Raw genomic sequence first — 60,738 nt, 5'->3', positions numbered from 1 at the left:
AGAAAGAAAAATCCACCTTGGATTTTCTGTTTGTTTTTTTTTTTTCTAAGAAACAGGGGGCTGGGGTCAGGGGTTGCTGAATCATGAGATAATCAAAATGGAGCCGGGGGTAATGATTGAGTTGATATGTAAATAAAAGACTAGGCTTTTGATTTGCAAGAGCTGAGCTTTCCAGAGAGTTTGAAGATTTTTTTGTTCCTAGCAAGAAAGAGGCGTCTCAAGCAGAGAGCTGTCTGGAAAATTGTCTCAAGTGGAACACAGGCTGTCAGCTTGTATCCACAATTTGTTCCAGTTGTTCTTTCCCCTCCTCCACCACTCCCAGACACTCCTTCCTCAGAACCCTTCTCCATGCAGAGGCTGGTTCTTGGCATGATACTCGTTAAATTATTCCATAAAAAAGAAACAGAAGGAACTCTACCTGATTATTTTAATCAGGCCACAGTTACCCTGCTACCTAAACAACACAAAGAAACAACAAAGAAAAAGAATTATGGACCAATCTCCCTTACGAACATTGGTGCCAAAAAAAAAAAAAAAAAAAAAAAAAAAAAAATCTCAATTGCAAACGGAATCTGAGAACACATCAAAAAGGTCATCTACCATGATCAATAGTCTTCATCCCAGAGATGCATGGATGGTTCAAGATATGCAAATCAATACATATGATCCAGTTATAAACAGATTGAAAGAGGAAAAAAAAAAAACTACATGATCATCTCATTAGATGCAGAAATGATCTTTGACAAAACCCGACACTCCTTCAGGGTAAAAGTCCTGTGATACGACAGAGGAAAAGCATGCTTTAGGAAACGTACCTTGGCAATCATAACTAATTTGAATAGGAGCGTAGCAAATGGTACCTTGTCATACTGCCACTACCTGCCATCGAGCCACACCTTACAGTTGATTCAAGGGCTAAATCTGGTGCTATCTGCTCCAGGGATCAAAACTGCTCGTCCCCAGCAGCTCAAGATGACTGACTCACAGATGCCCCTCTTCTCTGAGAGGAGTGGGGGACTCCACTCCTCACTGCTAACTGGGATCTTTTCCCCTTTTCTATTCTGCAGTACAGTCTGGTGCTATTGTGGCTATATGTGCAAGGAGACTTAGCAAGCTAAAGCTGGACTACTGAGACTAGAAACTCCTTGTCTGAGAGACTTCAGTGCAAACCACAGCTTACCTGGAAAGTAAAAGAGATAACGGCGGACCTGTTCCGTGAAGCAGAAGGGGGAGCCCCTCTTCCTTCAAAGGAGAGCGACTAGAACAGTCTGAAAACCACCGGACTCCACTGGGAGGTCAAGTTGTGTCTGAATGAGAAAGTGAGAAGAGCAACAAAGAGCACATACCTGATGTGAGAAGAGAATGGAGGACCGAAGAGAAGAGAAGGTCAGATACCAAGGTCAGGATAGTATGTTGCAGATTGTTACAGATGATCAAAATTAGAGACACACCTTGTAACTCAGAAAAGACCATTCCCCATGAAGTTGGAATAAAACTAAAGCTTATAAACCTACGTTAAAGATGAGGTGGTTTGAATGAGAACGGCCCAAATAGGCTCATATATTTGAACGCTTGGTCAGCGTTTGGAAAGAAAGGGAGTGATCTTTTTGGTAATGTAGGGATTTAAGGTAGAGATTTAAGGTTTCAAAAGCACATACCACTCCCAGTGAGCTCTTGCTTTGCCTCCAACTCGCAGATAAGGATGAATGTTCTCAGTTACTGCTCCAGCACTGTGCTGACCTGCTGCTATTCTTCCCGACATGGTGACCATGGACTCACTCATCCTCTGACACTGTGAACCCCTAATAAACTTCTGTAAGTTGCTTTGTTCATGGTCATGGTGTTTCTTCACAGCAGTAGAAAAGTAACTAATGTGTTTTATTTTAATTTTATTTTTTGTTTTTTTGAGACAGGGTTTCTCTGTGTAGCCCTGGCTGTCCTGGAACTCACTCTGTAGACCAGGCTGGTCTTGAACTCAGACATTCGCCTGCCTCTGCCTCCCAAGTGCTGGGATTAAAGGCGTGCACCACCACGCCCGGGTGATATGTTTAAAAAGTGTATTATCTGAATAGACTTGCTCACTGAACAGACTACATCACCATCATTAGTTTAGACCACGTCCTTTAGAAATGCTATCTATCTATCTATCTATCTATCTATCTATCTATCTATCTATCTATCTATCTATCTATCTATCTACGTACCTATCTATCCATCCACCCACCCATCTGACAGTTTCTCTGTGTAGCCTTGACTGTTCTGGAACTCACTTTGTAGACCAGATTGGTCTTGAACTCAGAGATTCGCCTGCCTCTGCCTCCAAAGTACTGGAATTAAAGGTGTGCCATTACACCCAGTTTAACAGTTATTTCTTATGTGACCTGTGGTTTTCATCTGAGAGATGGCAGATTATTTTCTTCTATGAAAATTTCAACATCAATAAAACTTTTATTTGGTTATTACTTTGTACAGTGCTTGCTATATAAGCATAAGGAGCTTGCCCCAGACCTATGTAAAAATCCAGGTGTGGTATAATCCCGGCACTGGGTAGACAGATAGGAGGATCCCTAGGGCTTCCTGGCAATTAATCTTGCTGAATCAGTGAGCCCTAGTTTCAGTGAGATATACTGTCTTAAAAGAGGGCTGCACAAGCCATTCTTGCACTGGATTAGTGTTCGGTGCCTGAAAAATGGATGCTACTTTAGCTCCAGGGGAGCTAACACTCTATTCTGGTCTCTGAGGGTACATATATTCATGTACACACACACCCCGGGGGTAGGGGAGGATATTCTCATTAAGACTGAGCTATTAAGACATTGTTGAAATGTTTTCAGAAACCCTGGCATGATGTTGCATGTCTTTTAATTCCAGCCCTTGGAATTAAAAGCAGAGTCAAGTGATCTCTGAGTTTGAGACCACCCTGGTTTACACAGAGAGCTTCAGGACAACTAGGACTAGAGACCCTCTTTCTAAAAACAAAACAAAACCAAAAAACCCAAACCAATCAAAAAAGTTATTTGAAGCCTTTTCCTGTTGTGGTTAGAGAAAACCAAGATCTTGCATGTGAGCTCCCCTAATTCAAGACATCATTCTTCTGCTGTCAAAAGATAATGATTTCTTGCAGACTTCAAAGTTTTTTTTCTTTTGTCTCTTAGACATAAAAATCTTTATTTTCTCTCCCATCAAGCGTGAGCACCTGATGTAACTGAGCCCTGGCACTGATTTAGTCATTGCAATACCTCTCCCATCATTTTGTAACAGCAGCAACAGCACTGTGGTCTAGATCTGAGTCATCATTTCGAGTTAGTTCAACAACCAGTTTCTTCGTCTGTAGTTCCAAGCCTGTTGAAGGTTAAATGAGGCTGGATAGAAGATGTTCATCTCCGCAAACAGAAAGCAGCGTTGTCCACTGCTCTCAAGCCTAGCTAGCCACTTAATGGAAATATTTACATATCAGTTTTATTACTTACGATGCTGTTGATCCAACATGTTCAAACTTCATGAAAAAGGTGTGTAGGCAAGAGCAGATTTATTTTGTTTTGGTGATGTTGTGGATCAAACTCAAGACTCTGGGTGTACTAGCAAGCACCCACACTCTGACTGAGCTATATCCCCAGCTCAGGTTTACTCACATTGTAATATGAATTAGAAACAAACACCTTTAGAACTCATGACATAAAACTATGCATGCTCAGCTAGTACTCATATATTGAGTGTGTTTATAGAAAGATAAACATGCGTCTTCAAGAGAAAGTTATCAAAAACTGGGCATCTTTATAATAATTGTATTCATCTGTATTTTAAGTTACACAACAGTTGTTCAGTATATACAATTAGGAAAACACAGCTAAGCAAAGAAAACTATAATCCCAATGAAAAGAAAGTGTTCTGCTGCTCTGGGTTGCTACACAGAATATTTTATACATTAACAACTGGTCATATTAAATATGCATTTTTGTTTTTACAAAGTAATTCTGGAGTGAATACAATTCAACTGTAACTTATCTGTTTTTTTTAAACCTTTTTTAAAATAAGATTTATTATTTACACAGTGTCCTGACTGCATATATGTCTGCAGGCCAGAAAAGGGCATCAGATCCCATTACAGATGGTTGTGAGCCACCATGTGGTTGCTGGGAATTGAACTCAAGACCTCTGGAAGAGCAGCCAGTGCTCTTAACCTCTGAGCCATCTTTCCAGCCCCTGTAACATATCTTTTAAAATTAATTTTATTTAGCTCCCCCCCCTACAGATGTTTTAAACAACAGGAAACAATGTACAATACACTAGGCTGCTTGTTAAGAACGCCCACAGAAGTAAAATAGGCATGTTAGACTTGTGTCCATGTGCACAGCAGTTACCTAAGCTCCGGCTATGGGATTTGACAAGAATTTGGGATGTATTGACAAGGTTACCTTTGTGCTCAAGCCAGAGACTTGAAAAGTCACACACTTTAAAGATGTTAAGGGAAACGTCCATACACTGGCCGTTTTTCTGTTAGCTTGACACAAACTAGTCATTTTGGATGAGGAACCTCAACTGAGAAAATGCTTTCATCAGATTGGCCTGCAGGGTCTGTGGGGCATTTTCTTGATTGGTGAGTAATATGGGAGGACCCAGCACACTGTGGGATGCTGGTCCTAAGTGCTATAAGGAAGCAGACTGAGCAAGCCCTGGAGAGCAAGCCAGTAAGCAGCACTCATCCATGGCCTCTGCGCTGGTGACTTCCCTTGGTGATGGAGTATGACCTGAGCTGTAAGCTGACATCAGCTTCTTCCTCCCCAGTCCAAATGCCTATTCTCTGTGTTAGCATTCCCCCAAGACCTCTCTCTGTATGTATGTTTTTATGTGAGTACATGTGCACACACACAACAGGACACTGAAGGTTGACACTGGCTGTCTTCCTCAGTTGCTTTCTACATTAGACAGTCTTTCACTGACCCTAGAGGTCATTGATTCGGCTGTCTATGACCCCATCCTTTAGGTCAGTTCTGGGATCCAATCTCTGGTCTTCACACTTTGCAGCAGGCAATCTATTAAGTGAGCCATTACCTTAGCTCTAAGAATTTTTTTTGACAGGTTTCTCAGTGTAGCCCTGGCTCTTCTGAACTTTCTTTGTAGACAAGGATGGTCTTAAACTCACAGAGACCTATTTGCCTCGGCCTCCCGAGTGCTGGGATTAAAGGCATGCACCACCACACTCTTAAGACTTTTTTAGATGTCTAAACCACTTGAAGAGTAGAAAGCAGTGGAAGAGAAATTTGAGACCAGAGCTGAGACTTCAGCTGTGCTCCAGTGTAAGACAGATTGCCTCTGTTTTTCCCATTGATAAAATGAAGTTATTAAGCCCGATGACTGAAAGGTTCTTTCGGGGTTGAGAGATGTTAAGAACACTTGCAGAGGAAGTGGGCTCAGCTTTTAGCATTCACACTGAGTGCTCACACCTGCCTGTAATTCCAGTTCCAGTATCTGATGCCCTCTTCTGGTCTCCATTAGCACACATATACACTCAGGTCTCCACATATACACATAAATAAAATAACTCTGAAAAAGAGAAAGGGTTCTTTTTCCGTGCTAATGACATAACTCAATCTATAATAATGCCATTTTCATTGCTCTTATGAGTGGTCAAAATGAAAATATCTGATACACATACATATTTACTCTAATAACTCATTTTCCCCTCTAGTAATGATGAGCAAGTCCAGAACCTTCCACATATTAGCTGAGCACTGTACCACTGAGCAATATTTACAGGCCCCACACATCATTCTTACAGAACAAATTAATTCACAAAGTCTTACAACAGGACAAAAGCAAAAGACAGTTTAGATAAATAATGTAATTTTTGTTGTTGTTGTTAGACAGGATTTCTCTCTGTATTTCTGGCTGTCCTGGAACTCACTATGTACACCAAGCTGGTCTCAAACTCAGAGATCTGCCCCTTCCTCTGCCTTCTGAGTGCTGAGATTAAAAGTGTGTGTCATCACTGCCCAGCTTAAATAACGTAATTCCAACATCTCATATTCCTATAAAAAGAGTTGTTGCTAGTTTTCTCTCCATACATACATGTTTGCCTTTTCACCACACCTCACTTTATGTGTTAATTTATGTGAGATTACTGTAACTATTCTAATTTTCAAAACCATGAAGGTCAGTTTTCAGAAATCATAAGCCTGTCAGAAAAACTGAATGGCATTTCATCAGTTGTCTCTACGGGCACATTACTTCTACCAAACTGGCAGTAGTGGTGGGGGGGATAATTTGAAATGAATGTGTGTGGAGTCCGGCTGCAATGACACCTGTCTGGTGGCATACCACTGTCTGCATTGCCAAGATGTGAATGGTACACATCATGGAATGAGTCCTGAGAGGAATGGAAATGCCCCGCTCCCGCTGAGGTAGATGTGGAGCTGTGGTACGGCTCGTCAGGCATACGACAAGCTTGGAAGCAAGTCTTCCTGCCCAGTCCTCGGTGCATGTCTAGCTTGGCAATAAGAGGCTTCCCCACGTTCACCTCCTGCTTCTCCTCCACAGTGTCTTCTAGTCCTGAATACTGATAGGACAGACAGACTGTGAAGATCAGATGTTCCTAAAAACGAGAAGAAGTGTACCAGGTTTAGTAACTGTGGGAACTGTAACGTAGCACCCCTGCCCTACCCCAAAGCCCCACTCAGCTCCCTCTGAGGTTCCGAATCCTGAAGGCCCCTTTCCAACTCCCCAAGCAAAAGGCCGTATCACTCCACTCTTATCCGTTAATAGAATTCTAGTTCTGACTAAAGTAAGTTGCGAAACCAGAGCTTTCTTGCCAGCTCTGCTGGACTGTGAAAGGCAGTTTCCAGCATCCTTCCCTGTGACTAGAAACAGGCTCCCTTAAAATGAAATGCCCCTCCCCCCACACACACTTAAAGCCTGAGCTGCTTGAAAATGCTACGAGACAGTAACTCAGTCAGATAATGGGAGAAGGGATGAAATAGACAGAATCAGAGCCTCATTTGTTAGCTGGCAAGAATTAGAATAAAGAGCAATTCCTATTTTAATTTGCTATGTTTTGCTGAAGTTAAAACAAAGAAAACATCACTTAAAAATGTATCTCATTCAAAAGTGGACTATCCACCATGGGCCTAACTTCTCAACAGCAGAGCAGACAGACGTCCCTAGGCCAGTAACAGAGGCAGAATTTAATGTCAAAGACCACTGTAGTTACTGCTGCTCCAGGTTAGTTCCCAAAAGAAGCAACTCATCCCTGGACGATGCCACAATCAACCTTCTTAGCCCCACAGCTTTTTTGTTAGCTGCTGGAAACAGGAAAAGCAGTGACCTTTAATTTTTGTAGTGAGCTGAGTCTAGTGTAGAGGCAGTGCTTGGGAAGGTCTTTTGATACTAAGTAGCTGCCAGTTTCTTCAGGAGTCCCCTTGTTTGCATGTTTTGGATCAATATCTAGGTCCTATAAAAAACAAAACAAAACCCAAGACAGTAAATGTCTATGATGCAATCAATGGAAGTTATATCATTGTGTATAACATAAAATATCTTCACAGATACTGTTCTCTCATGAGTACTGGCTTGAATAGGTAATCCCTTAGAGAGGACTAAAGAAACAGGAAAATCATTTTCTAGGGCCATAAATTGCCATAGGTATTCTAGATTCTACACATTTTTAAAGTAGCGACATTAAAAACACTTCAAGTTATTTCTAAAAGGATAGTTGCCTTTACAGCTATTCTTTGAATCACTTGTAACCTGTTCCAGTTTTCAGTTTTGGAGTCTCTGTCTTTATTATCATTTGGGGAAGTTGCAGGAAGATTCATATGCATAGAATACTTAGAAAGAATAAATGAGCAAGATAAAAATTAGCTCTTTTTCCTTCTCCTTCTTCCTCCTCCTCTCTTCTTCTTCCTCCTCTCCCTCCTCCTTCTTCTTGCCAACCCACTATTGAAAAACAAGGGGCGTTCTGCTCCTACAGAGGGAAGCCTATTGGTCTTTCTGGACTATCACTCAAGGGAGGTTTACCTTACACACTGTAGCCATGACAGCAGGCAGGGTGGACCTTTCTACTTTGGGGGTTCCATGTTACATAATTTGCACTCACATGAAACTATGCCCTTCATGAAGCCTCTATAAGTAATAAGTGATATTTGTGATTTCTTTTTCTCTTAGTCCTTCTTTTTTTTTTTAAAGATTTATTTATTTATTTATTTATTTATTTATTTATTTATTTATTTAATATAAGTACACTGTAGCTGTCTTTAGACACTCCAGAAGAGGGTGCCAGATCTCGTTATGGATGGTTGTGAGCCACCATGTGGTTGCTGGGAATTGAACTCAGGACTTTCTGAAGAGCAGTCAGTGCTCTTATCCGCTGAGCCATCTCTCCAGCTCTAGTCCTTACTTCTTAAATTGTCACTCATACACAGGGGAAAAATACTTATTGGTTTCTTTAAACTAGCCCAAAGTGATATCAGAACTAAATGTTCTTCCTACAGCTACCATGCTTGACAAGTCTTTCATATACACACACACACACACACACACACACACATATTATACACACACACACGTATAAAATTTATGTATGTGTATGTGTGTGCCTGGGTGAGTGTATGTTATCACATGGATATGGGTGCCTCTGGAGGCCAAAGGATGCTGGATGTCCTGGAACTGGAGTTACCATGGGTCGTGACCTGGCTGATGTGGGTGCTGAACTCCAGTCCTCTGCAAGAGCAGTAAGTGTCCTTAACCTCTGAGACATCTCTCCAGCTCTAGCAGTAAGTTGTATGTTCTAATAATGTCACCCACGACATTTGTTTATACACATCCACACTACACACCCCTTCAATATATAAATTATATTTTTCTCACATTTGAAATTCTATTTAGAGAATATACTAAACACATACTTTCTGAGTGAATTAGAAATTAAATTTAGACACTTCTGAACTTGACCAACTTAAGGTATTAATGGCAGTTATTAGACACCAGGATCAGAGTTACACAAGTAAGCATGCATAGAAGCACATAAGCTTCTTTCAGACTTATCACTGACTTTTACGGATTTTGTTTTTTGGTTCATTTGGCTTTTGGTTTTGCTTTCTGGAACAGAGTTTCTCTTTGTAGCCTTGGCTATCCTAGAATTCACTTTGTAGACCAGGCTGGCCTCGAACTCACAGAAATACACATGCCTCTGCCTCCCGAGGGCTGGAATTAAAGGAGTGCGCCACCACTGCTCAGCTGAACTTTTATGTTTTTAGAAGTTTATTATTTAAATTTATTATTTTCTTCTGATACTGGGGATAGAACATAGGGCCTTAGGCCTGCTAGGCAAGCACTCTCTCCCCAAGCTATAGCCTTATTTCAAAATTCAGTCTTTAATAAGTGAGAAGTTATCAGTGTATTTTAGACATAAGAAACAAGAGACTTACAAGAGGGAAATCAGTAACATAGGCGTCACACATTATTATCTCAGGTGGTTTGTGGACTATACTTGTGTAGATTATCATGACATTGGAGAACTCTGCGGCAAATCCTAATTGAATGTGAACGCCACACTGAAATTTAAGGCACATACTTTCTGGAAGTTCTGGAAAAGAACGGGAGAAACAACTTATAAAAATATCACGTAAAGAGTCGTTGGTAAATTTTCTGATGAATAATAAATATCTGCATGGGCAGAACAGGTTAGATTCTTTGCTTAAAAATATTATGTAATGTTACTACTGAAACATATACACACAAACAGACCAAAAGCCGAAACTTTCATTTACTCTAACTCTTTGCCATCTGCATATATGGTTTTTCTAGTAGTAATAAAATATATAGAGACTTTTATTAATGACTCGATCTTTATGACAAGAACTTGTGTGCATGTGTGTGTCTGGGGTGTGATGTTGGGGATAAAGCCCAGGGTCTTGAACATTCTAGGTAAGCAATCTAAGATTAAGCTAAAACCTCACATGCTAACAAGAATTTTTACAAACTGTAATGTCACCAGCGGCCACAATAATTTGTTAACTAGTCACTCTGCTACTCCTGAATAGCCTTAGTATTTTGGAGTTTTGATATTTTTCTATTAGTCAATATTTCATCGATTTAATGCTTAGGAATTGTTGGAGATCACTATTTGATTGTTCTTACATATGCCATACTGTTTTTAATTGACATAAAATATAAACAATACTAGTTTCACTAAAACATTTTCTTTTTTTCTTTTTAATATATTTCTTTATTTATATTTCAAATGTTATCCCCTTTCTTGGTTTCCCCTCTGAAAATCCCCTATCCTCTCTCCCCTTCTCTTTTTCTTGAGACAAGATTTCTCTTTGTAGAGCTGGCTGTCCTGGAACTTGCTCTGTCGACCAGGTTGGCTTTGAATTTACAGATATCTCCCCTGCCTCTGCCTCCGCCTCCTGAGTGCTGGGATTAAAGGTGTGTGCCAACCCCACCCAACTTACTAAAATATTTCTAAAACAGGATTATTTTTTAAAGTCTGTGTGGGATTAAAATATGAAATAAATGATATACATGATTTAAGTACCTCTCTCCCTGGATTTTGAGATAGGGTGATAGGATCTGTGTGGCTCAGACTAACCTGGAACTCCCTAACAAGACCAGGACAGCTTTTAACTTTCAATCCTCCTGCCTCAGAGTCTCAAGGGCTAGGACTGCAGGTGTGTACCATCATACCCATTTGGTTTTGTTTTATGAAAGGTTTTGTTTATTGTTAAGTTTATTTAATTTTATTTCTGTGGTGTGGTGCTGACACCTCAACTTCAGACTGCATCTGTGTCAGGTAAACTTCAACTCCTGAGCTATACCCTATCCCTTAATGCTCCTCTTCACCATTGTAATTCTGTTTGTGTTGTTCAGATGAATATATGTACACATACACACACACACACACACACACACATGTATATATATATTTGTGGAAAAGACAATGTTAACTAATTGTACAGTTATCCAATGGTGATATATTTACAGCATTTTACCTTATAATGTGCTCAAACATTCTCCACAAGAGATTCAGAGTAGATATTGGAGAATTTTACAGAAAATCCAAAGTCCATCCTTCAGGCAGTAATTCAAGCTTATTTTTTCTATACTATAAAAAAACTACCAGAAGGTCATTAAACTACAAGTATGATTTTCTCTTCATCTTTTTGTCTTTGCCACTCCATCCAGCAAGTAAGTGTCATAGCTAGCATGAGAATAATAGTTATGAGTGTGTTGGCTCCATAGGTGACCTTGTAGTCACCTAACAACCCTATGTGACAGGGACTGCTCCTTAACCTTAGTCAAGCTGAGCACACGGTAGGCTCCAGGCCTGTTGACTCCTGACAGCTGCATATTTCAACAGTCACAGTGTGGCGAAGTTAAAGGCTTGTCTGCATTCCACAAAAATGAAAAGTTAAGCTCACTTTCAGAACAGAAGAATTAAACATGATAGGTAAGTTTTGGAGTGCTAGGCTAGCCTAGGCTACCCTTTTCAAAAGACAAAAACAAACAAACAAACAAACAAACAAACAAACAAACAAAAATCAGGTTTCACTAATAAATGAAATAACTTGGTTTTTCTAGCAGAAGTCAATGTAATATGTACAGCTGAAACATTAGCTTTGGAACTGCCTCCTAGATGAACACTTGTTCTTTTGAGGTAGCATCTTGTCATGTGTCCAGACGGCCATGAACTCATGATCTTCCTGTCTCAGCCTTGCTGGGATTACAGGTGCACACCACTATACCTGGCCCCCCGCCCCCCATCTCAATCTCACTGTAAAATGTAGGAGAAAACTGTGTACTTAGAATAAAAAGAAGCTTACGGCTAGCTGAGCATGGAATCACCTTCAATCTTAGCATCCGGAGCAGAGGTTAAGTGTATCTGGGAACTGGGGCCAGCCTGGTCTATGTGAACTGGGGCCAGCCTGGTCTATAGCTCAGGCCAGCCAGGGCTACATAGAGAGAGGCTGCCTCAAAAACCAAAGCAAAATAAACAAGAAACAAAGTAAAAAGAACTCTTTCACAAGAAACAGACTTTGGCTTACCATGAGCCTTGGCCCACTGTAGATTGCGCACCAGAGCCTCTGCAGAGCAAGGTGCTCCCTGGACTGGATCAGTAAGTGCTCTCTTTTCAGACAAGCTGCTGCGAATCTCTAGAGCTTGTCTGCCTTTGGTAAGGTGACATTTACCCATATCTGAAAGACAAGGAGGAGAACATTTTTTAGACTGATTCTTTTGTTATGTCTAAAATATTTAAGCCAGGCAGGATGGCGAACACTTTTAATCCCAGCACCCAGGAAGGAGAGGCAGGAGGATCTCTGTGGTTCAAGGCCAGCCTGATCTACAGGGTAAACTCCAGGCAGGACAGCCAGATTACATACAGAAACCATGTCTCAAAACAGAACAAAAACAAAACAAAATTTAGGTTATCTTCTCAGTATCATCTACCAACAGATACTTACTCAGTGTTTACTATGCACCAAGCATAGTTCAAATAAAAATACTGACCAAGTGCATGTTTCCTAATTATTAATTATTACCAGTTTTTTTGAGATAGGGTCTCATGTTGCCTGTGCTAGCTTCAAACTCACTATGTAGCTGAGACACAACCACGTGTGGATGAACCATAACCAGCTAGGCAGGTTTCCTTTTTAAAGGAGATGCCATTGATAATTCAGGTCTGTACTCTGCTGAGAAACACACTCAGTAGAAAGTCAAATGACAACACATACATGACAACAACTAAAATTGCACATCACATTTTCTCCAACTATCTCTATTTTTAAACAGGAAGTGATATGTTAAAACCACCTACCTAGCTTAAGCGCCACTGCTCCCCTGCCCCCAGACTGAAGTCACCATCACCCAATGCATAATACTTGTAAATAATGTGTGGACATTTTAGTTTTGAATTTAACAAAGATGATATAAAGAGATTTTTGTAAGTTTTCTTTTCATTCAACCTGGGAAGACTCTTGTATACCTGTATGTACCAACTTAAACTTAAGATTCATTATACATTTGGTATAAGTGAATGGTAATTTACTGATTCGACTTCTGTTTACTTTGGGGGATAGTATGGGGTCGGGGAGCTCTTTTTGTTTTTTTGAGACAGGGTTTCTCTGCGTAGCTTTGGCTGTCCTGGAGCTTGCTATGTAAACAAGTTTGGTCTCAAACTCAAGAGAGCCGCCTCCTCTGCCTCACAAGTGCTGGGATTAAAGGCGTGCACTATGACTTTCCAGCCTACTTTTGTATATTATGCTACAAATTGCTAATAAGTAGTAAAATCAGGTGAGATGGTGTGCTCCTGTAATCTCAAATCAGCATGTTGGGGATTAAGAAGGGAGTACAAAGACTATGTCAAAGATTCTTATTGGTTAAAAAGGAAAGATACACAAAGAACTTAAAAAAAGAAGATGAAAAAGAAACAGGAAGACTCAACCAAATAAAAAAATTGGATGGCTAAAATGGTTAAAAATTTAGGTAAGGTGGTACATTCCTGTAATCATAGCACTGGGAAGGCAGAAACAGGAGGCCTGTGAGTGCCAGGCCAGCCTGGACTACACAGGGGAGAAGGCCTGAAAACTAAACAAAACCAACCAATTAGCCACCATCACCACCACCACCATCAGCACCACCACCACCATCACCACCAGCATCAGCACCACTAACAAAGGTAAATTTCAAGAAAAGATCATCATCTTTGCATTTGAAAGTTTGTTACTTTTTCCTCTAAAAGTTACAGCCAAAGCAGGATAAGATGAACTGTTTGGAAGTAAACGCTTAAGAAATAGCATATGGTCAGTCAAAAGGAAGCTGATGTGGCCCTGTTAATATGGTACAAAAAGGTAGACAGTGTGCTTAAGAAACAAGTGTGTGCTTATCTTCTGATGTCAGAAACAGAAGAGCAGAGTACATTCAAAGCAAGGTAAAGCACAATAAAAGAAGCAGAAATGAATGGCACACCAGCTAACAAAGAATTATACAAAACTCCTCAATAAGTGGGGAATGCTCTGAATTAGGGTTCTTCAGTGAAACAGTACAACATGCTATCATGTGCATGCACTCTGTGCGTAGGTAGATAGACAGAGAATGAGGGGAGGGGGAATTAAAGTAGCAACTGGCCTAGAGGATTGTGAAGGTGGATGTTTAAAACCCACAGCATTAGCAGACAGGCCAGAGTAACAGCAAAGAGTTACAGTCTCATTTCTTCTGAAAGAAATCCTTATTTGGGTGACATCTTTATTCCATTAGGCCTTCAACCAATGGACGAGGAGGCCCACTCACACTACAGTCTAACTTGCTTTAACACAGGCCCACCAGTCTCAACATTACCTACAATGATGTGCCAAGCATCTAGAAACACCCTGAATAATGTCGGATTCATTGTCTTGGCACTGAGGTCTGGTCACGTAACATAAAATCAAACACTGCGAGCTCCAATCCATTTTAAAAAGCCAAGAGAACATAGATACCAAAAAATCAAAACTAATAATATGAGAAAATAAAAATACAGGCTCATCTCAGATGCGAATATAGACATGAAATGTTTTCTACTGAACATTTTTACTGAACACTTAAAACATATTTAACATTTGCAATGAGATGTGGAATTTCTATGTAAAATGTTGGCATAGTAAATAGGTTGCATTAAAAATGTGCCAATAAAATTTATTCATCTAAGTTGAATATAATGAATCATACTAGATTAGAAGAATTTTAAAGCATCACATTATCTTCTTCATAGATGAAGAAAAAGCTTGAATATATTCAACATTAATTCTCCAAAAACATATCAGCAAAGAACTTTCTTAACCTGACAAAGAATATTAAAAACTTGTATTATCCTACATACGCACTCTCTTTAAATCAGAAACAAGACAATGGTACCTTCAAAAAGTCCTATTTACATTCAGTGATGTCTCAGAGGTGCAACTTAGTACTACAGAATCACACAGTTTTCTTTTCAATCAATGAGCAAAGCAAAAGCAACCCAATCAAAGCATGACAGAGGGTCGGAGAAACGAACACTTGCTGTCAGAGCGCTTGTTCTTGGATCCAGGTTCAATTCCCGACACCTACATGGCAGCTTACAACTTGGTAACCCTACGTCCATGTGCATCAGACACACATGTGGTGCACAGACATACATGTGAGCAAAATGGTCATTTATATACAATAAGTTAAAAAAAACTATGGGGAAAACACATGAATATATTTTCACTTAAGTGGATTTATATGGTAATTAAAATATGGACAGATATTCCACTTTACTAAGAAGCAGGGAAAAAAAACCCAGATCATTTGAAATATTATTTATAACGTCACTTGATAGGCAAAGCCAAACAAGTCTATCAAGTGATAGAGAAAGTGCCGCTGGGTAGGTAGTGGGTATAGATATATCTTTTATAAAACATTTTGTTATCATCTCTTATAACTGGAAACTGATATGCACTATGACCCAGCAACTCCAAATTATAGGTTTATAACTCTAAGAGACTCTGTGAACACTTCAGGGTACATGTATGAGAATGTGACAGTAGTTAAAAAAAACTAACTATAGCACATTCTCATGATGGAATTTTATATAGAATTCACAATGAATGAGCTACAGTCATTCAACAGTTGGATTAATATTAGAATTGAAGAAGTTCAAGTCTTAGAGGATTATACAGAGCACAATTATCTATCTATCTATCTATCTATCTACCTATCTATCTACCTACCTACCTACCTACCTACCTACCTACCTACCTATCTATGTATCTTCCTTTCTTTTCTTTTCTTCTTTTTTTTTTTAAGCTAAAAACAACCTAAATATAAGCAGACATAATTTTGGAGAATATATAAAAATTCTATGAACTATATAAGAAGAAAATGGAGGAAATGATAAATAAAATCAGTACAATAGCCACGTGTACTGGTGCACACCTTTAATCCCAGCACTTGGGAAGCAGAGGCAGGCAGATCTCAAGAGTTTGAGGCCAACCTGGTCTACAGAGCAAATTCCAGAGCAGCCAGGGTTATACAGAGAAACCATCTTGAAACAACTCCCACCATAAATATTTTTAATTCCTTAGTCAGAAGGTAAGATGGGAAAAGCAGAAAGCTGTATTTCAAAGTTGGGTGATTTTTTAAACAATTGAGATAATTAGTTAAAATGGTCTGAAGAGAACTGAGAAATCCAAGGGCTCTAAGTATGAAGAGCAGATTGTTTTCGGATAAAAGCTTAAAAAAGAGGAAACTCAGTATGTAAAAGAGACAAAAGCAGAACTTCTTTGGCTGAAGTAGGCAGGAGGAAGTCTAAAGACCTGGCAGGCTGTGTTCAGTGTTAAGTTTTACCTCTCTGTGTGCATGTCTGATGAACAGCTGTTAGTAAAATATTTTATTCATGATGGGCAGTGGTGGTGGCAGTCCCAGGACAGCCAGAGCTATATAGAGAAATCCTGTCTTGAAAAACCAAATAAATAAACAAATAAAATATATTTTATAGATTAAAAAGATCTATATATTAAGATATATAAAAATCTCAATGTATATCTCAATGTATATCTCAAAAATTTATATTTTCTCTCTCTATATACAAAATTCTCAATGCATTGATTGTATCTGAGCTGTGTGTGATGGCTCATGCCTCTCACACCTGTACTCAGGAGTCTAAAGCAAGGGGACTGCTGAGCATTTGAGGTCAGCCTGGGCTAGAGTGAGACATTATCTCAGAAATCAAAGACTCAAAAAACCCCAAACATAACCCATCAACTGTGGGAGATCTGTAAAACTTCAGTTTTTAGGGCTTACAAAGGGTGTATCATCTTTTTGATGTGGTTTATAAAAGGTCATTTCAAAACATACACTGCAAAGCACAATACTTGAACAGCCGAGACTGGGGCTGGAGGGATGGCTCAGAAGGTGGCTGTTCTTGCAGAGGACCCAGGTTCACAACTCCCAGAACTCACAACCATCTGTCACTCCAGTCCTAGGGATCCAATGCCTTCTTGTAGCCTTCTCAGGCTCAAGGCATTCACATGGTGCACAGGCATACATGCAGACTAAACAGCTATACATATAAACACAATTAGTTAAGAATAAATACATTGCAAAGGCTAGGACTGTAAATTAGAGGCCAGCTTGGGCTATACAGTGAGACTATCTCAAAAGACAAAAACAACAAATCCAAAAGCCAACAAAACAAAACAAATTCCATCACACTGTAACCCACGTATTCAACGGGTACAGATTTGGCCTTGTCCTGAGCACCAGCAGCAGTGAGCAGCCAGGGAAGAGGACGAGAGGAGACGGAAGATATGACACATAAGGTCATGCATTTGCAGCAGGACCTAAGAACACCTAAGGTTGGCAATGAAAGAATGAGGGTGTTGATGTCTCTGAAATACAAGGTGCAGACAGAGATACCTTGGTAGAGATGCTCACTGTACTTTCCCCTCCCTAACAATTAGATTGGGCAGCAGCAAGGCACCAGCCCGATACAAGGTAGAGCTCTGAGGACTGACTCCCATCTTACCACTGCTCATGACATTTAGCTACGACAGCAAGGAAAGAGAAGAACTGAGTAGCAGCAGTGCTGGTGAACATTAAGACAAAACTGTTTGCTGAAGCACACACTGATTCCAAACCCACACAGTACTGATAAGAATAAAATAAACAACCAATAGAGGTACCCCGAGTGGGTTTCTCTTCACTGCTGGGATTTTCTGAGTGGATTGCCCTTTTAAAATTTTTACCTTCTGCAACTTCATCCAGTAACACAGTAATTTTCTTGTCTTCTAATAATCTATCTTTTAAAAATTTCATAAAAATCCCATTTGCCAACCCAGAATGCTGGATTTCAAAGGCTTCTGCTCCTTGGCACCTTAAAAACACCGAGAAAAAAAAAGGTGAAATAAGGCAGGCACAGAACAACACAACCAACGTGTTCACTGACTGAGCACACAGCAGAAGCCAAAGGCAGAATGGCGGTATCCAAGGCTGGGAAGTGGGGGTGGGGGGTGGGGGGGACACGGGACGGGACGACACGGACGGATATGCTAGGCAAAGGGCAGAATGCTTCTTCCTCCTAGCGAGGCTAAGTAGATAGGTGTGTAAGCTCAATGAACACTAATAGGCTTCATGCAATCAGTCTATGCTGTGTACAGTGGAGCAAATACATACGCTTATAATTTGTCACTCCAATAGAAAAGAAACCAACAAAAGGGAAAGCCAGCGCTTGCTGGTGGAGTGCCCACGCCCACAAATAAGCTTCTCTTTCACCTGCCCTCAGCGGCTCCCAACTAGAACTCAGCTCGAGGCAGCAGTGAAAGGTTCTGCTGCTCTGTGAGGAGGCATCGAGATGGACGTGCATGGCTAAAGTTCTCTATCAAGCACACCAAGAAGGGCGCCCATGGACGATTCTGTCTCTAATCTACAATCAAAACAAAGACACGACGGACATTGAATGCAACGATGCTTACGTGGCATATCCAAACACAATGTTGGCAGTGACTTTCAGTGCGTCCAAGATTGGAATGGTATCATCGTAGTCATTTCTATTTATATGCATGGAAAGGTAAAATGGGCAGATGCAAGTATGAGAAATTATACAGTGTTCTTCAATGAAAAATATGCTACTACTTTCAGTATATATAAAATATAAAATGACAGATTCAAATCCACCCCCACCCCCACAGGGTTTCTTTGTGCACTGGCTGTCCTGGAACTTGGTTTGTCGACCAAGAAGACTTGCTCTGGACTAAAGGTGTCACCATCCCATGATTCAAACTCTTTTACCTAGACAATTACAGACTTATCCCAGGCTCCTACATTTTTTTAAAAAAATTATTTATTTTATGTTTATGAGTACACTGTTGTAGCTGTCTTCAGACACACCAGAAGAGGGCATCAGATCCCATTACAGATGATTGTGAGCCACCATGTGGTTGCTGGGAATTGAACTCAGGACCTAGGCTCCTCCTACATTTTTAAGACAGTAAGTAGTCACCATATCTTTTGTTAACCTTTTTAAAGGCAGGATCTTGCTGTGTAGCATAGACTAGCCTCAAATTCAATCCTCCCACTCTAAGTCTCTTGAGTGTTAGGACACTGTTATACCAGAGAGGGTCTCACTATGCATCCCTGCTGACCTGGAACTCACTATGTAGACCAGACTGGCTTTGAACTCACAGAAATCTGCCTGTTTCTGCTTCCTGTGTGCTATGATTAAAACCAGTTCATACTTGGCTTCTTTGTTAGCTTTTAAAAGGAAGTTATAGCTGAACTCCCCTCATTGAATTCTGACTGGTAAAGAAAGCAAAAAAAAAAAAAAAAAATGGGAGGAGTAATCACTACTTCTGACCCTTGGGGAATGACACTTCCCACTTGTAAGACAGGACAGCCTGGTGACATGCTCTAGATCCACAGGTGTGGTTTGTTAATGTCTGGAGAGAATCTGCAGTGACTGCTAGTCACATGGACATGGACTCTAGAGAGAGTATATAACTTGTACCTTTCACAGCAAACAGAAAGTTAAAATAATTAGATATCCATACTAAAAATATATCTATATCCAGTCTGTTTCCAGAACCTCACAGTTCCTAGGGGTTCTTACCACCGTACAGAATTGCCTTACATAGACTTTGTCAAGGTTGCTACTTGATAGAGAGATGAGACATTTTACCTTTTCCGACACATATCCAACAGGAACACATTCAGGCCAGTCTCCTTTTCTTGCATTAATTTCAGTATGTTTTGTACGCATAGGCAATTTTCAGACCTATATGGATTTGGAGCATCAACAGGGACCATGAAACTGTTTCCAAAGTTTTCATAACCGTGCCCTGCATAATATAACAATCCTGGGAGTGGGGAAAGGAAAGATGTCAACTCTAAATGTACTTTCAACATTGTAAATAGTCTTATGTATACTTAGGTTTTCTGACAGAAAATGCTCACGTTATAACATTTATTTTTGTATAACATTTTCATGGTTTTCAAAGCATTTGCATATACACAACCTTCTTTTAATTCAGATTTATAAAATTTATAATTTTAATTCAATTTATAAAAGATATCTACCCCAATATCATTTTGGGCTATTGAGGTAGGGTCTCATTTTGTAGTTTGGCCACCTGGAACTCTATGAACCCAGGTTGGCATAAAAATTTGTGACAATCCTCCTGCCTTAGCATCCTGAGTGCTGGGATGACAGGTATGAATTTCCATGCCTGGATCCTATTCCTATGTCACAGAAGAGAAAACTAAACAGCTCTGCTTCAAGTCACATGGCTGGACTCTACAGGTGGTATTTCCACCATTGAATTAAGTTTGTAATTTTCTCGACTGACCACGTGTTTGTCTTTCTCTGTTCTTTACCTGCATCTGTCTTTTGTTTTCACACTGACTCTTGTGTATTTGTAGAGATGTAGCAGGAACTGGACACTAACAGTGCATCAAGACAGTCTAGCAGGAGCCCTTGGGAAGGACTATTTAGATACCCAGTCAGAAAGCCTGCATGCGGCCTCATCTGGCTTTAGCAAGATTCAGCTTCGGAGAAGCAGCAAAGAAGACTGAGGGAGGCTGAGCTTTCATTACCACAGATAAAAGAGAGGTGTGGTCTTATCACACAGTTGCTATAACCTCAGCAACTGCTTACAGTAAGGCACTTAAAGCAAATGTTTTCTCCTTTCCAAAATGCAAAAGTGCAAGCCTTTTGTATCGGAGTCTACAATGATATTATAGCAGGGTGGGATAATCTTTATATTAAAAAAAAAACAGTGAAAATCATTGTATTTTAAGAACTCCATCTCTGACACTGCTAATTCTCTTAATTATTCAAGGACAGGGGAGAATACATCAAGAAATTTAATGTAGTTAGAAATACAAATATGCAAATCAGATTATTAGAGAATTTGTTTCATCTTGGCTGTATGATTTTCAAGAATGTAGTTTGGGGCTGGTGAGCTGGCTCAGTGGGTAGGGGTGTTTGTCACCAAGTTTGATTCCTGAGATCCACCTGGTGAAAGGAGAAAACGGATTCCAGCAAGTTGTCCTCTGATCAGGCACCATGACACACACCAACATACATACGAATGGACACACACTAAATAAATACGGGTAATTAAATGGGTTTTTTGAGACACGGTCTCACCATGCAGAACTAGCTGGACTAGAATTCACTATATAGCCCAGGCTGGTTTTTAACTCAGAAGTCTGATATCTCTGCCTTCTAACTGTTAGAACTAAAAGTGTGTGCCACCAGGCATGCACTTTATTAATCAATCAATCAATCAATTAACAAATTAATTAATTATATCATAGCTATTGGTTTTGGGCTACAGATAAAGATTTGGTGGCACATGCCTGTAATCCCAGTACTACAGAAACCTAGTCAGGAGGATCTTGAGTTTAAAAAGTTTTGGACACACAAGGAAACTGTCTCAAACAGAACAAAGGAAAATAAAAAAATACAAGTAGCAAACCTCTCCTAATCAAGTAGATTTGCATTCTACTTTGCATAGTGCTCAGGTAGACTCCATAATCTTCATAACAAGGTAGGTAGTGGAACCATTCCCCTTTTATATACATAGGAACTTGAGACACCAAGAGGTTTAAAGGCTTACCCAAATTCAAAGGGTTAGTGAGTCAGGAAACTAGACACTGGATGCAGGTAATCTTGACCATTGTACTAGTGTATTAAGACCATGCCTAAGATTTCTTTGGGTAGAAAAAGCTGAGGGGAGCACGCAGCAGTATAAACTATAACGTAGTCTACACAATGATCTATCAGTACACTCTCATCAGCAGTATACACCAGCACAACGATCAAGATGACTTCAATTTCTCTAGTCAAAGTGCCACTGAGTCCAAATCTCCAATCTAAAGGACAGTTTGCATGCTATTAATACATTTTTGAGTATGTGTGCATGCATGTGTGATGACTAGATGCATGTCTATGTGTCTGTGTTCACACCTGTAGAGAGGTGTGCAGGCATGACTGTGTGCATAAATATGGAGGCCAGAAGTTGGTGCTGGATGTCTTCCTTGATCATTACCTTATAAATCCAGGCAGGGATTATCAATTTGGTCATCAAGTCAGCCAGCTGGCTAGTTCTGGGATCCCATTTCTGTCTCTCAAGAGGTAGAGATTACCTTTATATGGGTGCTGAGAAACCAAACTCTGGTCCCTATGCCTATACGCAAACACTGTATCCACTGAGCCAACTCTCTAGCCCATTTAGTGAATATTCAAGAACAGTAACAAAAATGGTAACAATGGATACAATAATTTAGGCAGCTTGATTGTGTCAGGAATGAGGGTATTTTTTTTTCTCTGTAACAACAAAATTACCTAACCACAAATCCAAAGCTATCCAATAGAGGTACACTGAACTAAATGACTAACTCCAAGGCTGTCATATTCTAACCAAGTTTATTTAATATTCTCTTCCACAGAAGGCATAGGTAAGCCATAGGCAGTGATGAATTTACAAAAACATTTGGTGAGGTGAATAGACAACCACACAGTTACTGTTTTATTTATCTGTATAATTATTTATACATTTATAAGTAAATTATTTCTATTTTTGGTTTTTGCTTGCTTACATGTTACAAACTGAATTACTCATTATTTTCTGTCCTACTATAAAATTTCCTTCCTTTTCAATGAGTGGGCAATAAGAGACTATCAATTGTGTCTACACTTTTCTGTATTTAAAGTTCTTTGTGCTGAAACTTTTCCTTCTCCCCATCCCTGAAGGACTTGGGAATATGGGAGATGTCAAGAGATGCTCCAATAGAGACATAAAAAGTCTCCTATGGCAAGCCCTATACCATGAAGCCTTTACCACACTTACATTTAATGTAGATGTGTCTGATGTTTTGGATAGTCACAATACTTCAAAATATAATGCAGCCACCCTGTTAAAGACACGAATCAGGATTTTAAGTTTTCTAGCTTTCTTAAGCTGTCCTTTGTTCAATTATTTATTAATCTTTACTCTTAGACCCCAAACTGAAACTGTTACAGTGGGGATTATGTGGTAAAGTGTGTACAGTGTCAACCAAATTCAAGTCTTATCCCTTAACCCATCCTTTTATAGTTCTGGCTCTGTGCTTAATAACAGGGACAATTAAAAGTTCTGACTTAAAAAGTTAAGGTGTGTGTGTGGGGGGGAGAGTTACAATAACAACTGCAGTAAAAAATAAGAGTAGTTGAACATATAACTACATACATAATTCTCATTCTTTATTTTACCAACCCAGAAACCTAAATTTAACCTAAATCAATATTTATCACTACTTTTTTCTTATACCTCACTGTTTCTAGTAAAGTTTTAGGAATGAGTCACACAGGCATCTTAAAAACACATAAATCATGTAACATACTTAAGCAATCTACTTCTTTTTAAAGAAGAACTTTCATTTATTGACGACTCATACAAAGTAAGTTAAATTCTCAAAAAACCACATTTTCATAAACGCAATGTACATCCTATCACAACCCTTTATATTGAAAAGGATCTATATCATGTCAAGCACATATGAATATAATATATAATGTCAAGCATATATGAATATAACATATAATGTCAAGCGTATATGAATGTTTTGCTACCTGGCTGTCTGCAAAGCCAAGTTTCTAGACTTACTAAATGACTAAATACTGTATGCTAACTTTTACACTCAATAAAAAAGGAAAGACAGGTAAGGATTCTCTTAAGAACAATGTTGTTTTAAAATGACAAAATAACCATAGAAACAAAGATATTAAGCTAACTAGTTATTCACAGTGGAATAAAGATAAAATTTAAAACATGCCAATTCAAAAATATGTTTACCTACCTTTATCTGATTTCCAACTTTTTTCTTTACACACACACACACACACACACACACACATATGGTATTATATATGTGCATATACACATGCACATAATATGTACACATATACACAAATGTATATATAAATGTATACACACACACACACACACACATCCATATTTTGCCTGTGCAGCACTGTATGCCAGGAAATCTGGAGCTGGAGTTATGGACGATTGCGAGCCACCATGTAGATGCTGGGACTAGAACTCAGGTCCTCTGCAAGAGCAGCAAGTGCTCTTGACTGCAGAGTCATCTCTTCAGCCCATCACTTCCAACTCTTATTTTGTGTATAATAGGAATGGCGTATGATTATAAAAATGAGTATTACAATGATCTTACCATATACTCCTTTGTCTAAAAGTAGTAAAAATTCATCCACAGCGTTACACATCTCATATTCAGTAAGGTCCAACAGTGAGACAACTTTGAAATCTAGTTGTCTTAGTAAGTTGGTCAATTCATACACATCCACCAAAGGCGCTTTAAGCTTGGGATGCTCCCAGTAACTCATATTCCCTATCAAAAGGGCGACTTTGTCCTTTGCTGTAAGAAAAAAAAAAGGTGGGGATTAGAGGAGGATGTAGGAGACTAACAAGGCAAACACCTAGAGAGAGGTAGGAGAATTCACAGAGCTGAGACAGGTAGGAGAATTCACAGAGCTAGGTAGGGAGAGACCAAAGAGAAAAGAAGGTATTTCACAAGGACTTTTTTTCCCATAGTAGTTGTGTGGATGAGCTATCTCCTCTGAGCTCTAAATTTAAAAATATTTTTAATATTATCATCATCATCATTACAGTATACATGAATGTGGGCACACATGCATGTGTGTGTGTGGAGTTCAGAGGGCAACTTTCATCTTGCCAGCACTCTTTCTTAACTTTCCCGTTTGCCTGGGATCAGGTTACTTGAGGAATTTTTGAACTTCAATCTTTTGACCTTGCTCAGACAGAAAGAGGTGTTTTAGGGTGGGGGCAGGCAAAAAATATGTACCTATGCCTTGAAAAGTGTCAGCGAGCATTTATGGGTACATCATGGCCTGAACAGTTGAAGGCTGGACAAAGCTTAGAGCTTAAGAGATTTCAGCATTGCAGCTTTTTTTGTCGGTCTTGGGCTGGGGATGGGTGGAGGCAAGCTGTCAAGAGACCTATGCATTGACAGTTGCATAAATTAGAGCACAGAAAATTACAACAGCACACAATACTCGATAGTTATCATTAAATGCTACATAACTGGTTTATATATTTACTATAGAATGCTTCTCATTGTTCAATTTTATTTTAGAAATGATAAATTTCATCATTATTGTAGAGTATATGACTTCTACTCATGCAAAGAAAGGTTACTATTTAACAGCATATTGTAGCATGTCAGCAGCAGCCTTATACACTTCAGTTTTTACTGCATTTCTTGAATGCATTAGGACAATATTGAAAAACTGACTTGTATGGTCTAGTGATGTATTTCTTTTTTTTCTTTAAAGATTTATTTATTATTATATCTAAGTACACTGTAGCTATCTTTAGACATACCAGAAGAGGGCATCAGATCTCATTATGGATGGTTGTAAGCCACCATGTAGTTGCTGGGATTTGAACTCAGGACCTTCGGAAGAGCAGTCAGTGTTCTTAACCACTGAGCCATCTCTCCAGTCCCAATGATGTATTTCTTAAGGCATACATCTATCATTCAGCAGTATGTAATTAATTGTATTCTGAAAAGAAGGATTTTTAAAATACAAGAGTCCAAGAATGTGAGAATGTGAAAATATCAGTAGTTGCCCAAAATTCTTGTAAAATTTTTTGGTCAATGATAATTTTAAAAAGCTAGATTATATAACTTTTTAAAATTTAATGATATGGAAGATGATGGGTCTTACCTTGACAACTCTACTTGGGAAGCAAGCAGTTGCTGGTTAGCAGAAGAGCTGGAGTGGACTTAAGAGAGGCAGAGGTAGGCTGAAATAAGATGACAAGGACTCATTCCAGAAAATGGTTGTGGCAGAAACCAGACAGAGAAAGGAATAGTAAAATTGAATTTGAGGAAATAAGAATAAAGAAAATGTCAAAATGGCAAGCATGTAAGCAAGTTATGATAGATTTTAGATGACAAATTCAAGAAATTTACTATAAAATCTTTTACTGTAAGAGCAGCCACAAATTCTTGAACACAAGTCATCTATTGGAAGAGGGAACATGGGCCTGGGAGTATAGCTTAGTGGTTAAGTGCATGCTTAGCATGTATGATGATCTGGGTTCAATCCCTAGCATCAAGAAAAAGAAAACAAAGAAATAAAAATACTATTTTAGTATACAAAAGAACAACAACAACAAAAACTTTAGAAATATACTTACTAGACGATCCTAGACATTTTCCAGAACTTAAAGTAGTGTACTCTTCAAAAACTGGCACAGTGCTATATCATCAATTGCATGTTTAATGGATCTAAGTTACTTATCCAAAAAGAGCTCATACTCCCAAGCACCTAGAAAAGGGTCTAGTATTTCTAAGTGCTATTAAGTAATTGTTAAGTCTTTGAATTTTTATAAAGAGTGAGGATTTAGCATAAAATCTGATTAGTGCAGTTCAGTCTGACTTCCTGTTACTCTGGAGCATTCGATCTTTTAACGACTCTCTAGATCCTTCTGTCTGAATTCTTCAGTTTGCCACACAGAGCCATTTACACTCTTGCCACTGTCTAGCCAGGCCATGAGATCATGGCATCTTTGTCCTGGTATGGTAGAGTCAGCTTCACTTCTAAGTATGTGCTGCCCACCCTGACTTTCTCCAAGCAGCATGTAATATGTGGGTGACACCGCCAGTTCTGAGCTGTGTATTAAAGAGGCCTGACAGCCTTCAGTGCTGAGATACAAGCAGCAGCAGCAGCACAGGGACGGAAGAGGCAGGATACAGGAAGAGTCTCTCATCAGTCCTCACTAAGGTCCTACGCTGTGAAAATGAAGCCTTCCTTTGTAGCCTTGGTTACCAACAGAGTATAACTACACGAGAGACTCCAAGAAGGACCATCTGTAAACCCCACAGAATGAGACAGAATGAAACTGATATAATTTTTTGAGACGGGGTCTCTCTGTGTAGTCTTGGCTGTCCTGGAACTCATTATGTAGGTCAGGTTGGCCTCAAATGCACAGCTATCCTGCTTCTGCCTTTTTTTAAAAAAATATTTATTTATTTATTATATGTAAGTACACTGTAGCTGTCTTCAGACACTCCAGAAGGGAGCATCAGATTTCATTACAGGTGGTTGTGAGCCACCATGTGGTTGCTGGGATTTGAACTCAGGACCTTTGGAAGAGTAGTCGGCACTCTTAACCACTGAGCCATCTCACCAGCCCTTCTTCTGCCTTTTAAGTGATGGGGTTAAAGGTGTGCTCTAGTATGTCCAGATGATGCTGTTTTTTTTTTAATGTAGGGAATTCTGGACTAATATTGCTACTTAATAGGTAACTGTATCACCTGCCTGATGGCTAGCAGTCCTACCCTAAGACTCCACCCTCCAACAGTACTAATGTATTTGTTCACCCACACCATAATTCCACACTCACCAAGTCTGCCTTAGCTACATGAGATCTCCTAAAGTGTCCTTGAAAATTCTCCCTGAACCTTTCCTCATAAAGCCTTCCCTGACTCCCCTAGACAAATCTGATCACCATATTTTAGGGATAATTTAAGATTATTTATCCATTTCTGCTATGGCACATACCACATTCATTCTCCTACTTACTAAAAAGTAGCAAAGAAATGAGATGTTTGATGCTTGGTGAACTTTATGATAAAAGCTTATCTTGTTCCTGTAATATCAATGTCTGTGAAATGGCATGGGACAGAATGAACCAACAAGAAGCTACATAATCACTGACCCCAGATACCAACCCCCAACCAGCTACCAGCCACATTAACTCTGAGCAAGTTTCACAGTTAAGCTGGGTGTTTTTCCTTTTTTTTTTTTTCCGAGTCAGGGTCTAACTATGTAGCTTTAGCTGTTCTGGAATTTACTCCGTAGGCCAGGCTGGCCTCGAACTCACAGCCTGCCTCTCCCAAACACTGAGAATCAAGATGTGTCGCACTACACCTTTCAGAAAGTAAAGTAATTGGTCATTCCTGCTGAACTTTCAGCCTCTGCTCAGTTACTTTTTAGCTTGTTATCTGTATGCAGAATTATCACGTGTGCTTCTCACTACAGAATACAGCAGCTACCGCTTTGTCTGGATGACTATTACAGTTGGTCTTTCTTACCAAGTGAGTACTGAGGTGGTGGTGCCTATAGAAAGAACAGACTGGACTATGAAATTTTACCATTAGAATGAAATGTTGCAGGCTTTTTTTTTTAAAGGCAGTTTGAGGTCAGCTTGGGCAATGTTAAGATACCATTTCAAAAACCAAAACCAAAAAAGATAAAAAGGTGTTCAAAATTCTGATCAAAGCCAGTTAGCATCATTTTAACCTGACTTCTGTACACCAGTATGTTCACTACGTCTACTCTTTAAGCACTAGGCTACTGAGCCTGTACATGCGGTCCTCCTGGATATGCTGCCTGTGTCTTGTTCTCAAAGCCCACTTAAATGCCACCATCCATTTCATCTTACCTTACTCCCCTTTCTTCCAATTGTAGGTGGGAACGCATACTTCTAAACTCACTGCTATCTACACGGTACTTTCCTAATTCCTACCTCACCAGAAGGCAGCAATAACCACTTCTTCCCCATGGAGCATGCATGCTTCTTTTGTTTCTGTGTTGCCAGAAACAGAAATCACTCCTTAAAAACTACTTGAAGCCAACCTCCCCCTCTCAAAGAACCCCCCAAAAAAACCAAAAATATTTTTAAGGGCTTTCTTCCATAATTTCTTTTATCCAAAATAAAAATCTGGTCCAATATCTCTCAAACAATCATAAATCAATCAAGTTAAATATTGTAAATTCCTTCACAAAAATAAAAAATTGAAGTTAAATACTGTAAGTACATTTGAACATGTACTTTAAACTTAACTCACCCAAAGGCTGGCCAGTTTGTTCTTTATTATCTGGACAAGGATAAAAGAACAAACAGATGCTGTTATTCATGGTGAATCTTCAGAGCTAATGAGGTAACAAAAGCAATGAATGCAGACAGCAGCAGTATCAACTAAAACACTATAAATAGAAGAGGTCACTGAGGCTACAAAGTGAAGGGGAGACAGTCAGAGGGTGAAGAGGACACAAAAACAGAAGGGAAGTGGATTTAATGTTGTATAGCATACTAGGGCAACTGTGTCTCTAACTTATGAATTTAAGAATAATTAAAGGAGAAGCTGTTAAGGCCCCCAACCCATACATTAATAATATCCAAGTAGATAAAATGCTAATTACTTGGACTGGATCATTATATATATATATATATGGTCACAATATGGTGCTTCATAAATAAGAGTAATAGAAGGAAAAATGTAGACTATAGTTACTAGTAGCTAATTTAAAATTATAAGAATTTTGATAAAAATATATGGGCTTATACTATCATACATAGAATGAAATCATATTCACTTTCGAGTACCACTAGGAAGCGACACAGGAAAAGATGAAGCTCAACCTCCTGTGTGCCCAATACTTGGAGGGAGGGTTAGTTTATCTGCACACTAATACTACAGATGATGTGGAAGCCTATTACAAGCCTCACCACACATCAGTTTCTTTACACTCAAAGGTTTGGTTTCTATGATTCTTGAAAATAAGGAAAAACAAGCCTGAAAAATGTTAAACACTTAGTGGTGGGAATATACTGAAGTTTTTATGAAGCAATTTCACAACTCTTTAAAAGGTCAATATATAGGGGACAAAGGTAGGGAAAGGGGTTCTATCAACACCAAGAGAAACAATTACTAGGATATTTTCAAATAGTTGTCAGTTCAGGAAATTTGAAGCAATTCTTTAGCTGCAAATGAATACGAAGATACTATAGCAAAAATAACCTAATGGTCACATGGCTTTTTGTTTTGCCTAATTTGCTCACGTGCAGTCAGCAGAGACCAGACAGAACTTACAGTAACAAGTCTTTGAATGAAATACAAAACTAAGCCAACAGCGCTAGAGGAACCGCTCAGAGGTACAGTGAGTAAGTAGCCAGTGCACACCAGCCTCCGCCCCCAGCACTATCCCCAGCTTCATCAAACGAACAAAATCAAGCAAACTAATTATGGTAATAAAATAGGGGGACCATCAGGCTTTCTGCAAATATTAAATATCCTCATGCCTTCTTAATGCATTTCTGTATGATTTGATTACATCTATTCATAGGTTCTGTCAGTGTCTTTCAGAATGCCCACAGCGTATGCTGATATCCTGTGTCTTTATTATATTACTGAAATGTCCTTTATTACACGATGGCTTTTTTTTTTTAACCTTAGCTTGTTCAGAAATCCGTTCTGATCAAAGCTTTCAAAGCTTGCCTAGAGACTGCCATTGTTAGTCTCTTAATAGTTACCGACCACTGTATAGTTCTACTGCCAACTCTCTTCACTAACTGCCTTTCAGTTCTGATGACAGCGCCTCCCCAACCACTTCAGGGATGTTCTATGTCTGACAGTTTAGAAATGAACATGCCACTCCATCAGTACGGTCCAGTCTTCCACATTAAAAACAATGGACCTCCTTCCTTTATAAGGAGCAACGTGAGTAAAAAGCTTCACTGCTGAGCAGTTGCAGCTCAGCGGTCAAACACTTGACACAGCATATACAAGACCCTGGGTTTGATCCCCAGGAACACAGCAGAACAAAAACAAAGTTCTCAATTCTTTTTTATAACACTTATCTACTTATTTTGTTTGTGTGTTGGGGGCATGGTGCACATGTAGAGGTTAAGAGGAAAATGTGCAAGAATTAGCTTTCTCGCTCCACTATGTGGGCTCTGGGGGTCAAACACAGGTATTCAGGAATGGCAGTAGGTACTTCTACTCACTTGGCTATATTATTGGCCCAAGCATTGATATTTTATTGTTATCCAAAATACTTTTTCAACCTTTATGGTCTTGTAATCAATAATATTTTTATATTTTACGTGCTTTAAATTGAACTTCATGTAAATAAGTTCAATAGTCTAAGAATGTAGGCAAGAATGTCTATAGCACCTTTACTGTTTATAATACTTACCAGGATGCCCCAAATTGTTTAATTCATCTAAAATAGAGTAAGAAAAAACAGATTAAGTTGAAATAATCTAACTGCCAACTTAGCACAAATAGTATGACTATGAGAAAGCAGTTATGAGCTGTTATGTCATGTTACAGTTCATTATTAGTTGAGAATTTTTCAAAGTTAAGTGAAGCCATACAAATCCTGAACAGGTAAGAACACTTAGGACTTCTAAACTGTTTCACTTTAACTAAATTACAAAAACTTAAACTTATTCACCATTTGTTCAATGTTTTAGATACTTATTCATAAATGATCTTTCAAAAATTAATAAACCTTTAACTCTAAGACACCAGGACACGTGATGAGCGACTGTGGACTATTGCAAAGGAAGGTTGCTGTGCATACCAAACCTGGTTTCCCTATTACTAATATCTCATGTTAGTATGTTACTCTTATCATAACATTTGTTTTCTCCCCAAGATCTATGTAGGATAGAAGAAGCAGTTACTGTGTCTCCTGACATGCTTGGTTGTGATAGCTGCTCAGGCACTCCTTGTTTTTAACGACCATTTTGGTTTTGACAGTAGAATGTTCCCTGTCACTTGGGATTTGTCTGTTTTTTTAAATGGTTAGATCAGGTATGGTGTGCTTCTGAGGGAGGTAGAACAGCTTCAAGTTAACTTGCATCCTTTATACACTTTTCATACAGAATAGATAAATAATCTGAGCAGAAGCCCTAAAACAACAGCCATCATCAATTTGTTACTTATTAAATTTTATGAAGACAAAATAAGTTAGAAAGTTTAAAGAAACAAACACACATGCAATTAGGCAAAAAAATATAAGAGAGAAAAGGAGTTTGGTTAGGATTTCTGTACATGGTTTCCCATCAATAAGATTAACAGATGTGGGATTAGAACTCCTTGTAAGAGAATTCTGGTTCAAATTATGATTAGAATCAAAACAGTAATTATTATTAGTTTACATGTTACCATAGAGATGAATGATAGGAAAATCAGGAAATGTGTGATTTAACATGACTCATCTTATTTTACCCAAGTAGAACCTAAGAAATATGACGTAACAGTTCAAGGAAGCAGCAATTGAAAAAATACTTTGCTCCCACAACCCTAATTTTTTAAATCAATGTGATAGTACACAAAAGGGAAGTAGTCAAGTTTTAATATTTACTTATTACAATTTAAGTACAATGTTTTGGCTAATTAAAATAAGTTAGAAGTTTATGCTAAGATGGATTTTCAGTTCTCTTTCCACGGTGAAAGTGGCATGTTGATAATCTAAAACACTGTAGTTTTAAAAATCCTTATCAATATTATTTTCAAAATATTTAATAATTGATAAAATATATCAAATAATATATCCATCCTGAAATCTTTTATAGAAACTGTTTGCCATTAATGTGTATCTTAAGAAATAAAATAATGTAGACAAATGCTTATTTAATATTTTAAATATATTTTATTACAATTAAAATTAACATTAAGAATTGCGAATATTTACTATTTCAAATAATTTATAGAGAAACTCTATGGGTCTTATGTACAAAAGGAAATCAGCTGAAGATTACTTTAGAAGTGTTTAATAGTGAAAATGTACAAAACTTTAAGAGTAAGACATGGTGTCCCTCAATGAAAACGTCCTATTAGGGCTGGTGAGACGGCTCAGTGGTTATGAGCCACTGACTGCTCTTCCAGAGGTCCTGAGTTCAATTCCAGCAACCACATGGTGGCTCACAACCACCGTAATGAGATCTGACGCCCACTTCTGGTGTGTCTGAAGACAGCTACAGTGTACTTACATATAATAATAAAATAAATCTTAAAAAAAAAAAACGACGACCTATTAGAGCTAGTATTTTTTCTATCACTGCACGTAGTGAGCTAGGACACTCCACCTCTCCCCAGAGTAACCAGCATGCAGCATGCAGGAGACTTGGTCTTGAACCAAAGGATTGCACTACCTTCAGTGCACTCCACTGCCTCATCTGTTCTTCCTTATGTTAGAGAAAACAAATGTGAACATATTGTAACTCATAATCTTAGGAAGGGTAGTCATTAAGTCAACAGAGATAAACACCACAGAATCATGTTATCTAAGCAACATATGCATCAATGTTCCTACTCTTGACAAAGTCACTGTAAATGTATTCAATGTAAAAAGAACAAACTCCAAAACCACATAACTCACAATAGGGAATGCTGATCAATAATTATTATTCATTTATGTGTCTCTGACTTTATATGTTTTATTGAAAATCTTTTTCACCAAATCAATCTTTTTCTAATTCAGAACTAGAAGAAATATATTTTGATACAAATATTTATATTATGATATTAAGTATTTATGATAAACTGTAATACAAAAGAACTAAAATTTTTCAGTTTTTTGTTTTTGTTCATTTTACAAAACTTAGAGAATTAATGTAGTATGAATTCTCTAAAATTCTCAGATAAAACAATGTAACTCCTTATATGTGATGTTTAGGGTTTCTTTGCTCACCCCCTCCAGTGTATGCAGCTTATATCTTACGCTGTGATACTACGGCTTACCTATGGTGACTTCTGCCTTCTTGCTATCTTGACTGTCTCGGTCATTATATACATGACACCAGTAGGTTCCTTCATGTTCTATATCCACATATGGAACCTGTATCAATAACAGAACATACATTTTTCTCTTCAACACTAATTTATAAATTGCTTAAGGTAAAAAAATCATTGTATTTAAAAAATTTCTCAAATACAGCAGTTCAAAAAAATTATACATCCTTAAATCATCATCATTCATTAAGCTAAATATTAGTAAGCAACTGATAAAATTATTCTAACAGTATAAAGTTTGGCACAGTAAAATTTGACATTTTTTGTTGTTTATCGAGGTAGGGTTTCTCTGTGAAGCCCTGGCTGTCCTGGAACTCACTCTGTAGACCAGGCTGGCCTTGAACTCAGAAATCCACCTGCCTCTACTTCCCAAGTGCTGGAATTAAAGGCGTATACCACCACTGCCTGGCAATATTTGACATTTTATATTGAAGCCTGGGCTGAAATCCTGTTCTGTTGTAAATACAAGAAACTAATTAATACTGAAACATAAAGAACTTGAACTAAGAGTACTAAAAACATTCCAAAGAGTATGAATTTAAGAGGTTCTTTTACATCTTAATTGTACCATTTATTTTATAAATTAACACCCCCCAAATCAATTGCCTACCGTGTAGTGCTTTTTTGTCTCATGTGTTAATGGTGATTCATCTTTAAACCACTGGTAGTGAGGCATAGGACTTCCAATAGCAACACACTGTAACAACAACATGCTGCCTGGCACCAGCCTTTGGGACCTTGGTTCAACACAGATTTGCAACCTGGATTCTGAGATGCCATCCATACTTCCTTAAATTAAAAGACAAATAAAATCTCTGGGTTAAACTTAAAACAAAAAATCCCCTATCATTTAAACAGAGATATGTCTAAGTCTATCCTTTAGTTTTTACAGTCTTTAAAACCATACTTAAAGTAATTTTTCATGAAACTCCCACAAGTGTTAAAAGACATTCTAAAGACAAAAAGAATACTGTGGTGAACAAAAACAGTTTCAAAATACTGAGATAACAGGTGGGTATACTCAAGAATATGGAAGTAAGGGGAGAAACTAAGCCACAGACATTAGCAGGTTCAAGCTGAGCATCAGGCACAAGAATGAGAAGGGCCCACGTCATCTTCAGGAACAGACATGTAGAGAACGACAATCAGACCACGTGGAGTCATCTCTTAATGACTCGTGCATGACATTTACACTCTGGAGTTATTTTTAATAAACATTTAAACAAACAAACATACACCGTCACTTGTCACTCACCCTGGAAGCTGTCTGTTACTTCTGCCACATCACACACATCCAGCTGTGACCACTGGCTAAATTCAAAAGTGGAACTGTTGTTAACCCGGCAGACATAAAAGCCTGCATCTTTTACATGCACTGTGTTAAAAACAAGTTCTGATGAATTTCCATATGGGATCTGCAAAAGATCAATAAGAGGGTATGCGTGAAGATTTCATCAAAAGATCAATAAGAGGGTATGCGTGAAGATTTCATCAAAAAAATCCAGCTTACAATACATGCTGTGTGAAATCTATGAACTGATTACAGACCTTTGAAACCTATGTTTCTTTTTTCTTCAAATTCTAAAATGTTTGCTAGTTACAAAGTAAAAAGTAAGATTTTGTGGACTGAAATAAATCCACAGTCGTTAGCAAATCCATTCATCAGAGAGGTTAACTGCTCCCCAGGTTTGGAGGTGCTCACAAGTAGAAATCCATCATTAAAATAGTACACTTATTTATACAACTGCAACTTTTATAAGAAGCATAAAAAAACCCACTACAATACAATGAAGAAAACAAACTAGCTATTATTTTCCTTTCTGGCCAAATTAACTATGACTATATGGATAAACTGTTTTATCTTGGGACTTCACTTTCCCATCTATAAAATACTTAAGAGAGGCTGCTTAACTCAAACTATATCCAGCTTCTCTGACGTGTTTGGCTTCATGGAAAGCATAGACGTGATAGGAAGGAATGGCCAAAGTAAGGTTTTTTTCATTTTGGTCAGAACTTGAAGTAATGGTTAGTTTGTGTTCTCTTCATGCTACTCTCAGATTAGAGTAAATCTATCCACAACGAACAAACATTGTGAGACTTCCCTAGTCTACCCTTGCTCTTCTAGAATACCTTTTCTTTTTTGAGTATATTGGTTTTTGTTTTGTTTTTTTTTTTTTTTTGAGACAGGGTCTTACAGTACAGCCCTGGCCAGCCTTGAACTCTGCCTCCCAAGTACTAACATTAAAGGGGTGTGTGATCTGCTCATCTTTTATGAAGAAACACACTTGATTTCTCATAAGTTAGATATATAAGCCTCTAACTTAATTAATTTAGCAAACTGCCATGCATATGAATAGTTTAAAAACTTTTTGTGTTTCTTTTTATTGTATTTTATTTATTGTATGTATGTGTGTCAGGATGCACACATGCCATGTACCATGATGCATGTGTGATGGTCATAGACAAACATTTGGGAATCACTTCTCTCTTTTGTCATGTGAGTCTCACGGATGCAGTTCGGATCACCAGGCTTGTCAGCGAGAGCCCTTCCTGCTGAGTTGCAGACCCTTGTTTTTGTTTTTGTTTTTGAGACAGGGTCTTTCTACATAGCCCTGGTTTTCCTGGAATTCACGATGTAGACCAGGGTGGCTTTGAACTCAGAGATCTACCTGCTTCTGTTTCTGGAGAGCTGGGATTAAAGGCATGCACAACTATACCTAGACCCCATCTTTTAAATTTTTAAGATATATTTTATTTATGTCACTATATATGTGCTTGCCTGTATATGTGTATGAACACCGTATGCCTGCAGCACCCACAGAGGCCAAAAGTGGCTGTCAGATCTCCTGCATCTGCCATGTTAGTGATAAAAACCGTATCTAGGTCCTCAGAAAGTGCTCTTAACTGCTGAGTCACTTCTCCAGTCCCTACTAATCCATTTTACCTACTATTTGTAGGGTCCAAGATCAGAATCTAAGAGTTTTTCCTTCTCAATAACCCATCTATGAAATTGTTCCTGCATTTTCTGCTTGGTTTTACCATGTTTCTTCCCTTTACCAAATCCCTCCTATCACAAATTAGCCAACACTTTTGTCTTTGACTCCTTAGCAGCACTGAAGAAGTGGGTCATCCCTTTTTTCCTGAAATACTTTGTTTTTAATTCTTCTAACTCTTTTGACTGTTCCATCTTTTAATTTCTTTCACTGTACACTCTCATTGCTGTCTCTCTAGATATCCAAACTGAAGTGTGATTCCCTTGCATGGATAAGCATGATCTAAAGTCACACTCTTATTTTTCCTCCTAGACATAGACTCTCCAGTCTTCTCAAACAAAACAAATAAAAAACCCACAGAGTAAACACGGCCAACATACTCAAGTGGAAAAGTAGGAAGTCCTCCTTCATTTTGTTTCCTGCTTCCTCATGCTCTTCATCTGATTTTTCAGTCTGGCTAACCAATCCTCAAAACACACGCTGAAGTGTGCCCTGTGATTCACCTTCATTAACTCACTGAGATCACACGACAGGTATTTTTTAGCAGCCCAGGCAATAGATAACCTGGTTGTTTTGCAGATCTCTGCCTTCTTCAAGCAACAAGCTTTTATGTAAAAACAAACAACCCCTCACCCCAAACATGAATCATTTGTTTAATCTAGGCAGTGGTGATACACACTTTTAATCCCAGCACTCAGGAGCAGAGATAGGCTGGTCTCTGTGAGTTTGAAGCTAGCCTGGTCTACAGAATGAGTTCTAGGACCCCCAGGGCTACGAGAATCCCTGTCTCGGAGAAACAAAAGTTCTTTGTTTAAAAACTCTGCTGGTTCTTCATATCCTGTTACCATGCTGCTCATATTCTTCCTAGCTCTAAACTCACAAAAATGACCAGCGAACCAGCCAGCCAACCAACCAACCAACCAACCAGCTAACTAACTAACCAACCAACCAACCAACCAACCAGCCAACTAACCAGCTAACTAACCAACCTAAGTAGAATTAAAAGACATTTAAAAATTACCTCTTTATTCATTTTGAACCATTGATATTGTACAAAAGGATGTCCAGTTGCCCGGCAGCACAGTTTTACAAACTGTCCAGCCAACACTGCCTTGGATTCTGGGTTTACAGTGATCTTTAATCCTATAAATAAATAAGTAAATAAATAAATAAATAAATAAATAAAGGTGAGTTACAAAAGAGGGTTTGTAGAAAACAACAAATATTTTTGAAACAGTTTTCATATTCATCTTTATCATAATTTATTTCTTCTCTGTCAGTATGTATCTTCAGCTGGAAACTTTGTAAAGCAAGAAAAAACTTAACTGCAAAAGACTGATATACTCTACATCTCCATGGTTGGGAAGGAAAATCATTTGCCATGTGTCTCCAATTTTGAGAAATACTTTTCCCCCTACATGCTAACATTCTGAGAGCAGGATGCACCTTTTAAGACACCTGCCAGGCAGACATCATATTACAGTTCTCAATGCCAACGCACACAGATACCTGGTCATAAACACTCATATGGCCAGCACTTCAGCTGAGTTAGATGCCTAAGTAGTGCACAGGCTAGTTGTTGTTTTTTTCAACTAGACATGAACTAAAGACCTGAGAAACTGAGCTGGTGACTGACTAGAAGCTTCCCCCCTACTCACTAGTGTTCATGGAGCCTGCACACTACCAATTGAGAAAGGCAGTTATCAACACCTCCCAGCTACAAACCATGTAACCTCCAACAGTGACCTGTCTGATGGTGCAACTGCAGCACAACGTCACGGGATCAACCAAACACTTCTGATTAAGGTTAAGGCCTACTCCATGAGATGGAACCCATTGCTGACATCGCTAAAATGACCAAGAACCTGAGACTGGACAAGTCATGGGCCAAGGGGGAATACTATTATTCTGCAAAAAGAACATAGTAATAAAATGACCCCTAATGACATATTGCTATACTCACAGATCAGAATATTGTTCAACCCTCATCAGAGAAGCTGTTTCTTGTAGTAGATAGAAATAACAGAGACCCACAAGTGGACAATGTGCAGAGAGACTTTAGAGCATTCAGTTTGTTTGTTTTTTTTTTTAATTCTTCTCTCATATATTACATCCCTACTACAGTTTCCTTTCCCGTCCCTCTCCCAGTCTCTACCTCCTCTTTTTTCCCTCTCTCCCAGACTCTTGCTTTCCCAGCCCCTGCCTCCTTTCAGAAAAGAGCAAGCCTTCCAGGGACATCAATGGAACATGGCATAACAAGCTACAATAAGACCAGGCACATACCATCACATCAAGGTTGGATGAGGTAACACAGTAGGAAAAGAAGGGTCTCGCAAGCAGGCAAAAGAGTCAGAGCCAGCCCCTGGTTCCACTATTAGGAGTCCCACAAGAATACCAAGCCATAGCATTTGTGCAGAGACTTAAGACAGACCCTCACAGGTTCCCTGATCTCTGTGAGCCCCCATAAGTCCGGGTCAATTGGTTCTGTGGGCAGGGTTCTTGTGATGTCCCTGGTGCCCTTGGTTCCTCTATCCTTCCTCCTCCTCCTCCTCCTCTCCAGGACTCCCCGAGCTCACCCTAATGTTTGGCTATGGGATTCTGCAGCAAGCACTCTGTCTTAAATGAGGCATCTCCATAAAGCCCTTCCCCCAAAGGCCCAGGGATCTATACAAAAGAGGAGGTGGTAAGACTGATAAGAGCCAGAGACAGGGGATGGCTCCAAGGAAACAGTGTCTTCCAGAAACAGAAGGGCTGTGCACATATGAATTGAAAGACACTGTAACAGCATGTGCAAGGCCAGCATAGAGCTCCATCCCTAAAAGGTCCAGGGACAGTAATCTCTAAAGAGTTATCTCTAGTTACAGTTCTATAATAACTGGAACAAAATATGGCAAAATCAGACTAAAGTTCTTCCTTTAGTCAAAATAGTCAAGAAGCTGTTTGTAATTGATGCCAGCCAGCAAAACAAAGGGAAAATCAGTTTTCTACAATGGAGCTGAATAAATATATCAACCACAGTCCAGGGCAGGCCCCCATGTCCAGTAGTTGGCCAGGTTGTATGTATGTGTTCATTTTATTTGTTTTCTTTTCTTACTGGTTGAGTTTTTTGTTTTTGTTTTTTTTAAGATTTATTTATTTATTATATGTAAGTATACACTGTAGCTGTCTTCAGACACTCCAGAAGAGGGCATCAGATGGTTGTGAGCCACCATGTGGTCGCTGCGATTTGAACTTAGGACCTTCCAAAGAGCAGTCAGTGCTCTTAACCACTGAACCACCTCTCCAGCCCAAGTTTTGCTTTTTATTTTGTTGCTTGCTGTCAGAGAGGAAACAAAGTTGGGTGGGTGGGGTGGAAAGGGGATCTGAGGAGTTAAGCGGGGTGGGGGGGATGTCAAAGTAGATTCATGGAAAATGTTAAAGAAAAATCTGTTTATTATTATGTATGTGTATATAACCATGATGCATGTGTGTATGGTACATGCACAGGTGTATTTATACATGTATGCACTTGTGATGAACACCAGGCACATCTAGAAGCAGTTTAACAAATAATTCAAGGAAGACAGATCTCGAGCCAAGCAGTCAAGCCCTGTGCTGTGGCAAAGCCCAATGAGACAGCTAGCAGAAGTAGGGTGAGCCCATTCCTGGGAGCTTCGTTAAAAACTGTATTAGGTGCAGGAACTTAGAAGCACACATTTCAGAGAGAGTCTGCACTTACCTTCAGCTTCATGCTAGTGGTCACTAGAAGTGACTCCCAGCTCTGCTGTAGCTACTTTTAGCTTTCAGAACAAATAAACAGAAATCTAAGTTAGCTTCCCAAAAGTCAGGGATCGCTATGCTACAGTTATTTCTTAAGAGAGTCTCTGGTTACAGGTCCATAACAAGTGGAGCAAAATATGGCAAAATCAGACTAAATTCTTCCTTTAGTCAAAATTAATCTAGTTTCCCCTTCTTGCATTTGGATCTGAAAGGTCTGATAAGACGCTCATAGCATTATCTACAGAATACATCTTGCCCTAACCACACCTTTCTGCAAGGACTATCAGAAAAAACAAACATAAAGCTTTCTATGGAATAAGAAATAATGCTTCGTGTAAAATGGCATAAGTACAAAATAGAGAAAATACTAGCATGCTTTGCATCTTCATTAAAATTTATGAATGCACTGTACTGGGCTGGAGAGATGGCTCAGTGGTTAAGTGCACTGACTGCTCTTCCAGAGGTCCTGAGTTCAATTCCCAGCAACCACATGGTGGCTCACAACCATCTGTAATGGGATCTGATGACCTCTTCTAGTGTGTCTGAAAAGAGCAACTGTGTATTTACGTAAAATAAGTAAATCTTTTTTTTTTTTTTTTTTTTGGTTTTCGAGACAGGGTTTCTCTGTGTAGCCCTGACTGTCCTGGGACTTACTCTGTAGACCAGGCTGGCCTCGAACTCAGAAATCCACCTGCCTCTGCCTCCCAAATGCTGGAATTAAAGGTGTGTGCCACCACGCCCAGCAAAATAAGTAAATCTTATAAAAAAAAAAAAAAAAAAAAAGAATGCAATGCACTAAACCGGGCGTGGTGGTGCACTCCTTTAATCCCAGCACTCAGGAGGCAGAGGCAGGTGGATTTCTGTGAGTTTGAGGCCTGCCTGGTCTATATGAGTTTCAGGACAGCCAAGGTGATTATATATACAGAGAAGCCCTGTCTCATAAAAACCTGAAAAACATGCAAAAAAGAATGTAAAGTACTAAAATGGAAAACTGGAGATCAGATAAACTTACACACACACATATACACACACATACACACACACAGACACATACACACAGACATACATACACACACACACACACACACACACACACTTTCTTTTCAAGACAGGGTCCCACTAACTGTCCTGAAACTTACTACATAGACCAAGCTGACTTCAAACTCAGAGATCTGCCTGACTCTGCCTCCGAAATTCTGGGATTAAAAGTGTGCTCCACTATGCCTGGCTTATAGTTGTTTTTTTAAAAGTTGTTCTAGATTTGATATTTGTCTGTTCTACTGAACAAAGACCTTTTAATGGGAAAAAAATAATTGCCTTGTTCATCTATGAATTCATATGCCTGAGACCATGAAGATAACAGAATAAAAAAAGTATTTAATGAAAAATTCTGAGCAAAGTCACAAATTAAACTAATTTTTGTTAGAGCTTACATTTTTCCTAAGACAGTTTTATTCTCGGATTTGTTATTAAAACATAAAAGTTGCTGGGCAGTGGTGGCGCATGCCTGTAATCCCAGCACTTGGGAGGCAGAGGCAGGTGGATTTTTGAGTTCGAGGCCAGCCTGGTCTACAGAGCGAGTTCCAGGACAGCCAGGGCTATATGGAGAAAGCCTGTCTCAGAAAACCAAAACCAAAACCAAAACCAAACAAAGAACCTAAAAAATACAGTTAACCAAAACATAAAAATATTTTCTATAATTATTTTTTGTTTGTGTGAGACAGTATTACTCTGTAACTAAAGCTTGTCAGGATGCACTCATGTAGCCCTGGCTAACTCATGGCGATGCTCTGACTTCAGCTTCCTTAATTGCTGGGATTACAGCATGAGCTGTGACTCCTGTAATCTGTGAGGCAGAGGATTCCCCATTCACTAAGCATGAGAACTTAGTAGATGGTGTAGTGCATTAAGCTGGTGAAGTTCAGTCCTTACACTTTAGGACATTCATTGTTGAGAAATGACCAATTATACGTGGGGCATCTGCATTAGCATGCCATTGTTCCTAGCCAACAGGCTCTGGCTGAGGAAGCCGAACAACTCAATACACTACTCTCCAAATAAGGTATGTAAAGGTATATGGTAAACAGAGAACAGCTGGGTCCATGCTTCCTCCCTCATAATCTAGGACCCTTTGTATTTGTGGTCAAGTCTGCTTACATCTCCAGGGTCTGTCGGCTCTTTTTCTTATCCAACCAGTCTGTTTTTGTTTGGTGATCCATGGGGTTCATGGAAAGCTGACTCAGCCTAATTCCATTCTTAGCTTTAAGCCAGGCATATCAGCACATTCCATGTCCTTGGCTACAGTGACAGTATTAGTGACAAGCAAGTGAACAAAACTAGTTAACTAGAATAAACCTGCTTTTTGCTTAGAATTCTGGGACGATGATAAATGAGACTAAGAACATCCAGCAGACATTCTAGGCTAGGTGAGTGTCAGTCGTAGAAGGAAGTCAGTATCAAGAAAGACGAGGAAAAACATTAAACTTACAGCTCTTCTCTACTTCTCAGGAAGCCTTATCTACTTCTGGGTGTTTCAGGTAGAAGTAATATATTACCTTCAAGACATCAATTTGAGTTTGGGTTTCTCATAGGTGTAATTGGCCATTTACTACTATATCTTATGTCCCTAATTTCTCATATTAAACATATAATCATAGGGCTGGAGAGATGGCTCAGTGGTTAAGATTTTCGAGTGTTTTCACCGAAGATGTACGTTGAGTTCCCATAACTCACCAGTGGATGGTTTATAACTACCTGTAACTCCAGTTCCAGGGCTCCTCTGCCCTCTGCCAGCATCTCTGCATACATGTGATGAATGTACACTCATGCAGGTGCATACACATAAACATAATAGTACACACAAATAACTTAAAAAGTCATAACCAATTTGGATATATAAAGAAACATTGGTACACCAAAATGATGTAAAACAGAGACCACACATCAAGTCCATAGTTTTCAGCCCTTCTAGATGTGACTAGATTCTTCACTCCTAATGGGGACATATGGCCATATGGAATGCTGGAAAGGAGGTTTGCACTGCGGCTGCCACCAGGCAATGTTTGTTTATCTCAAACAGGATCTCACTATGTAGGTCAGGCTGGCCTTGAACTCTTGATCTTCCTGGGAATACAGACATCGACTACTATACCTGGCGCAATCAAAACAACTCTGATGTCATGTCCTTCCTCTCGTGATGTTACTGTAGCTGATCAAGTCCACCAGCAGCTATCTGGAGAATAGACTGTTTTCTAATTTTTAAATATCCATTTCTCCAGCCTGTTTCCTGTTTGTTTTTAATTTTGCATTTTATTTTTATTTGTGTGTTTGTGTTTCTGTATATAAGCAGGTGAGTGTAGGTGATGTCAGAGGTCCAAAGAAGACATTGGATCCCCTGGAGCTGGGGTTACAAGCAATTTTGAGTTGCCTGACGTGGGTACAGGGAACCTTGCTCCAGTCCTATGGAAGAACAGCAAGTGCTCTTAACTGGTGGGCTGCTATCTTTCTAGCTCCTTGTTCTCTTCTCTTCACATGACCTTTTATGTGAAAAGCCTCACTCAATACAGGTGTAGTAAGATAAATTCATATAGCTATCATTTCAAAAGTATTACAGTGATAAAAAATAGTGAACATCTGACCTCACTTTACCTCATCCTTATATACACATACACAAAAATGTACGTAGTGTTTTGGGCTATACTATTTCAGTGTGTGTCACAGAAACCTAACATGTAAATACTTTAGCATACATTTTCCTAGAATATAGGCATCTTGTGTACTACAATATTATGGCTTAATTCCCTAATATCATATATGTGGGTCACACTCAAATTTTTTAAAAAATTGCTTAAAAATGTTTTGTATAGCTTGCTTCTTGAACTACAATCCAACACTTTTGATGTCTCAACATGGGGGAAAGGGGAATGACGCTCTTCTATGTACTTATATTTTCCAAAAATACTGAACACAATTTATCTGGTCAAAAAAGGTATTCTTAGACGGGCGTGGTGGTGCATGCCTTTAATCCCAGCACTTGGGAGGCAGAGGCAGGCGGATTTCTGAGTTCAAGGCCAGCCTGGTCTACAGAGTGAGTTCCAGGACAGCCAGGGCTACACAGAGAAACCCTGTCCTGAAAAACCAAAAAAAAAAAAAAAGGTATTCTTCTCTAAATTTGACTCCATGAATTTCTGAAGAAGAGTCCTGAATGGGGGGCAGGGGGTGACCTACCTGGGGGGTTGAGAAGCGGAAGAACCTCAGTGTGCTCCAAAGCCTGTAGGAAGTCGCTCAGTTCTGTGACTGTACATCCTTTTTCACCCATTAGTTTCAATAAACACAAACTTGGGCTTCCCTCTGGCTCCAATACTTTAAGAGAACACTGTTCCAGGTCCAGGCCACTGAAACAACAGATTTCATTCATGATATGTCTAATATGTAGCTGCACCATTCATTGTAGGTGCTGTATAGAAAAAAACAACCTTGGTTGGTAGGAAACTAATTACATTATGAAAGCTAGGGCCCTTCCCTCCTCTGCTCCCTCCTCCAACATTCCTTTCCCTTCTCTGATCTCTTCACCTCTTTAGCTCCTATAATTATTAAGTCTGAAGGATGGGAGAAAAATTGAATCTTGATACAGATCAAACTTTTATCCTTCAATTAAAAGTGAGAAAAAGGCCAGAAATTTGCTTTACTCTTTCCTTCTTTCCTATTATTTATTTAGAGACCGGGTCTTACTATGGAGCTCTAGTTGGCCTGGAACTCAAAATATACACCAGGCTGACTTTGAATTCAGAGAGCTATCTGTCTCTTTCTCCCAAGTGCTGAGTGCTAAATCACCACACCAGGTGATTTTCCCTCTCTTTTTCCCTCCCCTCCTCTCCCTCTCTCCTTCCCCCTCTCTTCTCCTCCTTCTTCCTCTTCCTCTTCTAGTTTTTGTTGTTTGGTGACAGGGTTTTTTTTTTTTTTTTTTTTTTTTGTGTGTGTGTAACCCTGGCTGTCCTTAGAATTCTCTCTGTAGACCAGGCTGGTCTGGATTTCAGAGATCCACCTGCCTCTGCCTCCTAAGTGCTGGGATTAAAGGTGTGCACCACCACTGCCCAACCATTTTTTTTAAAACAAAGAAAGTATTTTTATTTGTGTATCACAGACTCTACAGTTAAGAGTCGCTGTCACAATCAAGGCACAAAAGGTTTGCAAAGCTATAGATGATAATCACTATTGGATTCAACCTCCCTTGATTATTTTAGAGAGCATTTCTGATACACTTTCAGAATCTTAAGCATGATATACGTCCAGGTAACAGAATTACAATTCCGTTAACTTTTTCTTTAAAGATGAAGTAGAATATGGCCCAAAATGAAGGCACTAATTAGTAGGCCAGATGCTGCTGTCTGAAAAGAATAAGTCCCTCATCTCATAAGGCCAAAATTGTATGAACAGAGATGAAATATTAAGAACATAAAATATGATATCTCAGAAAGACACTGAGTAGGAATCTCAATGTTATAAAGTCAGCAACTGAAAAAGGCAGAAGAAGCCCTTGTCAAAGACCACAGATTAGAAATAAGTTACTAAGTTTTCAAATGAATATGAGATTCATCAATACTTGAGTGCACTATACAAAATATACATTTTAGGATTCAGAAGTTTACCAGGCACTGACTGATACATGAAATGAATAGGCCATCTCATCAGATATAACCAAGGGATGTCTCAATTCATATAGAGAAAAAGCTTAGTAGCCAGTTTTCCTTCCTAACAAGGTGCAAAGATCAAATTAAAGTCAAATACTTCTGTTCCAAACAAGGTATAAAGATGAGAGCAGGATTTTGTACCATTTTGTTTTACTGGTTTTATGCATGGGCACTCACTGGCTTTGGGCTAAGGTGATGTGTTTACATACCCAACTTTTATCTTTTATTTTTTAGTAATGTTTTTATAAGAGTGTCCTTTGATGTGGTTTCTATAAACTTGAATTTGGAATTTAAAGAATTTCTTTATTATGAAAACAGGTGAACTTTGCTTTTAAAAATTATTTTTAGGTGCTAGAGAAATGGCTCAATGGTAAAATGGTAAAGAGAACTCAGCACCCCTCTAGAGATCTAAGTTTAGTTCCTAGCACCCATATTCCATAGCTCACAATCACCTGTAACTCTAGCTCCAGAGGATGTTTTTTCACTTCAGACAGAAAAGCAATTGGAGGGTTTTAAGTAGAGGAACAAGCCTTATTTGAGGTTTTTTTATTTTACTGTTTTAGGTTCAGGAGGCTTCTGGTTTAAAATGTTTTGTGCCTCAGTCTCCCCAGTGCTAGATTACACGTTGTACTTATCACACCTCACTTAGCTTTTCTCTGAGACAGGGTTTATATATCCCAGGTGTGTCTCACAGTCCCTATGGACAGGACCTTTAACTTCTAATTCTCCTGCCTCTACCTTCCAAATGCCAGACACAGGCATTTGCTACTGTAAGTGGTTTATGTGGTGCTGGGGATGGAACCCATGCACACCAGGCAAGCACTCTATCAACTGAGCTACAGTCCCAACTTGTGGATTAATATTCAGAAAGAAGCGCTGTTACTGTTGTGTTTAGGACAGGTTGGAACGGGAAGGGAAGGAGAGAGAAATCAAGAAACTAATAGAAGGAATTGGGTGAGATATGTAGGCTTAACCTTAACCTTGTATGGCAGTGGTTGCCATATTCTAAATATATATTGGACATAGAGCAATCAGGAATTACTGACAAAACTGATATGTATACAAGTAAAATCAGGGACAACTGGATTTTCTGGTCTGAACAACTGGAGAGATGTAGTGATTTACTTAGATACAGAAAAATAAGGGAAAGAGGTTTACAGGAGAGTACCTATTAAGTATAGGACATGTGACATTTAAGATGCCTATTAATCACTTGAGGAGAGGGCAATAGCCACCTACATACATATATCTGGGAAAAGCAGATATTTCTCATTGTAATGAGCTTGACTGTATTCAAAATCCTGAATGAAGGATAGTATTAGGAGATTAGGTAGAAAAGCACTTAGAAATAAAAGCATGAATTCTTGCACACTTCAAAATTCAGACTGATGAGACAGATAATGGGAGACACTCTCATTCATCTTTTTAATATGTTTCCATTTTTATCATCATCTGCTGGAGGGTAGGACTTCTGCAACTAAAGAGCATCTTCTACACTGCAGACAAGCAGCAACAGATGGTTTCCCCTCGGTTCATGTTTCACAGCCCCACTCTCAAGCGCTCTGCTTAGAGGATTTAGATACTTTAAGCTTTCTGAAAGTTCTGCCAATCCTTGTAGTTTAGCCGTTCCACTCACCACCAATTAACATATGTTGGCACACTAAGAGTATGTCTAAACTGGAAGAAGGCAGCATCCAATTTTATCCAAACAGCGTGGAACATGCCTTTAATTTCTGCACCTAAGGGCAGAGGAAGATCTCTTTTGTGTTCACTGCTAGCTCTGTCTAGATAACAAGATCCAGGTTAGCTAGGGCAATAGAAATCCTGTATTTAAAGTACCTGATATTAGATCAGTTTGAACAGAATCAGGGTCAGTAGTTATTGGAAACTAGAGTACATGCAACGATTCAATCTGAATCATCAATAATCTCACCAATAATCACATCATTAATCAACTGTAAAAACATTTTCAATATTCCTAATCTCTGAGGACAATGCAGAATGGACTCTTACTATGATTTGTATTATTAAATTCTCATGTAATTTAAAGAAAGATGTAAAGGCCGAGGGAAAAAATGTGGCAAGAGGCTGAGCATGGTGGCACTCAAAACGCAGAGGGGGGAGGATCATGATAACTTTGAGGCTAGCCTGGTCTATGAAAGTAAGACCTGGTCTCAAGCCGATAAAAAAAGAAAGAGAAAAATAAACACAAAGGGCAAAATTTTGAGATTAGGGCTGTGAATTCAACGACTTAGAAAAGTAATTCACATTCTCCCCTGACTTGTTACACACCCTCAAGCAGACGCTCACACTGCAATCAGAGGAGAAGGCCTTTATGACCGTCTACCATCAGATGCCTTCCTTTCATTAGTATGAAGTCATTTGAACTTTTCAAACAATACTAGACATAATAATAACAATCACCAGCTGACCCTGCATATCCCTTTGGCTCATATACTCCAGCCCCAGGTTTTCAGTGCTAACTTCTGTTATTGTTTTTGTGACAGCGTCTTATGTAGCACTGGCTGGCAGAGAATTCACATTGATCTGCCTACCTCTGTTTCCTGAATGCTGGGATTAGTGTGCACCACCATGCCTGGCTTTCAGTACTAACTTTTAATGGCAACTGATTCTTCTAATCTCAATTGATATGAGTTTAGTACTTCCAGATTCTCCACTCCTCCCACCCCCAATTAACCCACACAGAGCTATCTAACACCATCTTGGAAGACTCATGAAACTAAACATAGTTTTATATAAACTAAATAAAACACTGTATCAGACTCTCTACCTTGAATTCTAAGATTCTAAAAATGAACAATAAGTAACTGGCCTTCTTTCCATACTACTCCTCCTAAAGTGGCTTCAAACTTTTCTCTAAGTTCCTCCCCCCAAAACAGTTAACACTACAGTTTACTTAGCAAAATGGTACTGAAGGCTTAAGAAGAGAAACTTAATACCCAGCACTAAGTACCCAAACCGTTTGTAGTCTAGTAGTCATGCTTCTTTTAGGCAGGGCTTGGTATATTGACTTTTAGTCTTCATCACCATCTAGGCTCTCTCCAGGAAGTCTAGGGCCTTCCATAACTGGCTTTACAATTAACACTGGAATACTCTGCAGATCTACCCACAAAGGAAACGATTTCTTGTATTATGAAAGTCTAGAAGTTGAGAAATTTATGGAGCTTGAATGATACTTTGGACCTACTTTGTAAAACCCAAAGCCCAAGGTATTTTTCCCAGTACAGAACTCATGTCCTTTGTCTGCTCAGCTTTGCTAGTTCACTGTTTATCTGACTTCTTCTCCGAGACAGAGTCTCGTGTACCTGACGCTGGTCTTGAACTCCTTGATCCTCCTGCCTCTACCTCCCAAGTGCTAGGATTATAGGTATGTGTCCAGCTTAGTTGTCATTTTCTGATTTTTTTAAAAGTCAGGCAACATGAGCCTTTTTTACTTGAGCAATAATCCTACAGCAACATTATACTCTTCACCTCAATCCTAAACTCTGAAGCTCACAGTTGTCGGGAATGTTAAAGTAGATAATGCTTTTAAACAGCACCATATAGATATATACTGTGATTGCACCCAAATAATGGTTGATTAGAACTTCCAGCTAATAAGAAGCACTCAACAAATACAATCTTGAACAAAGGATTCCTCTCTCTACTTAAAATGTATTTGCCTAAGAGAAGTTCTTAGCACAAAATAAGAAATGACTTCTGTCCCTAAGCTTATAAAGATGTATACAAATAATTACAGTAAAAATCAAAGCTTAGTTATTTGACAAGAAATTAGAGAAGTTAAAGGACAGGCTGAAATCTTGACAACGGTACAAAGCAGTGGTCCAAAGTTCTGTCAGGGAACACCTAGTGTAGTTCCTAAGACTACTTTCAAGGTTGTTTATAAGGGTAAAGCATTTTTTCATAATAGTACTAAGACCCTATTTTCTATTTATTCTTAAAAGAGAAGTTTCTAGAGTTCTGATACTTATGACACTGTAATAGAATGAATCAAATATAGAAAAGAATATAGCTCTGCAATTAAATTAAGGCACCATAAAGATGTACAAGGCATTCAGCAGTCTGAGGTAAGAAAACTGCTACAAGATCCAGATCAGACTGGTTGATGATAGTGTTCAGGCCACCTCAGGCTATATACAGTGAGATCCTGTCTCAAAAACCAAGAAGAAAAAGACTTCAATATATGATGCCAGTTTGAAATCCCAGCATTAGGGAGACTGAAACAGGAGGACAGAGAAATCTGTGGACAGGTTAAACTACATAGCAAGATCTTGTTTAAAAACAAAAACAAACAAACAAACAAAAACCAAAAACAAAAAACCAAACCAAAGCAACCAACCAACCAGCCAACCAAACAAAAACTTCAAAGCAACAGATTTAAAAAATGTTAACCAATGCTCTATTTGTTTTTTGGACAAACTTTTTCTGAAGAAAAAAAAAAAAAACCTGACATCATTTCTGCTACCACGCAAGAATTACTTTTAAGATAAATATTTTAAGAGTTAATAGTTTGACTTTCAAGTAGAATATCCGTGCACACCTGCAAAATATATAGAAGGCACACAAAGGTTATTTGTGGTCTTCCATAATTCTCAGGAGGGGAGAAGTCTTGAGATCCCAGATTTTAAGAAACACTGACTGTGGCCCCAAGTCACGTCAGTGGTCTCTTTTCTCAGCCGGGAAAGTCGTTTAATTTCTTAAGAGTCTAATGTTCATAGTGAAGACTGGTAAACTCGTGGGACTGTAGACGACGATGAGTTTAGATCCAGTCTCTTCCTCCAGGAACCCTTGCACGCTTCACCTCTTTACCTACCGGAGTCATTCCAGACCACCCTTTGGGTACCGAGGGCTGGGTCCACATCTCTGTTTTTTGCTTTAAACCCCACTGGATTACAACCCTGCAGATAAGCGTCCCTACACTTAACACAAACCTGTGAACTTGCAGAGATCGCTTTCCAGCTTCAGGGGCGGAGGAGGGTCGGGAAGATATGAAGGGGCCACTGGGCCATTAGGGCCAGTCCCTTCCCGACTCCGGAGCCCAAGTCGGTCTCACGCGACTCCGTACCACGGAGCACACCCCTCCGCCCGCCTGACGGTCCCGCTCACCTGAGCCGGAGGCGTCCCCGACTGCCCGCCAGCTCGGCCAGCTGCCGCCAGCCCCGGCCCTCCGGAGCGCGGTCCAAGCTCTCGCTGAGCCTCCGCAGCAGCGGCTCGGGCAGGCGGTTGAGGGTTGCGCCGGCTGGAGGGGAGGTCGAAGGTCCCGAGGACGCGGTAGGGGGCTGCCGCACGGCCAGGGGAGGTGAGGCCTGCAGCGGCTGCCCCCACAGCGACATGGCTACGCCGGTGGCCTCGACTGCCCAGCTCCCGCCGGTCACCTCAGGCCTCGGCGTTCGCGCACCTTCCGCTTGCCTCTCGCCGTCCCGGGAGCCGCAGGAGCGGAAGGAGAAGTGGCTGCACGGCGAGGCCCTCACAGGAAGAAGCACTGCTCCCGGGCTGCGAAACAGGTTCCCCCTGTGAAGCCGCGCGGGGCGCCAGCGGAGAAGAGGGGCGGGCTCCGGGGGCGGGTCCTGCCTGCTAGTGTATGGGCGGGGCTTGGGTGGCGCTTCCCCACTGGCAAGGAGCGAAGAGTTCGGGGGCGGGGCATAGGGCGGGGCAAGCTCATCAGAACAAACAGTTTCACCTGTAGCGACCCGGGCCGGGAGGCAAGGGCGGGGCTTGACTTCGGGCTGTGGACCGCTGCCTCGGTCACTGGGGAAATGCTAGCCTTGGGGGCGGGGCATAGTATGGGCGGGGCGTGAGGCCGCACGTCCCCTGCCGCTTCAGAGTCAGTGGAGCAGGAAGAGATGGGATGGGTGGGTGTGTTGGAGGAAGCGGCGGAGGAACTGGCACAGTTAGGAAGCCTGCGGCGTAGGAGCTTCCCGGGACCGTGGGAGGATGCTTACCTCACACCGGAGAGGGTAGCACGCGCTTCCCGGAGGCGCCCCTACGCGCGTCCGCTCTCAGCAGACCTTTGGGCTTGCGAGTGTGCGGAGTCCCCCAAGAGGCCACCAGCTCAGCCCATTGGGCAACCTCAGACGCTTCCTCTGCAAGTGGAGGGGTTTGCCAGAGGGAAGTAATGGAGCCAGAGATTCAGATACTCATAAGGGAATTGACCGAAATCTTTTCGAGACTTTTAAAAAGATTCGATTTTCTTATCGGAGGATTCAACGGTGCAGTTCGGTGGTGGGCCTCTGTTCTAGCATGCCTAAAGCTCTGGGTCCATCCTCGGCTCCACAATAGCTGAGCAGCAAAACCCAAATACTTCTAGTGTATTTTAACTAATTAGATCCTGGGGATATTTTATCTTAGCAGTAATGGTGTGGTGTCCTCAGATCAGACTGTCACACACAATGTTCATATTCTAAGCAGTTCCCCTGGATTATATAGACCAACAGTTCTCAACCTGTAGGTCATGACTCCTGGAGAGGGGGTGGGGGTGGGAGGAGTAGTCAAATGACCCTTTCACAGTCGTCGACTAAGAAGACCATTGTAAACCACAGATTTTACATTCCAGTTCATAACAGTAGCAAAATTACAGTTATGAAGTAGCAACAGAAATTTACGGTTGGGGGTCACTACAGCATGAGAAACTGTATTAAAGCATTAGGAAGGTTGAGAACCACTGATCTAGACTAAGCTTGACAGGACCCACTCTTAAACTCTCACCTCACCTCATCCATAGCAAAGGCTGTTAACCCTTTGGAAACTATAGGCTTGTTTGGCACAGGAACAAACAACTTGTAGCCAGTCAGGTAGTTCTGCGATACAAGCCTTTCCTGCCCAGTTTATCTTGCCTTTAGTTTTTTCATCAGACAGCAGGGGTTTCTGCAGCAGTCCTTTGAATGACCAGATTCTCACCATGTTCTAGTACATCCAATCACTGAGGGTTTTTTTTTTTTTTAAGTCCAGTTTAAGTTCAGAGTTCATGGGTGTAATGACTAAGTATGAGTGTGGGTTCAGAAAGATCTGCTAGGTTTGGTTTTATGACTTTACTAAGTTGATTTCTGTCCCTCCCCAGTTAAAATGGAACTGGATTATATTATATAGAATTATTGCCAGGATGAAAATATTTGTTACTGTTAAAACACTCAATTCAATGACTGGCACATACCAGATACTGACCATTTTATCCTTCACAGTACAGAGGCCCATTTCACATTTAACCTGAATTGGAAAACTTTCCCCATTTTTTTTTTAGTGTTTATGTTTTTCTTAATCATTGGACAATTTCCTATTATCTATGTGTGCATTATGGACATTAAAAACCTTCTAGATTGTGTGTGTGTGTGTGTGTATTTGGGGGATAGAGTCTCATGTAGTCCAGGCTGCCCTTAAACTTCTTCCCCGCTTCACCTCCTGAGAGCTGGGATTATAAGCATTCACCACCATGCTTAGTTCTATGAAGACCTGGGAATGGAGCCCAAGGCCTCTCATGTGCTAGACAAGCACTCTTTCAGCTGTGTTGCATCCCCAGCCCTAAGTTTTCTAATCTATTGGCACTCTACATTTTAATTTAAATCCGATAGCCTAATTTCCCCTTCCAGACCGACTTATCCACTGGTGCTAGCTGTGGCGTAGGCGGCAGCGGCTTCTATGTGAAAGGGTCCTGAACGCTGGCTCACACCATTTACCCTGTGGCTGTCCTTCCTGGGTTCAGCCCATCTTTACTCAGCATAGCTCAGCTAAGTACCATGTCCACTCCCTTCCCATTCCCCTGCTTTGTGCCTCTCACATCTCCCACCTCCTAATCTACTCAGTCACCTTCCCCACTACTCTCCACTCAGTACTTTGATAGGCATTGCATTTTTATGGTTGATCTATTTCTCTTCTTAATAAAAATCCTCATATTTCTATCACCTAATTTTCACTTCTGGGACATAAATGTGAGTTCATAGTTTGATGCCGCCACTTATAACTGACATCCAAGTGGACGCGTTATTGAACTTGTCCGAGCTTTAATTTCTATGCCCTTAAGAGGTGGAAGATACTGGTACCTATCAAGATAATGATTGGGAGAAGTAGGCATAGCATTACTTAAGGGTGGGAATGTCTTTTGAGGAATGCAGCATGAGATGACTTTTGTTGTGTGAACCAAGACTCCTGGGCCAACAGGTTTGATTCCTGTTGCTGTGGTGAACACCGCTACCAGAAACAATTTAGAGGAAAGGGTTTATTTCATCTTACCATCATCGAGGGAAGTCAGGGTAGGAACTCAAGCAGGGCAGGAACCCATGCAGAGACCAAATAGGGAATGTGGCTTACTGCTTCGCCTCCATGGCTTGCTCAGATTGCATTTTTGTACAGCTGCGCAGCGACGGCACTGCCCACAGTGAGCTTGTCCCTCCTACACCAATCAAGAATAAGTCCCTCAGACTTGCTTACAGGCATTCCGGTAGCAGTTTTTCCCAAATGAGATTTCTTCATCTCAGATGACCTTAGCTTTTCTTTTTTCTTTTTTAACATTTTATTATTTATTATTATATGTAAGTACACTGTAGCTGTCTTCAGGCACACCAGAGGAGCATCAGACCTCATTACAGATGGTTGTGAGCCACCATGTGGGTGCTGGGATTTGAAGTCAGGACCTCCAGAAGAGCAGTTGGTGCTCTTAACCGCTGAGCCATCATCTCTCCAGCCCTTTCTTTTTTTCTTAAAAGAGATGGTGTCTCACTATGTTTCCCAGGCTGGAGTGCAGTGGCTATTCACTACTGTTACTACTATTCACAGGCGAGATCCCACTACTGTTCAACACGGGAGTTTTGACCTGCTCCGTTTCCTACCTGGGCCGGTTCACCCCTCCTTAGACAACCTGGTGGTTCTCCCCCCCCCACCCCCCACCCCCCCCCCCCGCTCCAGAGAGATCACCATATTAATGCCAAACTTAGTGCGGACACCTGATCAGCATAGCGCACTACAGACCAGAACTGGACTCAAGAGATCCTCCTGTCTCAGCCTCCTGAGTAGCTGGGACTACAGGTGTGTGCCACCGCCCCCGGCGACCCTAGCTTTTCTTAAGCTGACGAAATAACCAAATAAAAAAACCCATAAAAACAAAACAAATAACCCCCAAACCAAAACAAAAAACAAAAAAACCCAAACCTAGTCAGCTTAGGTGTGGACCACAGTGTTGTGCGGTGTATATCTGTTTTATTACTTTAAAAATTTGACACGTTAATTTTAGGAACAATTTAATAACTTAGCTTCTTTTTCTCTATCAACAATTATATTCAAGTAAAGACAGGAGAAAATTTGTGAGTGGAGATATAGCTTTGATTTTTAATTTTTTAAAAATCTTTAATTAAAAATCCTTTTACTCATCATGTGCGCCTGTTCACAGAGGAGCAAACACGTACAGGACACGCTTCACCTTTCAAGAGTCGGTTTCCTTCTTCCACTATGAGGGCTCCTTGGACTGAACTCAGGTTGTCAGGTTTGGCAGCCAGTGCCTTTATGGACCGAGTCTTCTCACTGGCTTTGAAATGTTCCTGAAAGATCATGCATGTAGACAGATAATAGATATCCTTGGGACCTTTTCTTATTAGCTGAAAGGGATAAAAGCCTTTGTGAATCCAAACAATTTGCAGGAACCTCATGGTTGCATTCTATAAAAGTCTGATGATGTAATCCTTATAAGACTCATGGGTGTGGACACTGACTCATAGTTTTTTGATTTTTTGGTTGTTTTAACATGATTTGACTGTAGATGTCAACCAAGAAGGACAGATGCTATAGTTCATAACTGAAGTGGTCCTACTTGGTCTGGGAGAATACCTACAGGCCTTTGGATCTGTATATACTGAAAGTAAAGGAAAATCAAAATAATGAAAGTTACATGGCATTCATTGTCTCCATCCCTTACTCCATGTCTACAATCTTGTGACCTCTCTGACTCACCCCTGAGGTGAGGCCATGAAGGCCACACTCAGACACAACACCAGCCATAGCCCTTGCAGCCCATTCTGGCTGATGTTTCCTAAAGAGCTGAAGGAATTATCTTATTTTGATTGTGATTTGGGCATAATAGCTAAGTGTTCCACTCCAATGTTCAACACCCTACTTTCATAACAAGCTGTCTAGACCTAAATGTGTCTATTTACTCTGAAGACTATACTTGTCTAAACTCATCCATTCAATTACCATCCAATATTCACCCGGTGCCTACACTGTGTCAAATAATGTTGGAGGATAGTTTTGTTTTAAGTTGAGTTCATGAACCTCAACTGTCTTAGTCAGGGTTTCTATTCCTGCACAAACATCATGACCAAGAAGCAGTTGGGGAGGAAAGGGTTTATTCAGCTTACACTTGCACATTGCTGTTCATCACCAAAGGATGCAGGACTGGAACTCAAGCAGGTCAGGAAGCAGGAGCTGATGCAGAGGCCATGGAGGGATGTTCCTTACTGGCTTGCTTCCACTGGCTTGCTCAGCTTGCTTTCTTATAGAACCAAGACTACCAGCCCAGAGATGGCACCACCCACAAGGGGCCTTTCCCCCTTGATCACTAATTGAGAAAATGCCTTGCAGCTGGATCTCGTGGAGGCATTTCCTCAACTGAAGCCCCTTCCTCTGTGATAACTCCAGCCTGTGTCAAGTTGACACAAAGCTAGCCAGTACACTCAATAAATCCACAATGAACATATGACAAAGATTTCAATTTAACTCATTATCTAGTGAGAGAATCAAAAGGAGTCAATTTAACTCATTATCCAGTGAGGGAAGATATTCCAAAGATGTGATTAATAGTGATAAATACACAAGTGTTGCCTCACAGACACAAAACTGGCTTTTTTTTTTCCTCCACAGGGAAAAGTTTGCCACTTTACAGAATTTACTAACGAGCACGGATTGCTCACATTGCTGCCAAGTTTCCGAGTTACCTTCTGTTTCTCAGTGTTATAAGATGGTCTAGTCAAAGACAACTCTCTGAACTTGAGTAGGGAGAAGACCAAGACGAAAGGCACAAGGAAGCGAATTACCACAGGAAAGTTGTTGAGCTGTGCTCGGTTCAGAAGAGCTGGAGGCATACAAGACAAAGGGCAGAGACCAGGACAAAGGAAAGAGTCAAAACACAATATGTCACACCTATGGACTAGAGCGGGTCAGTGGGTTATACAAGGTACTTTTTAGTAGCACCTAGATTTAAATATATATAACTATCGTTCTCTTCAGACACACCAGAAGAGGCACCAGATCTCATTACAGATGGTTGTAAGCCACCATGTGGTTGCTGGGAATTGAACTCGGGACCTCTGGAAGAGCAGTTGGTGCTCTTAACCACTGAGTCATCTCTCCAGCCCAAGTTTTTTTAAAAAACTTCATAGTATTTAAAAGGAAAAGTCTGTTGAGTTACTGACTTTCCAGTAGTTTAACTAGGGTCATGCTAAATTTATTGACGTTAAAATGTGATTTTTCTCTGAAGGGATCTATTAAATTACCAAGACTACAAGTGGCACGTGAGGATGTTGAAACCCTAAAAGTTGACAGAACTCTAAAGTTTGAGAAATTCTGATCTCAGGGAGTGACGGGGGATGTTTGAAATACTGTAATCACGATAGTTCTTTCACTTTTGGATTTTGGAGAACTCAGGCTGACTGGAAAGAAGACTGGAAGTTCAAGAAGTCTTACAGCTGGCTTTGGTGGTGTAGACCTGAAAAGAGAGTTCTCAGGAGGCGGAGACAGGAGAATCGGAAGCTTAAGATCAGCCTGGGCTTCACAGTGAGACTCTGGGAAAGCAAACCCTAAAGCAAGGACAACAACAAAAAGCATTACAATATTTGAAAAAATAGTGGTCGGGTCTGGTGAGATGGCTCAGTGGCTAAGACTGCTCTTCCGAAGGTTCTGAGTTCAAATCCCAGCAACCACATGGCGGTTTACAACCACCTGTAATGAGATCTGACATCCTCTTCTGGTGCATCTGAAGACAGCTGTAGTGTACTTAGATATAATAATAAATAAATCTTTGGGCCCGAGCGAGCAAGGACTGAGCAAGCGGAGTTGACTGGAGCAAGCAGGGCCGACCGGAGTGAGCAGGGCTAACTGGAGCGAACCGGGTTGACTGGAGCAAGTAGAAGTCCTGAAATTCAATTCCTAACAACCACATGAAAGCTCACAACCATCTGTACAGCTACAGTGTACTCATATACATCAAATAAACAAACAAACAAACAAATAAATAAATCTTTAAAAAAAAAAAGAAAGAAAAAAATAGTGGTCTTTGCCAAGCATCATGATTCTAAAAATGGAAAGCAAAACAAAATAAAACACTTAGATTGAAGAAAGATACAGAGTTGCTTTTAACCAGTCTTGATAGTTGTTAGATTTGCACATCAATTATCTCCCACAGGCTCATGGGTTTGGACAGCTGATCCCGGCTGATGGTGTGATGTTGGGAAGGTCTGGAAGCTTGAGGAATTCAGCCCTAGCTCTAGAACAGAGTTTGCTTTGGGCTGGGCCTTGGTGGCTTTGGTGGTGTAGACCTGAAGTGGGTAGGAAGAAGACCAAGACGAAAGGCACAAGTATGCGAATTATCACAGGAAAGTTGTTGAGCTGTGCTCGGTTCAGAAGAGCTGGAGGCATACAAGACAAAGGGCAGAGACCAGGACAAAGGAAAGAGTCAAAACACAATATGTCACACCTATGGACTAAGTCATCATAGGTGCCGGCCCCAGTCTCTCCACTTCCTTCTCAGCTGCTGAGATGTGAGTAAGCAACCTCATGTTCCTGCCGTAGTGCCAGCTACCTCAGGTGCCGTACGTTTCCTTCTCAAACAGTGAGTCCAAGGAAATCCTTCTTCCTTTAAGTTGCTGTTGGTCAGTATGAAAAAAGGTAAGGGATGCAGGAAATTAAAACTGAGAAGTAAAGCTATTGCGGTGGTAACCCTGACCATGTGGCTCGTATGTGTTTGGAAGTAGAACACCAGAGGAATATGGAAAGAGCTTAGAGCCACAGCCTAGCAAAGCCTTGGTATGCTGTAAGCTCATAGTTCTAGGGTAAAGGGAATGTCAAGGTGGTAGGAATTTGAAAGAGCTAATTTGAGAGAACTAGTCATTTTCTATCCCTAATCAGGAACAGAGAGCACTGAATGCATGCACTCTAGTGCTGAGCTTGATTTTTATGTGGTTCAGAATCCTCTGCCTAGGGAATGGTGCCACCCACAGTGGCTGTGTCTTCCCATCTCATTTACTGTAATCAAGATAATCCCCTGCAGGCATGCACACTGACCAACCTAATCTAGACAGTCCCTCATTGAGACTCCCTTCCCAGGTGATTCTAGATTGTTTCAAATTGATAAAACTAACAAGTACAAAGTGTGAGAGATGATAGGATGTCTTAGTTACTGTCCTATTGATGTGAAGACCTAGGCAACTCATTTAAAAGGAAGCATTTAATTGGGGGCTTGCTTACAGTTTCAGAGGGTTAGTCCACGATCATCATGGCAGGAAGCAGAGGGGCATGGCATTGGAGCAGCAATGAGAACTTTACATCCTGATCCACAGGCAGGAGACAGAGAGGAAGATACTGGGCCTGGCCTGGGCCTTTGAAACCTCAGTGACACACCTCCCCCCACAAGGCCACACCTCCTAATCTTTTCCAATCAGCTAATCAACTGGGAACTAAGCATGCAAATACATGAACTATGGGGACCATTTTTAATCCAACACACAGGATTATAGTGTCTTGCACAGAAGTTCTTGAAAGCCATTGAATCTAGGCACTACGTGGCAGGGTCAGATTCCATGGAAGGAGTACTGGAGAGGCCTTAGTATGTAGCCTTAGTTGTGATGGATACCTCAGGACATTGTAGATATCAGAAACATGAGATGTCTGTGGAGGAAGGCTGCCCACAAAGTAGAGCCGCCCAGAGATAGCCTGTGTGTGCCTCAGGTGGACCGGCGTTATCCAAACCTGTTGGTGTTCTGATGTTACTACAAACTTTGATAATGGTCATGGGCTACAGAGTTTGTGTTTGCTGGCTAGATTTTGGTCTTGGTCTTGTCTAGTATTTTCTTGTTAGAGTTCCATCCCTCCCCTTTGGAATGGCAATGCTTAGTCTGAGCCATATTATATTGAAACTAAGTAACTTAAAGCTTTGATTTGCTGGGTTTTATAGCTGAGAGCCTTGAGTCTAGAAGACACTTTCGACTTTTGAACAGCATTGGAACTGTAAGCCCTTTTAAAAAGTTTTTTTTTTCATTTCATTTATTTTTCTTGTATGTGTTGCAGGTGTTGGGGGGCATAGTGTGCAATGATGTGTGTCTTAGGAGGCCCTAAGACAACTTGTGGGAGTCTATTCTTGCCTTCGGGACACATGGTGGCACACACCTTTATCTGCTGAGCTATCTTTTAAGGTTGGATTGAAAGTATGCAGCATAATGAGATAGCATGAACCTATGAGAACCCATGTCAAAATTTGAATGAAAATGTCCTCTCCAGTCTCATGTGTTTGATTGCCTGGCCTTCAACTGGTGATGTTCTGGAAAGTTATAGACCTTTAGGAGGTGGGCCATAGCTGGAGAAAGCAGGTTCTCAGCTGCCACGCCTTGTCTGTCATGATGGATTATATCCTTATAAACCATGAGCCCAGATTAGCTTTTCCTTTCCTGTTGTTTCTTGACAGGGTGAAG

The 60,738-nt window shown here is 40.1% G+C and overlaps 1 protein-coding gene across 5 annotated transcripts; it reads right to left on the bottom strand.

Annotated features, from left to right (window-relative positions):
• Positions 1-3,691: 3,691 nt before the first annotated feature.
• Positions 3,692-51,641, bottom strand: Malt1 (MALT1 paracaspase). Of its 5 annotated transcripts, NM_001365019.1 has the most exons (17): positions 51,182-51,590; positions 44,592-44,758; positions 37,627-37,748; positions 34,868-35,027; positions 34,223-34,401; positions 33,562-33,658; positions 32,973-33,005; positions 31,007-31,033; positions 28,876-28,905; positions 24,208-24,411; positions 19,667-19,844; positions 18,465-18,539; positions 17,739-17,866; positions 12,042-12,191; positions 9,423-9,580; positions 7,322-7,447; positions 3,755-6,592 (listed from the first exon to the last, which is right to left on the bottom strand). In NM_001365019.1, exons 1-17 carry the CDS (start codon positions 51,406-51,408, stop codon positions 6,155-6,157), a joined length of 2,499 nt encoding a protein of 832 aa, NP_001351948.1. In that variant the 5' UTR covers positions 51,409-51,590; the 3' UTR covers positions 3,755-6,154. The 5 variants fall into 5 exon arrangements, 4 of the variants coding, with proteins under 4 accessions (XP_006526004.1, XP_006526003.1, NP_001351948.1 ...); XR_001782363.2 differs by lacking the exon at positions 9,423-9,580 and having other exon boundaries at positions 3,692-6,592; positions 51,182-51,641; NM_172833.3 differs by lacking the exon at positions 32,973-33,005.
• Positions 51,642-60,738: the final 9,097 nt, after the last annotated feature.

Source organism: Mus musculus, chromosome 18 (assembly GCF_000001635.26).
Source record: "Mus musculus strain C57BL/6J chromosome 18, GRCm38.p6 C57BL/6J".
Classification (NCBI taxonomy): domain Eukaryota; kingdom Metazoa; phylum Chordata; class Mammalia; order Rodentia; family Muridae; genus Mus; species Mus musculus.
The sequence above is the reverse complement of the archived record's forward strand: the minus strand, read 5'-3'. Positions and strand labels throughout refer to the sequence as shown.

Bases quoted from the DNA above. Each gene is read 5' to 3' on its own strand.
- Malt1 (NM_001365019.1), bottom strand. From the start codon at position 51,408: ATGTCGCTGTGGGGGCAGCCGCTGCAGGCCTCACCTCCCCTGGCCGTG. The intron at 31,034-32,972 runs GTAGTGCAATCC...ACTCTATTTTAG, and splicing joins GGCAGTGGAGTGCACTGAAG to ATGAATTAAACAATTTGGGG. The intron at 9,581-12,041 runs GTAAGCCAAAGT...GTTCTTTTCCAG, and splicing joins ACAGTGGGCCAAGGCTCATG to AACTTCCAGAAAGTATGTGC.